This window comes from Papaver somniferum, chromosome 11 (assembly GCF_003573695.1).
Source record: "Papaver somniferum cultivar HN1 chromosome 11, ASM357369v1, whole genome shotgun sequence".
In the NCBI taxonomy this organism is placed as follows: domain Eukaryota; kingdom Viridiplantae; phylum Streptophyta; class Magnoliopsida; order Ranunculales; family Papaveraceae; genus Papaver; species Papaver somniferum.
The window spans coordinates 1,898,513-1,970,500 of NC_039368.1; the positions used below are offsets into that span (position 1 = coordinate 1,898,513).

The 71,988-nt window shown below is 36.5% G+C and overlaps 3 protein-coding genes across 8 annotated transcripts; 1 reads left to right on the top strand and 2 right to left on the bottom strand.

Annotated features, from left to right (window-relative positions):
• The first annotated feature begins 26,639 nt into the window (after positions 1-26,639).
• Positions 26,640-28,165, top strand: LOC113322926 (CEN-like protein 2). Its single transcript, XM_026571113.1, has 4 exons — positions 26,640-26,941; positions 27,028-27,089; positions 27,470-27,510; positions 27,641-28,165. Exons 1-4 carry the CDS (start codon positions 26,741-26,743, stop codon positions 27,856-27,858), a joined length of 522 nt encoding a protein of 173 aa, XP_026426898.1. The 5' UTR covers positions 26,640-26,740; the 3' UTR covers positions 27,859-28,165.
• A 1,720-nt stretch (positions 28,166-29,885) lies between these two features.
• LOC113323395 (probable sodium/metabolite cotransporter BASS4, chloroplastic) lies at positions 29,886-37,835 on the bottom strand. Of its 6 annotated transcripts, none has more exons than XR_003347571.1 (15): positions 37,464-37,835; positions 37,243-37,350; positions 37,087-37,154; positions 36,765-36,843; positions 36,610-36,668; positions 36,454-36,522; positions 36,198-36,311; positions 36,049-36,070; positions 35,797-35,864; positions 35,138-35,223; positions 34,815-34,944; positions 34,400-34,501; positions 34,219-34,317; positions 32,348-32,404; positions 29,886-30,273 (listed from the first exon to the last, which is right to left on the bottom strand). XR_003347571.1 is itself a non-coding variant. In XM_026571695.1 (14 exons), exons 1-13 carry the CDS (start codon positions 37,765-37,767, stop codon positions 34,243-34,245), a joined length of 1,284 nt encoding a protein of 427 aa, XP_026427480.1. In that variant the 5' UTR covers positions 37,768-37,834; the 3' UTR covers positions 29,886-30,273; positions 34,223-34,242. The 6 variants fall into 6 exon arrangements, 2 of the variants coding, with proteins under 2 accessions (XP_026427480.1, XP_026427479.1); XR_003347570.1 differs by having other exon boundaries at positions 34,223-34,317; positions 37,464-37,834; XR_003347568.1 differs by having other exon boundaries at positions 32,348-32,432; positions 34,223-34,317; positions 37,464-37,834.
• A 10,848-nt stretch (positions 37,836-48,683) lies between these two features.
• LOC113322340 (nucleolar transcription factor 1-like) lies at positions 48,684-50,354 on the bottom strand. Its single transcript, XM_026570414.1, has 4 exons — positions 50,218-50,354; positions 49,336-49,516; positions 48,849-49,239; positions 48,684-48,691 (listed from the first exon to the last, which is right to left on the bottom strand). Exons 1-4 carry the CDS (start codon positions 50,352-50,354, stop codon positions 48,684-48,686), a joined length of 717 nt encoding a protein of 238 aa, XP_026426199.1.
• Between the last annotated feature and the right edge of the window lie 21,634 nt (positions 50,355-71,988).

Sequence of the window (71,988 nt, forward strand, 5' to 3'; positions counted from 1 at the left end):
CATTTTGAAGTAAATCTAAACCACCTCTTATATAAATAAGAGGGCTTGACCTGATCGTAACCCACGAATATGGGTTGACCTTTAATATGTACCCAGACATGCAAACGATTGTTATGTTCGATGTTTTTTATTATATTTTTTTGGACATGAGAAGAAATTCATTTAAAGAACATAACGAACAATAGAGTTATCCATTTCTAGATTGTTTAAGAGGGTTATTTACCCAATTACCAGAGAAAAACATTTCTTAGCGTTTTTTTGCTAAAGAATGCTACATTGTTTGAATTTCTAGGTCTAAAAGAACATTTACGAATCCTAATATCATTTGATTACTTAGACAATCTTAAACGATATTTATAAGAATCATATTATAGGGGTTCCAAACATTTGGTTTTGAGGACTCACAAGATGACAAAATTGGATCATCAAATAGCAATCAACAAAATCTTTTATCTTACTGCTTTTGCTAACACCTAGAATACCATCAATTAACTAGTGCTAATGATTGATTAACTAAATAAAAGAGTTGTGTGTTTTGTTAATGTATGAGAGAAGTACGAGAGAGCGCCGGCGGAGGGGTGCAAATAATTCAACTTGAAAGGAAAAGCTTTGAGATTTCTGTAGAAGCTTTTAGTGGCAAGGATTTGATTAAGATATTAGAGAGGGGATGGGGGGTTTGAGAGTCTGGATTGTGGTTCCAGAAAGTATAGTTAATTGGATGATCTCTTTGTTCAAATCTTTTCATAAAGGGAAGAACAAGGTTAATCAATATGAAGAGTTAGATGGTGATTTTATTATTGGGGTGAAGAAGCAACATAATGATGTTGGTGATTACATCAGAATTACTACAAGAAGACAAGGTGTAGGTAGTGATCAAGGTGCGAGCATTTGTATTCCATCTGGTGATAATAAAAGTTGTTGGTCAATTCTGACGGAAGTTTTGGATTGTTTCTTAGAAAAGGAGGGGTTGAAGAGAGTTGTTCAGGTAGTTCCTTCCAAGAATGATTTTCCTAGTATGTATAAAACAGGAGAAAAAAAGGTGAGGGTTATGAGAATGGGACTGGTTGTGCTTTCACGGAAGATAAGCTGGAATAAGTTTTGGATTTTGTTAGAGTGGCTACTAAAACTCTAAACTTGTACGAATTTCATTTTTTTTCGTATTTACGTGAGAGGGAACCTTTTGGTGGTGCCAGCGGTGGTGATGACGGTGGTGGAGAAGGAGAAGGTGGTGCTTACGGAGGAGTGGGATCCGAAGTATGTGGAGAAAAATAAGCTTGACGAACAAGAATATCGGCAGATGTTAGGAAAGTTTGACGCGGCAGTCATGGAGATTTCAAAATTCAAAAATGTTGTTAGTGAAAATTTGGTGGCGCGAAATCAGGCGTTAGTTTTGGAAAGTTCGAAATCAGTTAGCTCGGAGTCAGAAGTGGAGTTAGCTCATTCAGCAAGTGATGGGTCTGTTTCAAGTAAATGGGCATATATGACAAAAGGTCAAGCAGGGCTGGGAGGTGATTCAGGTAAATTGGTCATACATGGTCAAAATCCTGTCGTTGGAGAATCTTTTTCAAATTCAAATGTTGAACCTAATTTCAATGTTTCTGAACAGATGTCAAGAGGAGAGGATTTACCAGATTTGCCAAATTTGGTGTGTGAAACTCCCCAGAATGTAGTAGGGGAGATTAATTTACTTTCAGATATTGAAAATAGAGTGGTAATGGTTCAATTATCTCATTCTGAGAGTCTAGAGAAGGTGATGGAAGCTGCTGAGTTAATGTTGGTACATTGTTGTTCTTATGGTGGAGTTTGTGACGGTGATAAAAAAGCTCTTAAAGAGGTGGTGATGAGACAATTTTTGAAATATAAGGAGAGATTCAAGAAGGTGAATACAGAGAAGAATGTAGTTGCAGCTAAGAAGATTGATGAGGTATGGAGGAATGAATTGGTTTTGGTTGAATTAGACAAAGCTGATTCATTGCAGGCCATGGGTGTGGGAAACAATGTTGATAAAGTTATTAATGGATGTTAAGATTGTTTCTTGGAATCTTAGAGGGTTGAATGCATTTGATAAAATGAATGCTTTAAAGGAGTTGATATGGAATCAAAATGTGATGTTTGTTTGGTGCAGGAGACAAAAATCATGAAGATGAATAGATGGTTAGTGAAGCAATTATGGTTTGATGATGAGTTTGATTGGAGTTTTGTTCCATCTGTGGGAAGTTGTGGTAATAGTGGTGGTCTGCTGTCAATTTGGAGTACTAAGAAGTTATCTAAAGTGGATGAAAGAAGGGGTGTTAATAATTTAACAATTGGATTCAAATCTAAGATTGGTGGAGAAAAATGGGCAATCTGCAATGTATATTCTCCTTGTGGTTATGCAGAAAGAACAAAATTTTGGGGGAGATCTAGCATTGGTTAAAGACTGGTGGAAGGATCCTTTATGTATTGCTGGTGATATGAATGCTGTTAGAGGAGAAGAGGAGAGGAATAGGGGGGAAGGTGATAGTAGGAACAATGAATTTCTGAATAGTTTCTTTCTCAAAAATGAAATGGTGGACTTGCCATTGGTGGGTGGTGCTTTCACTTGGTCTGACATGCATGAAGATCTCCTTCTTTGCAGGTTAGATAGATTTCTTTTAAGTGTGGATTTTGACATTCTTTTTCCTAATGCAATTCAAATTGCTGTTACTAGAGTAATTTCTGATCATAAGCCTTTGATGTTAGTAACAAAACTTGGTATTAAACCTAAACCATATTTCAAATTTGAGAATGGTTGGTTAGTGCATAAAGATTTTTGAAAAAGGTGGAGGAGTGGTGGGGTGTTATGGAGTTCCAAGGACATGCTAGTTTTGTGTTCTTCAAGAAATTGCAAAATTTGAAGTACTTTTTGAAGAACTGGAGTAGAGAGGAATTTGGTGGTGTTAAGAAGGAGAAGTTGGAACTTACAGAGAAAATTGAGTTGCTGGATGCTATGGAGGAAACTCATAAACTCACTAAGGAGCAAATTGAAGATAAAACAAGGTGTTTGTTGAGGTTAAGGAGCATTAAAGCTATGGAGGCTAGGAAATGGCAGGCTAGAGCTAAGCAGAATGAGTTCAAATGGGGGGACTCTAATACATCATACTTCCATAGGATTGCTAGTGCTAAGAAAAAGAGGAATACTATTGCTAAGTTGGATATTGATGAAGTTGAATGTTTTAATCAGGAAAGAATCAAAATGGTCATGAGAAACTATTATGAATCTCTTTTCGTGGAGAAAAATGAAGTTTCTTTTTCTATGGATAATATGCATTTTACTGAGATCCCAATGGAGGAGAATTTGAAGATGGAAAAGGTTTTTCTGTGGAGGAGGTTTTTGATATGGTAAAACATTTTGGTGCTAATAAGGCACCTGGTCCTGATGGTTTCTCCATGGAGTTTTATAAAGTTTGTTGGACTATCATTAAGGATGATTTTATGAGATTGATGGAGGAATTCTTTAAATTTGGTTCATGGGATTGGAGGTTAAATTGTTCTTTTATCACATTGATTCCTAAGAAGGAGGATTCTTGTACTCTTAGATATTATATGCCATTAAGTCTTCTTGGAAGTGCTTATAAAATTCTTTCAAAGGTGTTGGCTAATAGATTGAAGAGGGTGATGCATAAATTAGTCTCTGAATTTCAATGTGTATTTATTAAAGGTAAACATATTCTTGATGGTGCTCTTATTGCTGGTGAATGTGTGGATAGTAGGCTGAAGTCCAAGATACCTGGTTTATTGTGTAAAATAGATATGGAGAAGGCATTTGACAATGTTAGATGGAGTACATTGCTGAGAATTCTGCAGAAGCATGGTTTTGGGAGGAGGTGGATTTCTTGGATAAAATGTTGTGTGTCTACTTCTCATATTTATATGTTGGTGAATGTGGCATCTACTGAGAAGTTTAAACCTACAAAAGGTTTAAGACAAGGAAATTCTCTATCTCCATTTTTGTTTTTGCTGGTGGTGGAGATTCTGTCAAAGCTGGTGGATGATGCTGTTTTGAGGAAGCAAATTTCAGGTTTTCAGGTGGAAGAAGAAGGAACTGTTATTTCTCATTTGCAGTTTGCAGATGATATTTTACTATTTGTGGATGCTAATGTGGAGGAGGTTAGAATATTGTTGCTTATTCTTACTTATTTTGAGTGTTTGACAGATATGAAATTTAACTTGGAGAAGAGTTCCATGATAAGTGTAGGTGCTGAAGAAGTTATTGGTGATTTAGCTTTGGATTTGGGTTGTAAGGTGGAGAAATTACCATTCAAATACTTACGTTTGCCTATTGGTGCAACTGCAAGGTGCACAAGTGTTTGGGATGAGGTTATTAAAAGAATGGAGGTGAAATTGGCAACATGGAAGAAAAGATTTCTTTCAAAAGCTGGAAGGTTAATTCTTATTGGAAGTTGTTTATCAAGTCTTCCTATGTATTTCTTGTCTCTTATTCCTATGCCTGTTAGCATGGAGAAGAATCTTAATAAACTGATGAGGAGTTTCTTATGGGATTCTACTGAAGAAAGAAGAAGGATGTGTTGGGTTTCTTGTCTTAAGATATGCAAACCAAAACATTTAGGTAGTTTGGGTGTTAAAAACTTAAGATGCACAAGCAATGCTTTAAAAGCTAAATGGGTTTGGAGATATGTAAATGAAAAGAGAGCTTATGGAGAAGAATAGTTCAACAGAAGATGAAGAATGGTGCTGAAGTTGATTTTCCATCTGATGATTGTACTGCAATTGGTAGAATTAATTGGAAATGTATTTTGAAATCTGGTTCTTTCTTGGATGAGCATGTTAAGGTTAAGCTGAATAATGGTAAGGCTGTAAGGTTCTGGATTGATAGTTTGTCTTCTTTTGGTCCCTGAAGAACAAATATCCTGCTATTTTTAAGGTAGTCAGCAACAAGAATGCTTCACTTTGGGAGATGATTGAGAATGGGAGATTGAAATGTCAGACTAGAAGAAGATTATACCAGCATGAACAATTTGAATGTGATATGTTGTGTAATCTTGGCCATGTTCACGGTTTGAATGAAGAAGAGGATGTGGTGGAGGTTATGAAGGATTTTTCAGTAAAGAAGTGTTATGAGTTGTTAGTACAGGATGATACTAGATGGGTTTTTAACAAGTTTTTATGGAAACAAGGTATACCAGCTAAGGTAAGCTTCATGCTATGGGATACATTTCATGATTCTTTACCTACTCTTTCAATGCTTAAGTATAGAGGGATAAATATTGAAAATACTTTGTGTCTTTTCTGTAAGAGGGAGGAGGAAAATGCATACCATTTGTTTATTGGATGCTCTTTTGCTCATGAAGTCTGGTGTCATTTCATTAAGGCTTTTAGAGTTTCCTGGGTAGCTCCTATCTCAGTGAAAAACTTATTTTTAGCATGGGATTTGAATAACTTACAAGGCAGCTGTAAAAGGATATGGTGGAAGGTGATATATGCTGTGTGTTGGCAATCGTAGATTGAGAGAAATAAAAGAAATCATGGAGGAAGAGCAATGACAATTGAGGAAATTTTAATGTTGGTAAAGCAGAATATAGTGCTTTGGTGCTCTGAGGAAGATGTGTTTGTTCATATCAGTGTAAACCAAGTTTTATTTCAGTGGAAGACTGTTCTACGTATGTGGTGTTTTGAACAGCTCCTTCCCTTGTACATTTTTTCCTCTTTTAATATAACCATTCCAATTCAAAAAAAATAATAAAAGAGTTGTTTTGATATCTGAATTTAAACATTAAAAAAGAAAAAGGGGATTTTGTGTTTCCCCCTCAAAAAAAGATAGCAATTTTGTATTACCCCCTTTTTAAATTGCTAATTTGTGAAACACCCTATCTGTTATAACGGTAGTGAATACTCAGTTCATTATACACGTGCAGTGCACATGCGCTTTACCCTTTAGATTAAGAAAGAAAAAGAGATACGTGGTTGAACATATCCCGTTGATTTTTCGTGGTGAAAATTATACACGTGCTTCGGATTGAAAACAGAAAAGATAAAACAGAGAGTATGAGATCTATTTATTTTTCGCCATTAAACCTTCAACACAAAAAATTCTAAAGTTAAACCAAAGCTTGCGAACCATCTGGCTTTATGGTTACGAAAAATCAAAATTACAGAAATCTTCATTATATATATAAATCTACAGCTCCCGTTTTTTTATTCAATAATTCCAATGGTGTGGTTTTCAATTGTACACTTAAAATCAAGTGTCGCTGATTTGAGATTGATCAATCAATCAATTTGAGTTAAATTTCCGAATTTGGATGAATCAATTCTCATGTACAAGGTTTTTTCGTTGTCGGTTTCTCACCTCACATAATCGTCTTCCACGGGTGCTATCTTTCCCTTTGATGTGAGTTCATTGGCTTACAAAGACTTTGTATTTGTTCCGTTCTAATTAATGAATCCATAGCAAATGCTTCTATTCTGCACCAATTTTAACTGTTGGGAAGATAATGATCTTGATAAGTTAAGGTGCTTTGCTTAGTACGAAGAGTTAATATGAAGCAGATTTGGTTGACTTCGACTTGTGCGATTTTGAATCATCAGCAGATGAATCATTAGAATTAGACATATACTAAGTGAAAGAAGAGTTGATGGTTTTGGAAGATGGGTTTTATTAAAATTTTGGGCTTAATTTTTGCATTTTAATCGACCTTAATGGCGGATATGCTCGAGGAAGAAGACGAGGACAGTGTTTTGAGAGAGAAGAAAAATTAGTGCACGTGTAATCAACTAATGACGTTCATCCATTCAAATTCTTTATGACACACGTGAGATGCACGTGCACAATTACTGAGTATTCACGGCCGGTATAACAGATGGGGGTTTCATCAATTATAAATTTAAAAGGGGGTAATGCAAAGTAGCTATCTTTTCTGAGAGGGAAACACAAAATCCCCCAAGAAAAAAAGATCAAAGATCAAAAAGTTTTCATTTTTGATTTTTTTTGAAAAATTGAACCTACTGTTAGGAAACCTAAACGTAAATAAATCCAGGGTAACTTATGATTAAAAAATTTTGAACTTTTTTTGGTTTGAAAATTTGATATACGGTTGAGATTTCTAACCGTAAATCATAAATACGGTTGGGAGTTCATGTATTCCAAACCGTAGGAACATCTAGGAAAATTTTGAGAAAACATTTGAAAATTGAAAATACGGTTGGTTTCCTAACCGTAAACCATAAATACGGCTGGAAATTCATTTTGAAGTAAATCTAAGCCACCTCTTATACAAATATTAGTGAGGTTAAATTAATAAAAAAACATAAGAAGAAGAAAAAATGGAAAAAAGACATATTTTGAGGTCCGTGAATATGAATTGAGTGACTCGAGTGATAATAGCTCATCCGAATCAGAACCTCCATCTCTTAGAGTATTCGTTAATGTTGTTTGAAATGGTTAAAACTTTCCTAAAAATGAAAAAAATTAAGTAGATTTTGGCTAGGTTGAACAAGTTTGGCTGCAATATCCGATCAACAGGTAGCCAAATTTATCTGGAAATGTAGTTCGGCTAATGTTTCCGAAGATCACATGTAGCCGAAATTTGTTTTAATGTAGTTTTTGCTTTGTTCAGCTATCGGGTTCCGAGACAGGTGGCCGAACTTTTATTTTATAGTATACATAGTAATGTTTAGTTTTCAACATAAATTTTCGACTATAAACCGAACTCAACACAAGAATTCTCAAAGTGAAGTTTTGTTAGGAGAAAATTTCTTGAATAAACCGAACTCAACATATGTGTTTGCAGAGTAGAGTTCGGTTAGGGGAATTTTTTTTCCAACTAACCTAACCAATTGAACTTAACATATTTCAAAGAAAGGTTCGGTTAGCAAAAAAAATAAATATTGTAAACCAAACGAACTCATCATTTGTTTTTATATAAGAGAGTTTCGATTATTATTTAGGGGATCATATTTTCCAACTAACCTAACCAACTGAACACAACATATTGGTTTTCAGCGAGGAGTTCGGTTAGGATTTTGTTTTGCTAACCAACCAAACTCAACATTTGTTGTTCTACACGAGAATTCGGTTACGAAAACAATTTATTATAGTCGAAGTGTTCTTCGTGTTCTTGGTTTTAGAGAACACAATCTCTCATATTTTTAATTGTTTTTTGCATTTTCCAATTTAACGATTGACTTTTCATAGATACATAATTTAACAAAACCCTTTATTTGTTTTTTAACTTTATTTGGCACATGATTGAACTATTTAATATTGATTTACAATCATCGATGTCCCGACTCCTCCGATGATTGATGTTCGGGGAGGTTCTCATTACATGATGAATCTACCTCACCAAAGTTGTCCCCTGAGCAGGTGCTGGTCCAACTCAAACTTCAAATTTATTTCATGAACATGCTTAAGTAACTTAACTGGGTACCCCATGTAACATTTACAAAGGGAGGGTGGTTGCCAAAGAATTACAGTACCATTTCCGTTAATGGAAATAGAACTTTCATCCTTTCCGTAAGAAGGAAGATGACTGAATTCCACTGCAGTGGGCTTTTGAATATGGCATGAGCATATAAATTTAAAGGGTTGAAATTTGAAAGGTCATTAACCATACAAGATATAGAGGGACATTATTCACTTTTCATCGTGATTCTTGGAGAAGTGACAACCGTGATTCCAAATTTAACATCTGTTTTTCTTTCTTTTATTTTTGTAGGTTAAAATGGAACAAAACAATTGGTGAAGTTGTCAAATCACCAAGTTTTGTTGTTAAACTTTTTAAAGGACAACGAAATTAATAATGCAATTTTGCACTACACAAATTTCAATTCATAATTCTATTTTGATAAATAATAATGAATTTATTCCCTTAAATAAACATTAATCTAATTATTCCTTGATTATCAGAATATTTTTTTTGCATTTTTTAAAGTGCATGATTAAAAGCTTTAAGCGAAAACATGCAAATGCATTCACATATCATATTTATCAGAGACAGCGTATCATGTTTATCACCAAATCCATATTCTTTTCATCTAAATGTTCCTTTTGTATAGTAAATACCGGAAACCGAGTAGCACACCCAAAATAATAAGCAAGATCTAAAACATCTTAAATAAAGTAAACACCGAAAATTCTTATCGATAAATCATTCAAAGTAACAAAGATACAAGTTCTTGAATACCAGGAAACCCTAATCTCTCCCCTAGGTTAAGCTCTCATATTCTTCAAAATCCGATCCCTCATACATTGTCCAAGGACCTTTATTTATAGGCCATCTAACCCCAGTGGAACACAGCTTAGTTTATCTCGTCGCGTTCTCGCAGTAATGCTTTATACTTCGCCCAGACCGTTTTCCATAAAGTTTTTGCCCTTCTTTCACTTACTTCACATGGGCTTGTCGGGACACCTGTCTCTTTCTTGCTCCATAATTTATCTATCTCGCGGATTGTCTTTTCAGCCGAGTAATATTACTTCGTCCCTTATGACTTCGTCCTTGATATCTTGTTGGATACTTCAACTTGGTGCGAGTTTCCCCACTTCCGCACTCACCCACTTTGTACTTCGCAGGGGCAATCGTCGGCGAGATAATTCTGACATTTGAATTGACAAGTTTCTGACTGGGATCTTTTAGTGAGATTTTCTATCCCTATTTCTTCTCTTTATGTCCGACACGTGGCGAACCTATTTCGTGTACCTACATTTTGCCTTTTCTTATTCTATTCGAATCATACAAGAATAGAATAAGAACCGCTTCAGATTCCCTAGCCGCCACGTTCTCCACTTTCCTGCCTCCACGTGTCCACGTTCTCTGGGTAACCGTTTATTACCGGTTAGCATACCTCGAACGTTCCGTCAACCCATTAAACCAGTCGTCCTTCATGTACTATTTATATCTCATTCGACCTAAGTCTGGGGTTTCCTTCCCTCTTCTTTCTTCATGCGTTTATCTGATTTTGTGCTTTTTATTTCTTCTCCCATTGTCGCTCCGCTTCTTATCCCCTATTCTTCTCTCATTATCATGGCTTCCAATAATGTCTCTGTAACTATATCTCTCAAATACTTTGAGGATTTCCAAGCAGATTTTCAAAAGATGGGTTTAACCCTAACTCCTGCCGTTGACTCTTCTGTGAGTCCTCTTGTTATTGCTACTCAGGATATGTATCTTAACTATAGGTGGATTCAGTCGGATACTTGGACGGATGACAAGATGATCGTCACGATTGGTCAGTTGAGGGCTGGAATAACTTTCCCACTTTACGATCCTTCCCACCCCGTCTTCCTCGAGATTCTGGAAAAGCTGCAGTGCGGGGCTTTTCAGTTTTCGGGTAACGCAATTCGCATCTCCAACGAGTTCAAAATATGTTCCGGTAGTGGTATCTCACAGGTTCCATCAGTGGTTGAAGAATTCGATTCTCGCGATTTTAACGTGGATTCCTTCATGGCTAACTACTCGGCGAAGTTCACAAGTATGAGAGAGCACCAGGAGTGGGGCATTGAGCTTGATCGAAAGACTGTCGTGGCTCCGATCAAATCTCTCTTGTTATATGTGGATTCCCAGCTTCGCCTTTCTAATGATTATGATTGGGCAATGTTTCCTCTGGTGGTGTGTGGCCCACTTGTTTGGGGTTTCAAAGAAAAGGGGATTCCTCGCCAGGGTCCTCTTCCTAAACATTGTTATCTTGTTGATTTTGAATCTTGGAGACTTCGGTGGTCTGTGCCAGCCGAGGTATGACTTCCTTCCTTACGACCCACCTTGTTCCGGGATTTGATTAGTTCTCAAGTTTCTCCTTTCTTTCAGTTCGTAATGCCTGCAGCTGGCTTTCTCAGGACGGGCAAGGAAATGGTTGTAACTACCAAGTCCTCGACTCCCAAATAGGTATCCATCTCACCTATAATTTTATTCTCATGATATCCTTAAACTATAATCCTTTTCTCCTTGTAGGACGGTATCCCTCTTGTTAAGTATCCCACCTCGGGATCGTCAAAGGGGCAAAAAAGGCGTGACCACCCTACTCCACTTCCTCCTTCTTATCAGGTATTCTACTTCGTCATCATTACTACCTATCCCGTTTCAAACTCTTATCCATCCTCCTGCTAATCTTGTTATCTCGCAGACTCGCGCTCCTCCTTCAGGCGAGCATAAGAGGCAACAGAAGGTCCCGGATCTAGATGCTTTGACCTCAGTTACGAAATCTGTCGTATTTACAAGCCTCTCTACTCCTCCCAAGCCTCAATCTTCTCAGCCTCGCACGACCGCATCTCCCACAATAGTTGATCCTCCCGTTCTTCTCAAGGTTGAGTGCTCCAAGAAGCCCCCTGAGGATCCTTCTGTCAGCGAGAAGGAGAAGCAAGCGTCTTCGTCGGCGATGTCTAATCTTATTTACGATCCTGATATGAAGTTTCTTCATGAGGTTTATGACAAAGCTCGCGAAGATCCATCTCTGAAGTCCTGTTCCTTAGAATCCTTAGTGACCTTTAGCTCCGGCGATTTTCTTTCCCTAGATCCTTATGTGATGTTGAACGCCTCTATGAACTTGTCTCTCCAGCAATATTTCTCCTTAATGTGCCGGGTAAATCCTTTATTTCTTCTCAGTTTGACCTGCCTCTCGCTCCGAGGCTTACTTCTAACTTTTGGTCCTTAGACTCACATGAGGTCAATCGTCATATGGCCAGTCTCGTGGAGATTAGATTGGTCCGCCAGAAAGCCAAGAAGGATGAAGCTCAAACCAAAACTTTGGCAAAGGACCTCAAAGAGGAGAAGGAGCACTCCATCAAGCAAAGTCAGAAGATAGAGAAGCTTCTAAGTAAGTTCCCTAACCTCGCAGATTCGTTCTTTTCCTTTATCTTTACTTCTGTTATTTTCTTATCTCGTATTTTGTCAATCTCGGTGCATGCAACGCCAAATGAGCGCCTTCGAAGCATCTGCCTCGTTAGAAGATCTTCGTGCCAAGAACGTGAACCTCGTGACCCAGAAAGAATGCTATGTGTCTGAGAACATAATTTTAAACGAGAAGGTTGATAGACGCATTTATGTGTCTAATATAGCTCATTTGTATATATTGTTAGTGCTCGATATCGTACTTATTTGGTTATTTTATTTATTTGTAGGTGTTTTTGGAAGAATAAGGCTTTGTGGCGAAATTGGCTAAAAATGCGGCATTTGGACCTCCGTTGATAACGTGCCGGAAGCGCCCCAGAATTGTACCGGAAGTACCCCAGGAATACCCCGGAGGAACCCCGAAAAAAAGTGTGGAAAATGTCCCAGAGAAATCACTATACGGACCCTCGATTTTGGATAAGGGGTAACCTAATTACTAAGGGGTGACCCATTTCCAGGCAGCTGCTAAAGGGACACCAGAACTGGATAGGGGGAGATCACATTTCTTCACGTTTTCAAATTAATGTTTTGGCGGGAAACTTCATGCATGTTTACTGGCAGAGTTGGATTCGATTAATGGACGGTTTCTAAAGAGATTCAACCCCCAAAATCAGTTGGGCTGGATGTGAATGGACTAAACAGAGCTGGTACATGTGTTTTGATCGATCACACTGGGCTGGAATAGCCGGGAAAAGAAATCAGTCCAAATAGGACACGTATGGTTCTGTTTACGTTTCAAAGATTTTTTGAGGAGATTCTGGGAGAGTTTTACGCTAAAGAAAACTCTACTTGGTCCTTTTCAAGTCTTGGGAGATTTTTGGGGCAATAGAATAGCTCATAAACGCGTACAGGGAGATCAGAGAGAGATATTCTCTCAACAGCGCAGAGAAGAAAAAGAAAAGAAAAAGTCGGATTCAGTAGAGATTTTTGGGGATTAAAAGACTATATAAGAGTTGGTTCAAGTCATAGAAAAGTTTAGAAAAGTTTAGGAAAAAGTTTGGAGTCCAGGAGAGCCGAAACAAAGAAGTTACAGAGAATTGGTGCTGCTGCTGCCATTGAAGAACCTGAAGAACACGAAGAACAGACTCGCAGAGTACGTCGTTCTTCAGCAGTCTTAATTTCAACACCCAACTGTCGTTGTTTTACAACAGCAGAGGCTTGTATCGTTTATTTTCAGCCTTTTCCACTTTGTAACAGTGACGCTGTAACATTTATAAAGCGTTGCAAATTTCTTTTTACACCATTTTCATCAATAAAAACACATTATTAAGCCATGGATACATCTTATGATTATGTTTTTGGGATGAGGAGCTAAACCCATTAGCCAAGGCGACGGAGGAAGCCATTGTTCCACATTAATTGGTATAATTCTAATTTTACTATTTATTTGCAATATTATTATTTGATTATTTGCATGGGATTGAATTGAAATATTAGTTCTTATTGAATAGTTGTGAATTAATTTGATGAAGCATGCTGGGTTTTAAATACTTTTGATGTTTTATACTCTTTGATTACAATTATTACTTCAAGAATATATTTGAGGCAAATATTAGAATTATTTTTAAAGATAAAATTGCATGAATATTATTTAGAGTTTACTATTTATTTGGTCAATGGTGGAATCCTAGTCTTGGTATTTTTCTCCAAAACTTTGAATTATTTTATTTAGTTGCCTGTTTAACTTAAATCTATAAAAATTGTTTTCTTCACAAGTCTGATACGAATCCGTTTTACCACTTCAACTACAATCACTTTTGATAAACCATCAAAGGTCGAAACTCTTTTTTCGCAAGTTGGTCGTCTGTCCATTGATTGTTCTCGTAATGAGGAGCTGAATCACCATATGCATGATGACAATGAGCGCCTCAAGATGGAACTTCAACGAGTCAATAATTCCCACCTTACCTCGAGGGGTCTCCACTTTTCGTCGTCGACTGCCTATAAGAGACTGGAAGAAGATTACGAGCGCGTGATCAACAGTAAAAGTAGGGTTGTGGCTGATCTTCGCAAGTCTCGTAATAAAGTAGCCGGTTTAAACGAAGAGATTGACTGTCTAAAAAGGAAAGTGGAACTCCTTCAGGCTCAGCTAGATAGCTCATCTCGCCCGAAGTCCATCAAATCTTCCTCTCAAGACAAGTCCGTCGAACCTCGCAAAAACAAGGGTACTCTTGTCATTTAATCCGACAAAGATACCTCAAAGTATGGTCATGGTAAAGGCTGGCACAATGCATATCACGAGTTATATGTCCGGCTTCAAGAGTCGGATATAACGATCTCCAAATTGGATCATTTGTATACTGATTTTCAAGAAACCTTGAATACCACTATCTTGCAGATGGAAGGTAATTTTAGGTGCGATGCCAAATATCATTGATTACATCAAACTTCTAGTTCCTTATGAAGTTCTGTTTGGTTTTGCAGAGTCCGAAGAGCGTCACAAGAGCCAAGTCCTCCGCCTTTCTCGTGAAAAGGGACGAGTCACGCACAGAGATTCTTCTCCTTCAAAATGAGGTCAATGGTTTGAACGAGGATTTGGACGAAATGCTTGAGTCTTCTGCGAAGGTGGCAAAATTAGCTCGCAAGAACACTCAGAGCTATCTGGTCTCTCTTTTTGGAAACTTCTGTGACGAGCAAGGCCTTCCTCATTATACCTTTCCTTTGGAGGTGTTCTCCGATGACGAACAACCAAAGGATGATAATGTTATCTCTGGTGACGAAGATAGGCTCACTGAAGATCGCGAGGAGCATAGGGTTGATGACACGAAGGTCGTGGAGGAAGAGTCCAAGGGCGCTTCTTCTAGTACTGATGCTGGTCTTGGTGGAGCTCGCGAGACAACCGTTACTGATGACACCCTCCCTCAACAATATCTTTAATTTTCTTCAATTATTTTGGTTTCACGTCTGAATTTTTAGGAACAATTTTTCTTTCTGGGCACTCCCAAGCTTGGGGTGTAAACATTTTAACTTCCTTGGGTAGTATTTTGATTGACTTTTGTATTATTTTCTATTTTTCTAAGTATATATTTATTATAATTTTCTATTTCGCCAAGTATATACTTACCGAAGAAACATTCAAAGGAATAATGAAATTTAAAGTATATACTTGCCTCTTATTCTTTTGTGTGTTTCTGAGGGATGGTGTAGAGATAATTGACACCTCCCATATTTTCCTTGATCTTGCTAAATGCTTCCCGTCATTTGGGTTCATGAAGCATCTTATCTTGTCCTATCTTATGTTCCGCCTGCATTCCCCATGTGGTATGTGTTTTCAGCTTCCTTATGCTATTTGCTCTAGTTTTTGCCTTTGCCTCTTGCCCTTCTCGTCGGGGCGAAACTCTAAGACTCGCGAGGATAGTGTTAAACATAAAATGTAAAAATATTATCTCGTTGCCTTTAGTTCTGACCGAATTATCTCGCCGCCTTTAGTCCTTGTTCACATTCTGATTGTTATATGTTACTTTATACAAGGTCTTAGTGCACCTCCTAATTAAGGTCTTATTTTCCTCATCCTTTTTGAAGGATTTTAACTCGACGAAGTATCAGGCGCTTACTACCCTTGCGGATAATAATCTATTTACCTCGTCTTAACATTTATTTTATTTTTTTCCGCGACAATGCGACAGGCCTAGATGTTCCCATGAACATTAGCCCCATGGCATTGCCGTCTTTTTCGGTCACACAACTCCCTAATCTGGAGGGTGCCATCCCTTTATATTCCCCCTGATTTCCCCTTCAAGGAGGTTAACCCTAACATGCATGTTGGTCTCCTCCCATCCAGTTATTACGACAATCAGTTGTTTTCGTGACTTCTTATCATCTTCGCCGATATGGCCTGGGGTTACGAAGCCATACCCTAAGTGAGGTTTCTTTGGGATCGAGTGCATCGTAGCCAAGAATTTCCATACGGTCATGGCCGGTAACGCTCCAGACGTCCCAGGCACCCGCAGCTCAACCGAATACGTCGACGCCTTGGTCATATTTCTGCACCCCTTACTTAAGGCCATCATAAAAAGGGACCCTCGGAGGATAGGTATTATCATTGCCCCTAGCTTATCTCTCTGAGAGTTGTTCATGACATGCGTTAGGTCTTGCCTCTTGCACTTTTCATGCGAACTAGGGTGCATGCCGTGGATTCTCAGCCTTCCTAGGCGAAGGTTTTAAGTTCACCTAGAAACTGTTCATTTTGTGAATCTTATTTGCCTCCTAATGTGAGGTCTAACCTGGCTCTTGTTTAATTCATATTCGTGACCAGATTTATCAAAATTCATAAAAAAATTTATTGTGATCCTTTTGAGATTTGATACATTATCAATTGATAGATTGAATAAAGTACATTCATCTGGTTCCTATCACTATTCCTCGACTATCAGTGTTTTTCTTCCATGAGAATGTGCTCAGACTGATATCTTTTCAATTCCTTCATCTTTACTTCGTTTCTGATCTTAAATAACGTCGTGAATAATGGATGCCTAGCTGACAACGCATAGATGAATGATCGTACTAAATCTTCCTCCGAAATCCTTCCTTTTAGTTCTCTGCAGATCGCGTCCCATCTCGCCACTAGACTTCGCAGATTTTCATTTTCTTTTTGTCTTAACAAAAACAGTGTTGCTATTTCTGGCTTGCATGGTTCGCTTCTTGCATATTTGTTTATTAGTTTGGATTGCATCCCGGTTGCCTTTTCTATTACTTGGGTATTGTTTCTTCTCCTGCCGGCCACCACCATCGATTGTTGCATTAAATACTCTCTTTCTATGAATTCCCTCCTGTTATTCTTTATGGATTTCTTCAAGTCTTCTCGTTGGTTTTGTTCCCCTCGCCCCTTGTTATCTCGTCGGTAGTCGCGATATCCTTCAGTTATACTTTTCGGAACATATTCTCCTATGTGTGCACTACTCCCTTCTTGCTTCCTTTTTAAATGATTGTTCTTGATTATAAGATTCTCATTTTATCTTTCCAACCTTATGCGTTCCTTCACTAAGTCTTCCTTCTTTCTTCTTTCTTGGTAGAGTTCCCCCTTCAATCACTCAATTTCTTATTCTTCGTAAGCCCCTTTCCCTTTACCTATAGAATCATGCAACTCAATTCTTTCATCGGCCTCTTGTTTCAACGTTCTTTTATGCTTATAAGTGTTTATCTTTTCTCCTCCTCGCGGGGCTCGTTTTTCTTTAAAGGTAGGGGTTTCTTTCTCACTTCTTGATGCCTCGCTTTCTTCAGCCGTTTTTCCTTTCCTTGCTTTTCCACTTTGCTTTACCTCAGCTTGACCTCCGTTTTCTGGAGTCATCTCGCGCTCCTTCTCACCATCACTCGTCATTTTTTCCTCCTCTCCTAAGTTCCTCCGTGTTGCGTCCAACTCTTCATATGTCCCGATTGTTAATACCATCAGTTGCTTCGCTCTTCTTTCTTCGCACGCCTTCTTCCTTTGCTCGGTTTTCTTTCTTTGTTCATCCTCATAGTTATGGACATCCTTCTTGATGCAATCTTGTGCGTCCAGGAGATCTCCTATTATTTCGCCAATCGCACTTGGCATGGGAAATCGTATTGCTTGATGATATGTAGATGCAATCCCTTTTATCCCATGTATCCATGGTCTCCCTATGAGAGCATTGTATGGTGAGTCTATGTCTATCACGCAGACTGTGACTTTCATTTCCAGCTCGCCAGCAAAAAATTTTACAACTAGTTCTCCTTTCGGCTTAGATGCAACTCTGTTAAACCCTTATATGTTGTACGTCGATGGAACGAGATCCGAGCCTTTGTAACCCATGGATCTAAAGGTGTGATAAAAGAGTATATCGACCGAGCTCCCCGTATCCACCAAGATCCTGTCAATTGCCCATATGTTCTTCTTTTCAGCTTGATCTACTTCCCACTTTGAGTATTTCCCAAAATTCAGGGTTACAACCAAGGGGTTTGTGTGAGAATTTCCTCCTTCGGGTGCATACTTTGCTGAGAATGTTATTTCTCTTTTCTGTCATTCCTCTAATGGTTCTCTTGTTGTAACGCTGAATATCTCATTGCCTTCGAAGTCCCTCTTATGCACTCTATTAAGTATGTTGTCATGGAAATTTTGGATGCTCTTCGCTGCATGTATTATCATATTACGATTCGGCTTTTGTGCTTCCCGGTCTATTTCAATTCGGTATATCTTCTGATTTTCATGAAGTGGTGGCGGTGGTGGCGGCACATAGCCTTCCAGAAAATGTGCGAGTTTTCCCTGTTCTATCAGACGAAGTATAATTCGTCGTATGTTTCGATAGTCCCTTGTGTGGTGCCCGTGAAAACGATGATATATACATAACTCATGACTCCTGGTGCCTGGGGGTGGCTCTCTTCCCAAATTGGGTGGTGGTGGGATATCCTCTGTTAATACTATTGCCTCCCATACCTTTTCCACAGTCGTGTTAAGCTTTGGGAGCTTCAGATCTTCAAAATCTGGCACATTTGGTCGCCGTTCTCCAAATCTAGGTCCTTGATTATTCCTTTGTTGATACCCTGTATTGTAATTTCTTGGATCGTAATTCCTTCGTCTTGACTCCTCATATCTTTGTTGATCAATCCATTCTTGATCTCCACTTAATACAGGTACAAGCTTCGCTGGGACTGGAGTTGAAGGCTCTCCTTTCTCATGTTTCGAATTATTCTCCACTACATGCACTGTCCTTGGTAATAGCCTCGAATTTCCTTCTTTTTCCGGAATCGGTGCCACTTTGCTAACTTTCCTCTGCTTCTCTTCCAAGGCTATGTACTCCTCTTGGTATTCTCTCAATTCATTCATCGTCAACGAGTTTCAAATAATGAATATTTGAGCGTACAGCAAGTCAGTTGGGACTAAAGCGTTCATGAAAGCTAAGATGAAATTTTTCTCGTCAACTCTCCCTGCAAACTCGTTGCATACCGTTCTCCATCTCGTCACTAATCCTCGCAGGCTTTCTGTGGGTCTCCTTCTCAAATTGAATAGAGTCTCAATTCCTGGTCTCAACATGTTGTTAGTTATATAAGTGGTCAGAAATATCCTCTGTAAGTCTTTAAACGACGAAATCGATCTTTCTGGTATCCCATTGATGTGTTTTGTAGATAGTGGTAAAAAGTGATTCGATTCTCAAACTTGTGAAGGATAACTTTAGACTTAAATTCAAAACTAAATAGAAAACTCGCTAATAATTATAACAAACACCGACAAAGTTGGTGTCAATATTAAAAGAACACTGAGGCTAAGATTCCACTATTTTCCAAGTTCAAAGTGATTTGGTCCAAATATTTATATTCATGCAATTTTCTCGTTTAATCTGATTCTAAAACATTGCAACTAATAGATTTTCAAAAGTAATAATTGTAAATACCAAGTATGAAGCATCAAGAGTCTATAAACTAAGCATACTCCATCAAAATAGATCACAATCACTCAAATAAAAATCATATTCAATAATAGTTCAAGGAAAATAATCATAATAATAATTGCAATAAATTAAATAAAATAGATTGTACCGCTTTTTGTTGGAAAAATAGCTTCCTCTATCGCCTCAGCAATGGGGTTTAGCTCCTCATATTAATCATGATCTCAAAGTAATTGTTTATGGCTCAAAAGATGATTAAAAAGATGAAAAGTGATAATACAGACGATTCACAACAGTTTGCTGGTGTTGCAGAATCACTGTTACAGGGAGAAATAGTAGCTAAAGACCTAATGCAACATCTCTGATGAACGACACATAGGTACTGCTGTGAAACAACGATAGTTTTCTGCGACAGTTGCTTGTGCATCAATGTTCTTCGTGTTCTTCCTCTTCAGCAGCAGTAGCAGAATAAGGTATTTTCCTGCAACTCGATCTCTGGAGATCTGTAGTGTTCTAAACTTCTCCTAAGGTTTCGTACCCCTTATATGACTTATCCCTTCTCCTTTTATATGCCACAGCTCGATTAAATCTCCCCCAAAATCTTGGTTTATCTCCACAGCAAGTTTCGGAGTTTTCTTTCTGCCAAACTCTCTTCACGCGTATTTGACCTCTCCCAATACTTCCAAACTCTTTATTAGATAACTACGAATGTTGGGGAAACTTTTCTAGCCTTTAATCTCCCTGAATTGTCGAAAAATATTCCTACAGCAACCCGTGACCACAACATCTCTGTTTCCTTCTCCCGGTCGATCTAACCCAATTCATTCGATCCAATCACATATACCGACCCTGTTATGCTCTAGGAAGTCCAGCCCAACAAAAATCCGAGATTGAATCTCCTTAAATCTTCCCAAAATGCGAACCCTAATCTGCATGCATGCTTGTTTTTTTTACCGCCAAATTTGAAATTTGAATTTGTGAAGAAAGGGGTGGCGCCCCTATCAAGAGTAGGGGTGCCTTTAGCAGCTGCCTTAAGGGGTGTCCTGGAGGTGCCCCTTATCCAAATTGGGGGTCCGAATAACAAGTGTCCTCCGGGTGCTTACCGACAACTTTTCGAGCCAATTTTTTCCAAAAATGTTTATTTGCCAAAAATACCTACAAATAAATAAAACACCATAATAAGTACAAAAATGAGCCCTAACAATATATAGAACCGAGACAAATCGAACACAAAAATGTGTCTATCAAATACCCCCAAACCTATTATTTGCTAGTCCTCAAGCAAAAATAAAATAGAAATAAAATCCTAACTCACTGTCGCAGGCATCGTCGATTGCATTTAGCGTATGCAAATAAGCCTTTAAACCCCTAGGTATCTCTAGTGGCAGAATGTTGTCTCCGGAGGGCTTACCAGAGGTATACCCACAAAACCTTTATACTCCAGACCCTAGCTATCTATACAGAACCTTGAAAGGCACTAAAGAATCTCCTTGGTTGGCATACTTATTGACTACAGGAGGAAGTACCCTGATGCAAAATTCCAATTGTTGTACACGAGTTCACACTCAAGCATACTAAAATTCATATAAAGTGACAGAGCTCTACTCAGATAGTCGCATCCAAACTCGGAATCAAACAAATCACATGGATGGATTAAGAAGATGGATATAGAAAAACATAGATGGTTTTGATGTTGACTAAGGTGAACGGTGTTTCTCATATCTGTCTGAAGGCCACTTCCATAATGAACCTATCCTAATGGACTGAGATACCGGTCTGACTAATATCAACACACTAGCATATACAAGGGTACCAGTGGTCGATAATCCTAACTCTAGGTCAACACAACTGGCATATACAAGGGTTCCAGTGGTCGACTTTATTCCAGTTGGTCTGATGGTCTTGGCTCAATTTCTTTTTTTCAACTTTTTTTTTTCTCTTTTTTTTTTTTTTTTTTTTTTTTTTATATGGCTATCTCAATCACTCTATTTCACCCTAGCAATGGTAACAACTTGAATCGTGAGCCCCACCTAATCACTTAGAGACACATATTTTAAAAATAAAAAATAAAAATAGAAGTGAAAAGGACTCAATGGGATATGGCGAAACTACCATGTTATTTCTAACACCTGAGCTCTGTGCTTTTATGAATAGACTCTTTAGATGTTTCCATCTAATCAGATTGGTTCCTCAACTCCTACAACCAAAATGCTTGCATCCACTTATATTGGGTAGTGCCATCCTTAATAAGGATAAATTTCTAGGCTCTGGAGTTTATTTATTGCAACGAAAAGGTAACAAAAATTCAAAAAGTTCTACCCCACACCCAAACTTAAATCTAACATTTTCCTCAATGTTTCTAATTAAAGAACAGTACCAAAAATATAAGTAACATGAGGAAATAGTAAAGAGAGAAGTCAGAAAGATAGTACCTGGGTGAAGTGTAACCAAAAACCTACAAAAATAATATACAACATACAAAATCGCCTCGATGGTCAATCAAGGTAAATAGGGTCCTCCAGAGGGACCTCCTCCAGCGTATCATGTTTATCACCAAATCCATATTCTTTTCATTTAAATGTTCCTTTTGGAGTGTAACTACTGGAAACCCAGTGCACACCCAAAGTAGTAACCAAGGTCTAAGACATCTTAAGTAAAGTAAACACCGAAAATTCTTATTGATGAATCATTCAAAGTAACAAAGATACAAGTTCTTGAATACTAGGAAATCCTAATCTCTCCCCTAGGTTAAGCTCTCTTACTCTCCAAAATCCGATCCCTCATACATTGTCCAAGGACCTTTAGTTATAGGCCATCTAACCCTAATGGAACACATCTCATTTTATCTCGTCGCGTTCTCGCAGTAATGCTTTATACTTCGCCCAGACCGTTTTCCATAAAGTTTTTCCCCTTCTTTCGCTTGCTTCACATGGGCTTGTCGGGACACCTGTCTCTTTCTTGCTCCATAATTTATCTATCTCGCGGATTGTCTTTTCAGCCAAGTAATCTTACTTCGTCCCTTATGACTTCGTCCTTGATATCTTTTTGGATACTTCAACTTGATGCGAGTTTCCCCACTTCCGCACTCACCCTCTTTGTACTTCGCAGGGGCAATCGTCGGCGAGATAATTCTGACATTTGATTTGACAAGTTTCTGACTGGGATCTTTTAGTGAGATTTTCTATCCCTATTTCTTTTTTTTATGTCCGACACGTGGCTAACCTATTTCGTGTACCTACATGGAGCGTATTCCTAGCCGCTGTGTCGCCCGACACTGTAATTTGCACAAGCTTAGTCATGTCCTTTTCTTTTTTATTTGTTGATCAGCTAGTCATGTCCTTCTTGTCTCTTTTTTATTCCCAGAAATTGCTCAACATGTGTTGATCGTCCAACTACCATGGATTGCCATACCATGGGATACCGCCGTTTAATAGTACTGATTATAGCTAACAAACTCGGCTTCATTTGTAGCTAAATTATTATTTTATTTACCAAGTAGTACAAAGCTTACAACACAACGCACTCAGGGAGATAACCTCGTACAAAAAAGAGAAAAGTAAAAACGATGATCCTTTCCAACATAATACATTATTTCGCACTTGCACGCAAATACACAAGATACCACGACTATGCATTGCATGGTATTGGTTTAACTAATGTGTGGGCTTCCATCTTGTGCTGAGCATCTTACTAGCTACAAACGGGTTTTAGTCTTACATACCCTGCTATAATGCATTCAAGTGCATAACAACATAATAAAGATGCGTTTGTAAGTCATCAGATTTTACATCAATTTATTTATATTTCTAATAATAACAAATCAGACGACTCAAAGGTGTGAGTTAATCATGCACTCACCAATCTTTCCAAAATAACCAACTCGTGTCTAGTATTAAGTATTTTGATCAAAAATTATTTTTTCAACTAAAAATCAGCAGCTCCAAGTACTCAGGGTACTGGGCAAGAAAATTCTGTGTAAAATCATATATAAATAACCTTTTGAAGCTAGTTGGCAAGTGCATGGCTTGCACCCACTTGGCACTTGCCCTTAGTAGTTAGTTCCCGCAGCTACTGCTTGTATTTATTCTGGCTCGGCCACTAATTCATAGCGAGAGATTATTTTCTGATTTACAAATAAAAAACAAACAAAAAAGAAAGTACCCCTAAAGATTATCTGTGGTGCAACGTGGTTTACGGTTATAGTGGAGAAGGGATTAAAAACATATTCGACCTGTTGTTATTTCTTTTGCAACTTAAAATGAAACAACAACAATTGGTGAAGTTGTCAAATCTTGAATTTGGTTGGTAAATGTATGAATTAGGAATTATAAGATCCTGATTCAATGGATAGAGAATACAAGAGAGAGATAGAGAGTTAGAAATACCTTTGGTCTGTTTAGTGTAATCTTTCCTAATTTTAATTATTTTAAAATATTATTAAACTTTTTTTAAGTTTAAGAGAAGAAAAGTTGAAATTATTGAATGTGACTAGTATTTGTTTAGCTACTAATTCTCTCTTTCTCAAGGAAACATGCATATGCGATCATAACGAGCAGACATGAAATTCTTTTCGGCCACTGTCTGCCGCATTCTGAACAGTACCACTAATGCAAAAGAAAAAGAGTTTGTTAAGTGTACGTGTAGTTCCGAATTTCTTTTTAACATGTCAAGAAAAGAAACATTCGCAGACAGACAACGTGTAGAGCCTTTGAAAGAGTTGGATAATGGTTTTAGTCACACAAGCCAGAATGTCTAGAGCCTTGATATATTCTTGGAAGAGTAGGACTCTGTGCACTGGCATGGGCTTCACTTAGTTTAACCAACTAACAAGTACTGTATAATACCTACAAGATCATGAGGTGCATGCATACAATGTTCAAACATATCGGCTCATTATTTGTACTTGGCACTTGCTTTGCCGTTGACAGGAGTCCTTGATTTAGGGTTCATGAACTAACTCTCTTTGCTTTAATTTATGGGACTCAAACTAATATGTTGGGTGATGAATATAAAAGCGGTAGAAATGAAACTTTAGGCAAAAAGAAGAAGAAAAAAAAATGCTTGAATGCTCAAGCATTTTTGTGTCAATTATTTTATTGTACGGATACGCTTATTACAATGCAAAATTTATATAGAGCTCGTCTCATTAAGAATTAGCAAGATAAACTTTCAGTGCGTGCTATGCTTGTATGCTGTATCCTATCTTATGGCTAGACAACCGATCGAGGACGGAGCCACTCTGGGGCCAAAACTGATTTGGTCATTCCTCAAAATTAATTTGGTGGTGTGGGGGTGGGGGATGACTAGTTTTCTACCAGCCGCATATGGGGTATAGTATTGGTTGCCTCGGAATTGTTTTGCTTTATATGAATTGATACCCGTAAAAAAAAATGCAAAGTTACATGCATATGGGCTCCCTTTGGAAAAAGATGAAAATATAAATACCAAAAAGAAAAAAGGGCTATGTAAAATCGAAAATGATTAACATCCCGGCTCAATCTCGCGAATTATACCTCAGGACACATGGGATGAGATCCATAATAAATTCAACTCCTACAAATCCGCCAGGTCATAAGGGGACCACCTCTTTTCTCTGTTGCTGTACATCCCGCGGGATTCAGCCCGCCGGATGTGCATCACTTCCGATGTAAAGTGGTCCTATTTTCCATACGGTCAAATTGGAGGGGCCAATTCTGATGGATCCAACTGACCTGAGGTCTGTGTTCCGCCTATTTTTGAACAGTTAAGTGTGAATATGGTTTATCACACCCTGTTCGGATTTGTTGTTTCTTCCTTTTATGAAGGAAGAAAGATTATACTAAAGAGAAACAAACAGATACGCTATATTTTGATCAAAAAAAAAACAGTATCATGCCAGTATCAAGTAACAGATAAATATGCTTTAATGAAGAAGAAAAGAACGATGAAGCAAAGCGTATGACTACAGCTTACTTTGAAAACGTGAATACAGCATAGAAAACTTAAAGCATAGAGAAAAAGCTAGTTTTAGTTTCTTCTTATAGAATGAAACATATTTGCTTTAACAAATTAAGATAACTCTAGTTGAAGTGCATGATTGATTAGTAGTATAATCTTCCTTTTAATCTTCAATGAAGATTGAAGTGACCGCTTAGCACTATCTCATGCACTTTGTGGAGTTCTCTTTAGTGCTCTTTATGCTCTATGATCAATCTCATATAAATAGTAAACTACTTTTAGTTTAAGGGAAGGTTCCTTACAAAACCATACGTTAAGAAAATACATTTCTTACCTCATTTGAAAAAGATTATATGTCACTTCGTCACCTTCTTCGATCGGAATATTCGACTTTTTATTAAAAAAAACATGGAAAACCTAGAAATGTCAAAGCAGGTGTTAATGGAAACCATATTAAGAAATTTCATCCCTTTAAACATGGGAATGTAATAAAAATCAACTACTACAGGTATCTTTAAAATTCATCATGTAGTAATTTTAGAAGTTGTCATAGCAACAAGAAGCAAAATTGTTTCTATTTTTTCTGAAACACAAACTCAAGAATATATTTCAAGATTTATAAGCTTTTATTCATAAAATTATATGATTAGTAACCAATTCTTAGAGACAAAAAAGAAAGCAAATCTTTATAGAAATTACATTTTGCGATGGTGCATCTAGTCTGCATGAATTAATGGTTACAGACCAATTTACATGTTCATAATTATATCTCATGGATGAATGAGTTCACAAGTTGGCTCAATTTTCTTTCAAAGTGTCTGCTACCTTCAACATGCATGTATCTGCTGCATTGAACGTATTTTTTGGAATCAATATATTATTTTTTTTTCTTTATCGATCAAAAAAACAAAATAAGTAATATTTTTTTACCGGAAATGCTATTCCAAGCACTCTTCACCACACTAATCACCACTCAACTGTTAGGTGTTGCATATGCAGTGGTCCAATTTATTCATTCAGGACCCACCCTTAGAAAAAGGGATATACCATTTGAAAAATATAGGGTTCGGATGTTGTGAGCTATGAGTAGAGTGGTGTTTTGTGCTGTGAATAGCACCACCGTTTTTTTTACTTGTACTAGCTGAATCACTTGTACGTCCTCTTGGCACCTGTACAATAAAAAAAACTACTTCTGAAGTAGTGTTACACAAACACCCTCTTGATATCAAGAGAAAAATGATTGTAAAGGTGCTTAACAAAACAAAATAGAGAGATAGATAGAATGTTGATATGTGTTCGGTGGGAAGGACACTCTAAGTGGGATGACTCTATAATAATTTAAATAATAAAGTTTGGTATAACTAAACTACAAACACTTTAAGGGTTTATTTCTGTTCATGATGTGCCATTTTTTATACTAATTTATTTCACCTATCAATTCACCAAAGACACTATAAATACAAGAGGTTTCTACTTCCATATCCAATAAGAAACCTACACACATACATTTGTCTTCTTCTGCTATCCCTATCTCTCTTTTTGATCTCTCGTTATCATCATCACTACTGCTCCACTCTTCTTAACCATCTTTCTATTATCATCATGGCAAAGATGTTAGAACCTCTTTCAGTTGGAAGGGTGATTGGTGATGTTCTTGATTCTTTCACTCCAACAGTCAAAATGTCTGTAACTTATAACTGCAACAAACAAGTGTGTAATGGTCATGAACTTTTTCCTTCTACTGTCACTGCTAAACCTAAAGTTGAAGTTCATGGTGGTGATATGAGATCATTTTTTACACTGGTGAATATATACATATACACTCCTTACTATATCTGCTATGGCTCTATGTTTTTTTCATGATGATAAACCTACTTTTTGTATTGCAGATTATGACAGACCCAGATGTTCCTGGCCCTAGTGATCCATATCTTAGAGAACATCTCCACTGGTATACATATTATATATATTATCTCTATAGATATCGATCTCTATATATGATCAGCTTTAAACATTTTCATTTTCTTTATCTATCTCTTTTAGCTAAGGCAGGCACGTGGCTCACAAGTTCATGTTTTTTCATGTCCAACAACAAACATATCAGAGTTTCACATGTAGTTTGTTCTAGTACTAGTACTATCACAAGTGTTGCACATCCATAAATTTGTGTGTATGTTTGTGTATATTGTAGTAGTACTAAATTTGTATTGCATTCTTGATCATCTAGTTGCCAGATTTCATTGTTTTAAGAATGAAACTACTATTGCAACACAGTTCATAGTAACAGAATCAGAAAACTTACCTCTGAATATATTGTTTCCATCCTTACAGGATAGTGACAGATATTCCAGGCACAACTGATGCTACATTCGGTATGTTATGTCGTCTCTTTTCATCATTTTATGAACCGTAAATTAGGACGTAGATTAGTTTTGACAACCTTGGCACCATCGACACCTATTCTCATGATCGTCAACATTTTGTTTGTCCGTGAAATTTCAGGAAGAGAAGTAGTGAGTTATGAGATGCCAAAACCAAATATAGGAATACACAGGTTTGTGTTTGCATTATTCAAACAGAAAAGAAGACAATCAGTGAGTTCGCCGTCATCCAGGGATCATTTCAATACTAGAAAATTTGCAGAAGCTAATGAACTTGGACTACCTGTTGCTGCTGTTTTCTTCAATGCACAAAGGGAAACTGCTGCGAGACGACGTTAGATTAATTAGCATCCCTAATTAATCAACCCAAATGAAAGAAATGATCGAGGATAATAACGTGTACTACTCTACTATATGTATTTAAAGATGTTTGCTAAAAATAAATCAGAAGTGGGTGATTTCAATCATCGGAAACACATTATTCACTGAGACCCTAGCTAGCTAGCTCAAGGAATAGTTAACAAACTAGAGAATAATGTACAAAAATATCATCTTTCCTTCTCCCTTTTTTTTTGTATTTCTGGTCCTGCTTTGTGTCTTAGTTGTAATAACAAGCTTTATATTTGGATTTCATATGCTACATTTTCAATCTCTCTGCTCATTTTCCAACCCAAGTTACACATTATAGTTCATTCGGATAATCTATGATAACATCATCCTCGGATTAGTACATTTACCACAAAGATCTCGCAACAATTCAAGGCATTGTGACTGAGTAAGATTACCGGCATTGTCAATGTCACTGGATACACTGATGAAGTCATTGGGTGATGATATCAGTGATCTGAGTTTGAAACTTGTTATCACTAGAGATTCTTTACCGATCAAAAGAACAAAGAAACTTAGAAGTCATTGGGTCATTGCGTGATTCAGTTCTAGTTAGCAATCCAACCCAGTGCAAGAGTCTAAGATCTTATTTAGCTATTTCCCAAGACATTTCTCCCCTCCGGGGAACTTCACTATAGGGTTACGGCTTGCCTCAAAACAAAAAACAAAAACAAAATATTATAAAAATAAATAAAATGCAAATACATGTTTTGGACTTTTTTTTTTTTTTTTTTCGAATGAATCGATGCAAGGTGGAACTAAATTTGAGTAGATCGTGTCACCAAGGCCATTCCACTTACAAAATTAAGAATTATTACTGCAAAAAAACATGATTTATAAGGGCTGATACCCGTCCTACTAGGGGATACCATTCCATATAAGACAAAAATTTGGATCGACAGAATAATATCCCTTGGACAGGTACGAGCCCTTATAAATCATGCAAAAAAAGGTTAAATAATCAAAGTAAAAAGATTTGTAGTTTCAAATCAACTTCCTTCCAAAACTTTTCAGCCTTGAATTTCAATCCACTTTCCAATTTTACTTTTCACGTTGCTTTTAAGAATCCCTTTATAACCAAAACTTTATAACCCAACACGTAGCATGTTGAATGTAGGTACAGTGGTACTATTGGTACATATACCACACCGATGGGGAGAAGAATATACATAGAACTTTCACAATTTCACTCAATTGCTGCTAGTGTCCTATTTTTGGGTTTTAAGTTTCTGAAAAGAATAGGAATAGAAGTTGAAGATGCTGAGATTTTTTATTTGTGTACTTCCCTATTTGATTGATCGTATATTCTACCAGTATCACTTCCAATTCTCCAAGTATTTTGAAAAAAGAACCAAGTATTCCTTAATAGGAGCCAACTAGGTATAAATCCGTTATGGAGAACATTTTTCCCTAGTATCCTGTAAAATCAGCTGCTAATAGTAGTCGGAATAAAATCATCCTCGGATTTTTCCCTTGTATCCGTTATGGAGAACACTCCACAACCTTAAGCTGATGGTACACTAGACAAGATGCTGCAAAATGAGAACCCAGCCCAACTCTTGTTACTGTCTGTTAAATAGTTTTTACCAAAAAATTGTCAGAATCAGGAACCCAGCACCTGACATGGATTTGCCAAACCCTCCATTTTGGAGCGATCACATTTCCTCTCCCGACTTACAAAACACACACTGTACGCGTCTTCCCTTAAAATATAGGTGCAGTCGACCAGCAAGAAGACAAAGAAGGATCAGCTTGAGCTGCTTGACTATACACAATTACACCTAATTATACAATTTATAGGAGAACACTTTAAGGACCACCATGAAGAGTGACATCTTAATGAAACCACACAATACGACACTGCTACTGGCTGCATACTGTATATATCATACCATATCCTAAATTAACAATTTTGAATTTATCCCCACAGCTCATTTTTACTTTTGAGATATTGTTGTAAAGATACTGTCACCCATTACTCCTACTCAAACAGTTTATACTTACAGCACTAATGAAATGACAGTCAAGAAGTTAAAAGTATGGGGGGGCCAAAACCAAGTTGATACTGTAAAATGTGGTGAGTAAATTCATTCGTACTTACATCCTTTAAATAGTAAACAGATTAGGACTGGAGAGGCATTCTCTGTACACACCATGTCATGTCACTGTGGATGTTACTGTCTGCAAGGTAGAGGTTAAACAGTTTGTACCTCTTTGTAGTACTCAAGAGCTACTACTACTCTTCATGCATCAATACTAATACTACACTAGTCTACCCAAATTCAGGTGTACTCTCTTACAGTCATCACATGGAGACTCTTCTCTGCTCCCTTCTCTTCCTAGAAATCCCACAGTGCGCGGGAGTAACTGCAAATTTAGGGCAAAGATAAACACATCAGACAGATAGAAGCATTAGTTATGGATATAGGGTTTCTGTTCAATGAGGAGTTACTTTGACTAGCAAAAATTGACTGACTGACTGAAAAGTAAAATTTACTACATACTCATGCAAGGTCTTTCCGTACACAAGCAACTAGCACTTACAAGAACAAAAAGTTGTCTACAATGGGTTGAGCTTATGCATAAGTACAAATGAGATCGAAATATAATCCCGTGGGTTTGAAACGGTGATCCAACTGACGGTCTGCTTACCATTGATCAGGCTGTTTCGAGAAGACAGCTATCTTGGATTTTTCCGAACACCATGGTCACTAAGAATAAAGCCATTTACACAGCTTTATTCTTAGCATCACAACTGCTGGGATTAAGTAGAAATATTAAGGTGTACAAATATCCCCACTCACATAGGTGTCAAAATAGCAATGACTCCAAAAAGACATTAGAGAAGTAACACTAAATAGTTCTAGAGACTGCGCAAAAGAAGAGCACATGCCTCATGGGGATTAAAATTTCAATTTATATTCAAAAAATTTGCAGGAATTTCTACATGATACTGTAGTGAAACAGTAAGAAGGGAGTCCAAGATTCTAAAGACTATATCTGTTAATATTCTATGGAGTTGGGATAACCACCAGATCAGTCCTTTCTCTAAAAGCCGCAACATCCGGCCGTGATACCAGAAGAAATACTTTCTTCTACTCAGGGCTCAAAGTCTAGATAGAGAAGAAATTGGATCAGAATGCATAGCCTAGTGGAGACAGAGGGAGAGGACCCGTACAATTTTGTCTTACCAGTTTCTCTAGGCATACAATGACCTAAACAAAAAGGACAAAATTCCATGATCGAAAACAAAATACTGTGAGTACTGAAATTTGGACACGACATCCCATGTCTCTTGAGGTGTCGATCTCTCAAACGATTTAGTGGACCAAACAAATCATTTAGTGGACCAAACAAATCACCATTGATAATTGAGGTTCGCCCAAATAAGTGAGAACCGTGCAATTTTGTTGAAGCAATTGTTATCACGGACCAGTTAAGAGAAACTACGAGGCCAAAAAAACCTAGTAGTAAAGAGCCCACAAATAGTATGTTATCAGCTACCTGAGGGACCCATCCACTAATAAACCCTGTTTCATGCATGAATAATTCCTAACAAACCAAAAAGAATCCAAAACAACTATACCCTAATTTGGGCAATTATTATGAAGTTAATGAAGTACCCTGTTTCATAGGGTAAAATGAAGTACCCGAACAAGTGGAACCGACTAAAAAATAATAATATATGAAGTTAATAATTGTCCAAATTAAGGTGCAGTTACTTTTCAGGTAGTTTTCTAAACGTTTGTTAAGAATCATATGTTCATACTTCATTACTTCTCCTAGTACATATTATAAGCACCCATCTCCTATTTCCCATACCCTTCAAACGACAACAAAGATCAAACACACAAGCCCTGTTCTGCCTTACTAACTTGCACAGTTGGGATTTCATCCCCTCGTTTGATCAGCTCAGGATAAGACAAAGACTGAAACGAGGTTTAAACAACATGCCTGGAACAATGGAAATTTATTTTTCTCATTTCACCTGAACCTAGTTCGCTCTAACTTCGCATCTTACTAGTCTCAGACAAGTCATTCAGGTTATTCTTCTCACATGAGTTAAACCAATTTAAGAGCTACTTTAGTGTTGGGTGATCTTTTTATACCTTAGCACGACACCAACAAATTAGGCACTAGAGTATTTACACATAGGCAGTTAGGCACCACAAAAGCTGGTGCAGTTGGGGTTTCAAACTCATTACAGATATAAGTACTTCTAACCAATGGACAGAAGGAGATTAATGCAGAACTAGAGATATATGCAGCAAGTATATGACCCATACTAAATGGGGTGAACCACCCTCTATCCACATTCACTGCATTTATTCCTTCGAAATTTGTTCTTTTTTATAATCTTTTGATACACAATAAGAAAAAGTCATAGATTTTTAAAATATGATTTTTAAAAGTAACGCAAATAAGAAGGAGAATGACTCACCTAGCAGGTAAGCTCGGGAGTATAAACACCACCATGCCCAACTCTCTGATCATCAATCTGGATACGTTTCAGTTTACAGCTCAGCCTTAATTCAAGAATGATTGACAGTTAGATAAGCTAAAATAAGTTGTCAGAGGTGATGGATAGATAGTTTTTGGTCCAGCATAGATACGAACAATAACATAAGGTAACTACAGGGAATCTTTCACAACTTTCAAAGGTTTGTAACGATGTACAAATTACAAAAGAAAACAAGTTGAGGACCTCCTGATTTTTCCAAGCCAAGCCAAGTCAGACTCAAGAAGATCACGTCAATGAATTACACCAACCATGAATACACAGCTTTAGGTCAATTTTGATATCATCATAAAATAAAATATAACCGAAGAACTCTTTCGGCCCAGGCTCAGTTTGAACTATGCATACATGGCAATATGAAAAACGAAAAAGGTCCCAGTGTCACAGGCTGATAATGTTTGGCATGTTTTACTACAGTTAAGATCACAGAACTCAAAAAAGAAAACCAGCAATTGACCAAGTTGGAATTTCTTGATCTTGTCCACACCCCACCCCATCTATAATCAATGAGAATAATAAAGGCTGCTACACAAAATTGCCAATTATAGATATGAAAGCTTTACCAAGCTTCCTTCAAATTGTTAGACTGTTGGTCCCTTTGAAAGCAGTAGATCACCTAAACCAAGTCGATGATGATCTAAATAAAAATTAAACTGATTCAAGCTAGTACTGTAATTTAGCACTTTGAAGTAAAAGCTTAAAACCATCTATAAGTATTTCCATTTTTTATAGACCTCCATGTCTGTGACTAGGAAAAGGATAATACTGGCATGACTTACGCAAAACACTGATCTAATCCCGGATTTAACAGCATGCTATGCCCTGACATATTTCGAAGTATATGTTATTATGGACCAGTTAAGAGGACTGCATGACCAGGAAAGTACTAGTAGACTGAACCAATAATATAATTAACTGTTTGAGGGGTCTTACACTCACTACAAAGAAAAATCAATTTCATACTTCTCTATCCAAACAATGAAAAACTATGTTGTTCATGGCTGTTTTGTTCATCTTCTTAACTATCGTAAGGCAAATGAGAAGATAAGATCCTAAACATACAGAATAGTACAGGATGAGGGTCACGTGAGTAAAACGAGGCATAAAAGATATCTCATCATCCTCCAAATTAGAGTGGGCAAACAACGGTTGAGATTAAACATGTGAGGCCTAATTTTCCCTACCCTACATGTTTACGATTTTATCCACTCGTTTGCCTAGCTCTTGTTAAGATGCTGCGTCAAACGAAGAATGGATAACATGCATGGAACATTGCGCATCTAGTGTTTGCAGTTCACCAGGATCTAGCTTGTATTGTAACTTCTGTTACTTCTACTAGATAAGCCAAGGTTAATTATCTCACATGTTATACCTGATCCAAGATCCAGTTTAGCGTGGATGGTTTGTTAATATTGTGTTCTGAGTTTTTGAGAACATAACCAACGAGAATTAGCCACTGGATTATCTCCATGTGGACACCAAAAGAAGTGGGCTACAGCTGTCAGCTGGGTTTCCAACTGTGGGTTTGATAACATTTCTCCTTTTTAAACATTAATGCTTCAATACAAGAACTAAACTGGAGGCAATGTAATGGAAAAGATCATATAAGTTAAACTGTCACATGCTAATAGTTTAGGTTATCATGATAGATTAGGTATAAGATCAAGAAATTGCAAAAGTGGCGAGAAACACTTGACCAAGTTAATATTTCATAAGCATGCTCACTCCATATCCACATTGGGATCTCTACAAACTAGAATCAGGGAATAATGAAGGCTGCCAGTCGGTCTTACCTACCATAGAAATGAAAGCTTTCATCAAGCTTCCTTCAAACTGCTGGATACCCGATCCTTCCGGAGCCAGTAGTTAACCAGAAAAGAGTCAATGATGATCTAAGCAGAACATAAATTGATGTAAGTTGCTTTACAATATTAAGTTGCAACTAGCATGGAGACAAAGAAAATGATCACTAACCTGATTAATATGAGCAGCCACACAAGGAAGAACTAACAGCGCTGATTCACCCAAAGCACCATGGAGCTGTTCTACAACTGCTACCATGACAGGCAAGGTTTTCTACAGAAAGAAAGAGATGCTACTTCAATACTGACTCATGCGACGACATATCTCTTACACAATGAGAACCAAAATAACTACAGGTATGACACAGGACAAGCGAAATCTCCGATCTACTATAACAAAAAATAAAATAAAAAATTGCCAATCTACTACCCAATACATCATAGTTTCATTAAGTACACCCAATTTGACGACCTGATTATTTAGTATACACAGCAAATTGACATAGATGGCAATTTAAACTGTGATGCCCTTTCAAGATTCAGTCAGAATTAATATTTTGCTTATAATACAATTTTATAGACCTTACCTGGCTAGCAACGATTATGAGCGCACGAGCATTCCCTTTCTCTGAGAAAACAGAATCTTTACCACCAGTAGCAACTGATAGGCTCTGAACTGCGACTGTATTAAATGCTAGTAGAATGAGATGTGAAACCCTGCAATAGATGAATTGAGTCACGCTGTCAGTTATTAAGAAAATGATTAGACATTGAATGCATAAACAAGAATGTTGTGCCCAAATACAAGTTGATAGAACTCAATCAAAAATAGCTCATACTACTATATGAAAAATAAATAACACCATCAATATTAAAGCTAGTAATGAAGAATGATTGACATTTGATTTACATTCCAATTCCAATAGCTACAAGAAACATTGTTGGCTTGACCATCAGCAACAGTGATCTTGATCTACTCACTTGCATCCATGGAACCTGGATAATCACGATCAAGAAGACTTGTAACGGAGAGCCATAAACGAGAAAACAACATATAATCTCCTCACATCATGATTTAGGGTCTAAGAAACCCATCAGACCATATTTTAGGGCTGAATAAGTAAATTTGATTCATGTCATACAAAAAACTACTTCTGCTGATCTTTGAGTATATCGGAGTAGAGCAAGCTTTTACATAAAATCGATTGAACTTCCAACATATCAAATTTCCAGCAAATAAAGAGCTGTTATTAGTGGCTAGTGGATACTGAGGTGAACTTAGCCATATAATTATCAGCATAAGGTTGCAGATAGATCCATGGAATTCAAAATGTCAAATATTGATCAAAATGAATCAGGAGTATATGCCAGGGAGAAAAAAAAATCAGCTCATCCACTGACATTAGTGCCGAACCTTTTAAATTTGAGCTGATCAGCACAAGAAACCAAATCCCTAACACTTGAATTTTAAAAATATTTGCTAGTTACATATATGATTTTTCATTATGTCAAATTCAGCTAATTAAAATCTCAATAAAGAATACAAAAAATATGTCCAGATTAACTTACGAGACTAAGTAAGATTGCACTAAGCATGGATAACTTCTTGCGGTTTCGATCAACGAATTCTGACACTCCTACACAAAGCAAAGGAATAAGCAAGACAAGTATAAAAAGAGAAAACCCTTCTGTAAGTCACTACACATTGTGTACGTGGTACGCCTTTAATAAAGGATACTAAATATCTCTCATCAAATTTAAAAAAAAAAAAACAAAAAAACAAAAAAAAAGGTGCGACGGAAGTCGGAAAGACATACTCACCCTTGAAACAATCTCGAGAAACCTGTAAAAGTAAATAACTTATCAGGCTTCCAACAGCAACATCTGAAAGTTAATATCATATGTGTATATGTCAAATACAAGAACAAAATGGACATGCTTTGCTTTTACTAACCAAAAAGAGCTATTACCTTTCCCAACACTAGAGGGACAACAAGTGTGACAACAAGGCTTTTAAACAGTTGCTTAGTTGGTACAGATACGCCAACTCCATCAGCTATAAACTTTGAGATAGACAACGGAACCTATAAAATGAATGCCAGCAAACAATTTTAGTGACACTACATCTGCAGCAAAAAGAAAAGACTATTTTAATCTTGAAATTCTCATAGAACAAACTGAATTAACCATAAATACATAATATCACTACTAGTTTGAGATACTTACAGTCAAGATGCCAATCAGATTAGATATCACTGTTATTGCAAGAGCCAGAGTGGTATTCCCACCAGCAAGCTGTGAATATTCATGACCCCTTGGTTAACTTCAATACTAAATGCACCAAGTAAATATCTTACATCACAGAACATTGAGCCGGCTTACCTGTGTCAATGCCACACCACTTGACAACGTTGTTGGCATGCAAGAGAAAACAGCTAGCCCTGCAAGACTTTGACAAATATTCCAGTATTAGTATACTAACAAGAATATCTTTCTTTAACCGTCAGCTCCAATCTAATAATGCTCAGCAAGCTTGCCTGTGACAAATTCTTGTGGTACCAGCTGAAGTTGTAAGATAACCTTTGAAAAGAAGGGCGTCAAAAGTAGAATAGAAACCTGCAACAACAAAATAAAAAACGTTTATAAAGCTATAAAGAAATAGTAGAACACAGCAACAATTTATCATGTTAAAAAGAAAAAAAAAGTCCCGTTATCGCCATAAAATTTGCTGCTAGTTATCACTTATATGCCAACAAGAATTCTAAAATAGGTTTAAAAACAAGCTACGGAGTAAAGCGCAAACTCAAATTGAAAGAACATACAACATACATAAGGTGATTCAAGAAATTAAGGTCATACTAGCCCAAACAATCCTGCAGGCCAAGCTTCTGTGGCAGCTCCAATTTCTTCACTCCGCAACAACAACCCTAATACATCACAAAATAAGAAGTATTCTATGATACATGAAACTAAAACGAAAAAAAAAAATCCAACAACAAATTAAATATCACTTACCTGATATGAGAAAAATCCCAAATGTGCTGCACTTGGATACTGAATAATGATGTGCAAGACAACCAAGAGTAGGATTTACAAGCCCTGAAACTACTCCACTCACAAGAGCTAGAAAATTACACAAAAAACAGACCAGAAAATTATTCACTATCCAATTGACTCCAATCATTTCATTTGCTTAATCTATTCTGAATCTAAGCTAATGATTTGACCAACATTACCTAATGGAAGGAAATTAGTTCCAGCAAAATCCAACAAAGATTTATCCCACGAAACCGTCTTTGATGATATCCTCTTATCATGTTGATCTCCATTATCATTTACCTGATTGGAGCTTAGATTGGATTTGACAACAGTATGCGAAGAAATCGATCGATACAACCTAAGTGAATGTGAATTAGGGCAAGAAATTAAGAAATTAGGGGAGGATTTGATAAGATTAGATGATGATGATGATGGAGGTTTGAATAAGATTCGATGAGAAATTAAGGGTTTGAGATTTAATGTGTGGAGAGTTCCAGCCATTAGTAGAGAGATCTCCGGAAAGAGAAGTTTTTGCTCTGATTTTTGTGTTTATCCTCCGGTCTGGATGTTAATAGCCAAGGCCAACCAGTCCTGTTTAACCGATTTGAGTTCGCCAAGTTGACCAGGGCTAGTATTCATCAACCTGTTGACTTCTTAATCCAGGAACGGATCACTTCCTATTCCAGGTTAGGCCAGGCCAGGTCAAACGGGTCTTAGTTTCAGCTACCCAAAGAGCCCGTGAGGCTGTGCAGGCCAAGTAAAAACACTTACATGTTTGAATCATGTCCAAAGCCCATTCTAGCCAGGTAGTACAAATAAGCTACAAGCTTTTTGAACACCCCTAAATTGAGGGCCCTGGAAAATAATTGGTGCCCCTAGCTACAGGACAAAAAAAGGTCATGAAATAGTAATTGGGGATTATCTTTTATCCTCATTATTTTAAATGGCTAAACTACCCCTAATCATTAGTGGTAATTAATAATTAAGTTAAGTTAATTAATTGGTAATTAAATTAGTTAGATTAAAATCTGATTTAAGGAATAAATTTTGATAATTGGAAAATTGTGTTTTTGTGTTGAAGAGAGGAAGAAAGTGAGTTTTGGGGGAAATTTTAGGTTATTTGAAATGAGTGATTCTAGTGGAGGAAATGATGTAGGTGAAGATTCAAACAACATACATGATTGTGTTGATGGTGAGACTGTCTCAACTAATCCTATGGATTGGATGTTTGATGAAGAGATGTTAATAGAGGAAGCTTTGATAAATGATGCAAATGAAGATCATATTGCTTAAAATGAATGAACGAATTCTCCATATGAAGAACCCGGAGCTCAAAACAATCAGGTAAACTTCCTATACTCTTCAAATCGCATGAATGGTGCTCCAAGTGATCGATTCATGGTCACTATGCAACAGCTCAGAGTGAGAGTCGTTAGGTCGAGTGTATAATAAACGAACGACCCTTATGAGTCGTTAGTGACTTAGCACACAAATATATGACTCCAATATGCAGGTTATGAAAAATCGTCAACCAAGTTTGAAACAATTGACGACTCCAATCTGCAGTTATGAAAAATCGTTAATCTAGTTTGCAAAAGATGACGAATCCATCTTTTAGGTCATCTAGAGTCGTTAACTCAATATATTTAGGACCCAACGACTAAAAAACCTTTTATTCTCTGTAAATTTCACTCTAAGGGTCGTTAGTTTAGCATTACTATACACGAACGACCCTTTCATATTAACTGAGAGTCGTTGTTCCATACGTCTGAAAAAATTGACGACTCAAACTTTTTTTTTATAATAATTTCTGATTTCATAGCAACATTTCATTGAATCCTAAAAGTCATACATCTTTCATAGGGTTAAATACAATACATGATAACGATGCACTTCTACACTCAATCATAAAGCATGTAATTATACATAGTTCCATTGAAGATAAAGTAGCAATCATGTAACTCAAACTTTTTCCCACGAAGCACCTCGTGGTATCCATACGCCTTCTTCATCTGAAACGCAAACGCAAACATACTTAGTTAGTATCGATCAAAGCTTTGGATAAGTTTGACCTCTTGTTTAAATACTTATTCTTATAGCACTCAGCATATCCGGAAAGGCTTCCCTTACGGCCGTAAATTTTCTTTTCAAAACATCACACTCGAATTTTATCTCCTTGAAGCGTTCCTTGACTTGTTTCAAAGACCTTGAGTTGCGATTTCCGTCCAACGCCACAAAAACAATGAATACGCGGTTCCACCAAGCATCTGATGTTTCATCAGTGTCTTTGTATAGACTTTCAAAGTGGTTTGTGACTGTTTTCCAAGATCTTGTGATGGCACAATTCTCTTCGGAAGTGTAGGGAGTCATGGTGTTTGTCTTCTTTTCCTCTTGGATGATGAATAAATGAGAAGGAGAAGAGAAGGTTGATAATTATGTTGTTGGTAAGGAAGAGGTGAGATATGAGTCTGTATTTATAGAATTGAACGAGCCAACTGCCTCAACCACATTTGGTAGAGTTCAATTCCCCAATAAATGCTAGTTGTATCTTGAGTCATTAATATGTTACATTTACAACTAAACGACTCTTAGAGTCTCTATATTACTTCGTCAGGTTGGACATATAGAACTGAACGACTTTAGAAGAAAACTTAGCAAAATGATGTATATATGTTAGTCTGGAGTCGTTAGTTTATGTTTGGAGTCATCAAATGATCTTAAAGTATGGGTAATTCACGTTTTAGAAGATTTACGACACTTGTATAATGTTCATATTTCTGTCATAAAAGTCGTTAATATGCAAAAGATTGGTTGACGATTCTATATGGTGTCGGCAACCTGCAAAATATTGGTTAACGACACTTGGGATCGAAAAGTGATTTGTGAAGGGTCGTTATTTTTTATTTATGACCATGACGACCCTTGTTTGGAATATTTATGGTTGAACTAGTATTATTGAATTGAAAAAAAACATACATGTACTATGAAATAAAATATAAGGAAAAGACATAAAATAGTTCAATACATTGCGCTAGAAAATGTATACGAGATTAATTATATTAGGCAAATTTCCATTCAACTTCCTACAAGAGAGTGTAGCAGTCCTCGTGCAAAAACTCATGGCCGTACCTTAATTCGTATTGGGTCCGACCCAGAGAACACTGGAAACAATTATTTTAATAAGTTAGTGTTGTTGAATGATCATAACCAAATAAATAATTTTTTGAGGAACGACTTATTGATTCACAAACGTACTCTACTCATGCGGTATTTGTTTGGCATGGCGTCCTTACGAGCTTTAAATTCGTTTCTCAACAATACGCATTCATTGTATAAATAAGCGTACCTTTCCCTTATCTGCGGGAGCGTCCTCCTATAACGATTTCCGTTTAGTGCTTTAAAAACCTTAAACACACGTTTCCACCAAGCATTGGTATTTTGATCATGCCCAAGGTAAGGCCCTCTTATTGGGTCTTCGTTATTGGTCACCCATTGCGCTTCCTCAACGGAGTGCTTTGTGAGAGTGGTATGTGCTCTAACAATAGCAACATCTTCTAGATTATTGAACGGAGTTGGAGCCATGTTTGAATGTGATGGTTACTAATTTAGGATGATTGAAAGTGATGGGTGAATATGTTTGGAAGAGATAAGTCTCTATTTATAGCAAAAATGTACTCAACGGCTACTATTTTTTGAATAAAACCGTTTTTTTCTTCAAAAAATAGCAATAACTACTCCTAGGAATCAAACATATCTTTGATTTTGAAATTCTACATTAACTGCATGTAGAGTCGGCATTGGTTATATATATAACCTAACGACCCCTTAGTATGTTTAGAGTCGTTAATATAATTTGTGAAGAGTCATCATTTGGGCATATAAAATATGGACGACCCTTTGTTGATGTTTTGTGTTTTGTTTTTTAGTTGAGAGTACGACAAAGCTCCCAGCCAAAACCGGTATCTACATTGGGTCCGGATACCTCCCAACACTATATGACTGATTTGGTACGTTTACCTTATCCGAATCGATATATTTATATATTCAAATAATTTTATTAGTGATCTCATGGTTGTCTAATTTAACTGTTTGCTCAATTTAGACATGGGAAACCAAGGATGACATCAAGGAATGGCTTATCCCTAAGGCAAAAGAGAAGATGTGTGTGGTTGTTCAAATTAGACACATCGATTGTAACAAGATGGAAATGGTAATGCGAGAGAGCGGGTAAGAAGGGAGAAAGTCACAAAGGCAAGAATTACAAGTATGAGAAGAAGACGACTAGGGTCTACAGAACAAATTCTAATAAGTGTGAATGCCCGTTCAGGATTGTTTTCAAAAGACGTCATGAAGCCGATCTATTCTGATTGTATAGTATTCCGAACGGTCGTCACAACCATGATCCATCCACAAGTTTATATGGACACACTTCATATGCCCGGTTGAAACCACATCAGATGGATACAGTTAGGCAGATGAAGGGATTTAGACCACTTAAGATCCTAAAATGCAATAAGGGAGGAAGATAAGTATAACTTGTCCACCATTTCCATAATCAACGCCGCCAAAGCAACGATTAAGAGAACCGAATGGAATGGTAGGTTGATTATGCAACAATCAGATTGGTTAGCGGAAACACTTAACTATGCCATGCAAACTAAGGTAGATCCGGATAAGAAAGTGACTCATATTTTTCTTGCACATCCAAGGATGGTGGATTTGGCTTAGTGTTTTTACCAGGTTCTCTTCATAGATTGCACCTATAAGACAAAGAAGTATAACATGCCGATGTTGAACGTGGTAAGCCATACTTCGGACAAAAATTCATTCACCGTTGCATGGTGCTTTATGGAAAAGAAGAAATAGAGGACTAGGTTTGGGCGTTGGAACAAGTGAGGTTGATTTACCGTGGAGAAGAGACGCCGCAGGTTATATTTACGGATAGAGATTTTGCAATTATGAGTGTCGTTCGTCAAGTCTTTCCACTTGCTAAACAATTTCTTTGTACTCCAAACCAATCTTTTTTCTAATTGCAAGAATCAAATCCAAAAGACCCATACTAAGAAGGGTAATCAACGTTCTAAGGAGGAAGATGAGCGTTTAAGTAAAATTTCCAAAAAAGAGCGAGCGGAAGAGAAAAATAAATAAAAGGAAAAATATGATGAAGAGGGGGATCTATGGAAAGTTTTTTGCGAGGATTGGGACTATTTGGCTCATTCGAAAACAGAGGTTAAGTATTATGCTAACTTGCAGAAGTTTATTGATGTTTGGAGCACGGATCATAAGAAGGTTGTTGAGTATTGCCTGAATACATGGTTGAATCCTTGGAAGGATAAGTTTGTTTATGCATGGACCAATAAATACAAGCACTTCAAAAATGAGTCTACAAGTCTTGCAGAGCAGTCTCACGGGCGTTTAAAAAAAATTTGGATCAAAATAGGGGTGGGGTAGTTACGGTACAAGAAGCTATTCACGAGCACGCATAGGATGACCTAAGAAAAATAGTCACTCAAATGGAGTTGAGTAAAGACCGTTTTTTGATGAAACACATAAGGGACAAAGCTTTGTTACGGTTGGTAGCACACCAAGTATCATGGTGGGCAATTAACTATATGATGGATGAGCTTATAGATTTTAGAGCTAAAGCGGAGGCCGGAAAGGTGATGAAGACGATGTATAATTGTAAAACCGATATTTGGCTCGGCCTCCCTTGTAAACATAAACTTGGTGGGTACAAAGATTAAATTTCTATTGAAGATATCGATCCATTCTGGCAGCAACTTTCATTCATCCCAAATCCCACGGGTTTAGCCGATGAAGAATTTGGAGACTTGGAGATTGGCAAGTACATCAATGAAAAATACCGAGAAATGAATTGTGCAGGAAGACACATTTTGGTTGCTAACTTGTGGCCGGAGGCCTGTAAGAGCTTGGGGTTTGAAGAAGATCCAATCAAACAAAAACCACCTGGAAGACCAACAACTAAAATGTCATTTAGAGAAATTGTTAACAATGACAAGGGTTGCGATAGATACCTATCACGTCATGAGCATGTCCAGGAGGAATATGAGGAGTATGAAAAGTCTTTCATTCCTAAGAAACGAGGCCGGTCAAAAAACCAAGAAAATGAAGATATGGATATTGTTGAGTATGCGGTCGATACCCAGCAAAGCCAAACTAGTGGTATGGTGACGATAAGAGGAATAAAGGGTAATCCTAAGACACCTAAGGATTCGCAAGGAAGACCACATCGTGTTGCTTACACTTTTTACAAAGAGTATACCGACCAACTTCCTTACGTCATCTTAGATCACCTTATATCCACCGACGACGTTGATGGGGATGGAAGTTGTGGTTACCATGTTGCAATCGAACAATTAGGGAATTTCGAGCACGCAGATGAACTTAACCTCACCCAAATCGAATATGCAAGAACAAAAATGGAGGTTAAAATTGTCTAGGACAAGCAACTCTATTTAACAATTATCATGCAAGGAGATTCTAAAGATAAAGAATTGAAGTTCAAAGACTTGGTGTCTAATGTGAAATGGTAGAAGGCGTCGAAGAAGGCGGGTTTTAAGTTTTGGATGCAAATGCCTTTTGGTGGTCAACTTTTAGCGGACACATTCACTTGTGTTGTAATTGTATTCAACAAAGGCTTCCCCGGAGGCTCTTGTATGTACGTACCCTCAAGAACTAGGTGCGAAACGGCGATAAAGAAAAGAAGAATTGTAATGGCACATGTCTACAATAACTATCACATAGGTTTGAAGATTTTCGAAGAATTTCCTCTACCACGGGTGGCCTATGGTGATTGGGGAGACTACACCAAGGAGTTGACAAACCAATACAAGTATGGAATGAACATGTAGAATGCTTTGGAAGGAACACCAAGTACAATGCCTGAACACGTTGACATGTGAGACTAAATGTGGAAGGAGTTGTTTTTTTTGGAGCTTACTACTGTGAAGCAAACTTTTGGAAGTAAAATGCATGAATACTTTGATGTTTGTATTATCACTAATCCTTAACGAATACAATGTGTTTTATCTTGTGTAATCAACTTATCATTATAAAACTTTTTTTTGAAAAAGGGTCGTTTATATTTATGAATACTTACCTAACGACTCAAGTTGATAAACTAAAAGTCGTTGCATTATATTGCTTAAATGTAAACGACCCTAACGACTCCATACATATACCTTCAACGGCTCATTCTGGAGATACTATTTCCCAAAAAATAGTCGTTGGGCTTATTTTCTATATAAAGATTCAACCATTAACTGTTTGATAGAACTTAAAACAATCAAAGTATATCATTTTTCAATAGAAAGTTCGTCATCAACTACCAATTCAATTGAAAGCGTACTTAAAAGATGCAAGCAACCAACCAAATCAATATTGACAATGGAAGAAGAGATATGCAAAAGAAGCATGCGACCTACAAAAAAACCATACACTATTACGCCATATCCTACGAAGGAAGAAGACGAGACGCGTGAGGATGAAAAACGAGGCAAAGAACAAGCGCATCTCCGGTAAGTATTCAAGCAAGTCGAGGAAGAGACCGAATGGGTTAAAAACTATTACATCGTCAAACGTATTCCCGAAGAACATCAAGATGAGAGTATACTTTGGACTCAAGTCGGTTGGAGTCCTTTCACTAATTACAATAAGAAACTACGCTATTATTATCTACCGTCCCATATTCGTGATAGGACGATTCACGTTATAAGATTGTGCACCAATTATAACGAATTTCTCTCGAGGAACAAAGGGGATAGGCGTGCGTCCAAGATGCATATACCAAATGGAGAGGAGAGCAGTGTTATCACATCGAAGCAGCAATGGTAGTTGCTTCTCGCACAAGGAAAAGGAATAACATGTAATGAGTTTAAAAGATGGAATTTATTTAGATCAACTGTAGCGTAAGAATTCATTCCTATGCCACTATTTCCAAGTTTCAAGTAAGGGTCGTTAGCCTTTATATAGGTAGTATAATGACGACTCAAACTTTGTTTTTTCAACACATTCTATTAAGTCGTTATTTATTTTATTTATATCCTAACGACCCCAAGTGTGGATTTCAAAAAAACTACCGTTGGGATTTTCTTCTATATAATAACACCCTTATCTCTTGAAAAAATTAACAAAAACCATCCATTTTCTACCAAAGTACATAGCAATTGCAGAATGGGAACCTTATGAATATTTGTGTCTTGTTAAATCGTTTGCTAATACGTTCCGTGAACGTCCAAATGAAATCTATTCAATGTTTTGGAAGAGAGTTAAATAGTTCTTTTACGGGCGTACCGGGAATCCGAATAACCGCAAATGGCGAGACTTAGCATTTCGATTCAACTACATAAAAAGTGCAATGCGAGAGCATGTTAAAGTTAGAAATATGGTGTACCAACATCATCCACAAGCTCCTCTTAGAGAAAAAGTGAGTAATCCGATAATATTTATACTTATGGCATCGTTAAAAGTTCGCATACTAACATTTAAGAATTCACTATATTTCAGCTGGAACGTTTCAATGAGCTATGGAGAATTCGTAATGGGGAAACAAAGTTCATTCACCACAAAGAATATACGACGTTATACCGACGTGCAAGGAGGTTTATCGATAAACACTTGATGTGTCAGATTCTAGATTACCCATACTAACCCTCCGTTGTCACTCAAATTCTTCGAAGAACACTTGATGTATCAAATTCTAACTCGTGTGCAATGCAACTTTGATGTAAAGTTATTTTTTTAATGAAATAGATGTCCATTTTCGTGCCAATTTATAAGTTTGTAAAAGGGCTCGGCAAAATTAAATAACTAAAATTGACCGACCCTTGAAAGACAAATGACGACTCTTAAAACAAAATTGACGACCCTAATTTTTTTTCCTGGACGACCCTTGTTAATAAATTGACGACCCTTAACCATTTTTTTTCCTTGACGAGCCTTAAAAAGTTTTAGACAGAGGAGCTACATAGCTATAGAAAGAAGTCGCTTATTTAACCAATGGGTCGTCAGTAGAGAGTCGTTAACCGTTCATATAAGTATTAACGACCCTTGAATAAAATCAGACAGAGAAGTTGTTTGGTCTACGAGTGAATCGTTGGTCTGCAAAAAATATCTTGACGACTCTAACATTGACTTTATTTCCACAGGTATTGAGTCGTTGCTCTGCAAAACATTTGCTGACGACTCTAATTCTCATAATCAGAGTCGTTGATATGCAAAACATTTGCTGCCGACTCAAACAACAAGTTGTCATATTTTCCAGATTTTCACATCATTAGAACATTCATATAACCACAACAACTTCTAAACAACATGCTAAATTGTTAGGAAACCCAACCCACACAAGATACCGATAGTACGAACTACAGAATATAATTGTATCTAAGAAAGATGTAAGTTAAAGTCGACAATACTAAAAGACATAAGTTCTAGATGTTAAACCATACACTTTAAAGTTCTAGACATAAGTTCTTCTCACCCACTACTACCACCTCGACCTCGGCCTCGACCTCCGCCTCGACCTCTCTGACTTCCCTGACTTGATGATGTCCGACTTTTCTTTGAAGGACCTTGTCCAGGACTGCCCTTTGAGAACCACCTTCTTCTCCACTACCTTGATCATCACCATCTCCCTTTTGAGCACGTTCTTGTGTTAGTTGGATAGTTGTTGTCCTTGTCCTCTTACATTGCTTTTCCAGATCAGCGAACAATTTCTTTGCTTGTGTATATTCAATGTGTTGGCAGTACTCAGCGTACATGTGACTTTGCTCAAGCTCTATCACTTTTCCTTTGTCGGCTTTGCAACAATATGACTTCATAAAAATCTTCACCCATTCCCTCTATTTGCATCCAAATACTGATTAAGATTAACATAATTAAAACTGTATGTAAATGATTAACACAATTCGAAAAATAAATACTTACCACAAGCTTAAGAATAGAAGAGTCATCTCTAGTATCGGCTGTAGAAGCAGCGAAAGATGCTTTATTGCTCCTACTACCCGTGGTCTGATCAATACTTATCACTCGACCGTGGGAGAATCCTTTATACCATGTCATGTAATCATCGGTTACCTCATGACCTTCATTAACATGCTCCCACCAAGAGATTTCTACCCTACTAGTACCCAAATGCCTATTATTTCAATGCTCAGTCTTATGCTCAAGTTCGTGAGCAACAACCAACGCCTTTTTGTCCGCCTTGCATTTCTTTAATTTATATTTGAATGGTGGTACATAATCCTCATCGGGTGAATCTTGCATATACCCAAGATGACGCATTACTTTATGCGGATTTTACATTGAGTATCCATAAGGGTAAAACAGAGGGCCATGGTAATATGAAAGATCTTGCAATCCTCCTACTCTATCTTCCTTGTAGGGATCAAAGGTTACCTCTTTGGCTGTCATGTTGTCCAATTTTTGGCGTATGGCTAGCAACTTCAACTTCTGCGCTTCCTCTTTATCCTGACTTCAAGTGTACGTGTATCGGGTTCCTCTTGGTTTAATATTGTTCCATGTTGGCTGCAATTGGATGTCTCCATAGCCTTTGATCAATGAGGGGAAATGCTCATAAATCCACACCTGAAACAGCATCAAAACAATAAAAATATTGTTAAATTTAAAAATATAGAACAACAAATATTACGAACAACAAACAAATTTGATAACTCACATTACCCGAAGTAAATCAAAATTCCCGTTCATTTGAGAAGTTCTTTCTCGGGATGCCTTTACTAGCTGAGCGTTCAAATGTGCTACTATGGCAGTCCCCCACGAATACTTACTCACCTCCTCCAAGGGATCCAAAAGTTGAAGAAGGTTGACGCTGACTCGGTTTCCTTTGCTATCGGGAAATATAACCGAAGCAAGGACATACAACAAGTATGCGGCTGCCGTCGCACGAACTTCAAAATCAGAGAGTAGTTCATTGTCTCCGTCTTTCTCAAGTGACCCCGCATACATCTTTCTAATCTCAATAAGTTTAAACTCTTTCTTTGGGTACTTCTTTCCAATCACAAAGAGGCCATGCGTCTTCTTTTCATCCCATCCAAACAACTTCTCCGCCAATTCATAATTTTTTTTTCCGATCTAGGTTTTTCTTGAACTTGTCTTCCGTGGATTTTCCCTCAACCTGCAATCCTAGAATCTGTTATCTATCTTTGGGAATCAATGCCATCTCTCCAAAAGGGAATTGAAATGTATCGACTTCGCCGTAAAACCTCTCAGTAAAACATGATACTGCATCCTTGTCATATGCAATCACGGAGTTTTGAACGGCAACATACAAACCTTAGTTTTCAACAATGGCTCTCACTCTTGGACATTCACCTTCTAAGGGCCATTTTTTCATTTTTGCATAAGAAGATTGGTGTCTAAAAAGATGAGTGGCATTCTTATGATCCTACGAAAGACAAACAAATAAAATTAAAACATAAGAAATTAAATATCAACAAATCATATGAAAATCAAAGTTGAGATTGTTATAATTGTCTCATTGATGGTACGGGCCCACGAGCTATCATATCCGAATATAATTTTTCCGCCATCTTTAGGTTCACCTCTGGCTTTCCCACCGGGTAGACGAGTAAGCTGCAAACGCATGGGTGGAATATGTCGCGCGCTTGGTTTATTTGGGACTTTCTCCTTCGGCTTCGGCTGTAGCTGTGGCTGTGGTTGCGCAACATCCTCCTGAATCTCCTCATCATCATCATCATTATCACCGCTACTACCATCATTTCTTTTCTTACCATTTCCATCATTACCATCATCCTCATCATCCTCTTCATCACTGCTACCACCATCATTTCCATCCTCATCATCATAATTACCTTGATCATCATTACCTTGATCCCCCTTTTCCTCTATCTCTGCCACCTTATTACCACCATTCAATCCATCACCACCATTACCACCATTCCCTTTATCACCACCATTACCTTTATCACCATCCTCCTCATCATCATAAGCATCATATTCACATACTAAAGGAATTTCTTTATGTTCCGCGACTTATTCTTCTTCGTCGCTTGGGTTTGTAGATATAACAGCAGATGATGAAGACGACGATCTAGAGGAATCAACACATGGTTCTCTGGGTTGGCGAATAATTAGGGCTACCTCACTCGGTATTTTTCCTCGTAATAGACCCACATTTAGGTATTTTTGGTTGCGGGGAGGTCTGGATGGAGGAGTTACTAAGACATTCTTATCCTTTTTATTCTTGTTACTGAAAGGACAACAACAAAAATATTTAAGAGTCGTCAGAAAAAATTCCTAAAATAAACGAATCTTACAAAAACTAACGACTCCATGTATATCATTAACGATTATTAGTTAATGCTTAACTATTCAAGCAATTTTTCTTACGATTCTTCCTATTTTATAGACAGAATACCAAATATGTGTGATGCAGAGTCGTTTACTTCTAAAATTGGTCGTCCACAAAAGTCGTTAACTTATTCCAATTATGTGGACGACTTTTTCATTAATTGGGACAGAGTGGTGGTTTGGAAAATCACGGAGTCGTTGATTAATAAAAATCGTCGTCAGAATAAATCACACAGGGGTCATTTTCACCTAAACAATTGGTTAACGATTTCTTGATGATTTCAACATGCATCTCAAAAATCGTTAACAAAAAACAATTGGTTAACGATTCTAATCTAAAAAAAAAACCTATAGCAGGAATCGTTTTCTCCGCCACCCTAATGGTTGACGATTTCTCCAAAGTCCAACATGCATATCAAAAATCGTTAACCAAACATGAAAAATCGTTAAGCAAAGATGAAAAATCGTTATACATTCAAACTTATTGCTTAACGACTACCATTCTGAGAAATCAGTTTCTCCGATTCAAACCCTAATTTTCAGAAGAACATCAAATTAAACTGAAACCCAAGTTAGAGTTGGGGTTTTTAAAGGACATACCATTTAATTGGAGCCATTTGTTTGTCCGGAGGTTTTGATTTCTTACTTATACTCGAATACTCCTTCACCGCTTTAACGGTATCAACGAGATTGGGAATCTGACTGGCTAGTCTTGCAGTCTGCTTTGTACGTGCCATGTTTGTAGAAGAAGTTAATCGTCGATTAAAGTTTTCGCATCGACGATGAATCAGATGAAATTTTTTTCTCCACGGTCATTAATGGAGGATGAGGAACTGATAGAGGGAGGCGGAGAGGAGAAGAAGAAAGGTTTTGTGTTAGATTGAAATGGGGGCCTAGCTTAAGTCTTAATAGGATTTTAGGGTTATTTTTCTGAGAAGGGTAAAATGGTACTTTCACCATCATTTTGGAACCCCTAACTTTTCTGGTGTGGGTATAAATTTGGTGAGGCCCCCAATTATTTTCCGGTCCCCCCAATTAAGCTTTGTTTTTGAACTTTTAAAGTTCTCTAATATTTAGATGATTTTATTTATTGGTCTCAAAATGCTTTTGTTCCAGGTCGTCAGATTCTATGCATCATCATCACTGCTAAGGAATTATTGCATTCTATGAGAAACTCGAGAGCCGAGAATGGCCATTTTGCTTTGAAAGTGGATGTGGCAAAAGCATAAGATAGAGTTAATTGGAGTTTTCTCGGAGATATGTTGGGGATTATGGGAATATCTGGTATGGCTCATTCTCTTATCATGGTTTGTGTCACAACTGCTTCTTTCTCAATTAATCTCAATGGTTGTCCACAAGCTTTCTTTAAGAATGAAAGAGGTATTCGTCAGGGTTGTCTGTTATCGCCTACTTTGTTTATAATATGCTTGCAAGGATTATCACTATTCATTGATGAGGTTTTATATTATACTGCAAGTGCACGACTATCGATTGGATAGTATACAGATGCGGGTTCGTTCCACAGGGACTAAAGCTGTTACTTTCAATTTCTAACTAAATAAAACGATAAGCAGAATAATAGAAGATAATAAAAGTAGAAAATAATGAAATAAAAACCTAGGGTTCCAACATTCCACCACTATTATGCGTAAATCATTCAACATTTCTCTATAATACTTTTCTCATTATCACAAGACGATTTAGGACACAGGTACGTCTCGGATGATAAAACTTTATAATCAATAAAATTCTCAAAATACTAATAATTCTACCCATTTAGGTGCTGGTCTCTAATTAGAAAATGATTACAAAGAAAGCAAGCACAAGGACATATAAATAAAATATTATCGTTAACGCTCGAGAATAAAGGACCAAGAAGAAGTATTATCAAAAATGAGTTGAAATCTCTAACACATAATAGGGATTCATTAGTAACCCTAGTGGAGAGATTACTCCATTACAAAAGAAAATAATAAGAAAAGAAAAATGAAAACTCTATTATTTTTTCTCTGAACTACGGACTTCGGACCTCCCTTTTCCATTTGCTTTAACCATTATTTATAGTTTTCAAAGAAACCCACTTTCCTTTATCATATCCACTACCACATCATCATCCAATAAAAGTATGCCACGTGTCAAATAATATAAAAATCCTCCAATCAGAATGCGTCATGTGTCAAATACTGCAATCAATATCTTAATTATTATTTTCAACCATAAAGAATAACATTCTTTCCAAAATCTTCAAATATTCCATTACTCCACATCATAAGGAAATATTTTCTTCATTAAACAAAATATCTTCAGATATCGATCTTTTATCATAGTTAATATCTTTCACATGGTTTCCACACTTCTACACACTCAGTGGAATTCTTACCACACTCCCATATCCACATAGTTGGACTTAATAAAATGATTCTCCATGTAATTCTTTTCGGTCTTCGCTCATTTAATCATAAATCACTTCATTCCTTCCATTTTTCCCGCAGATTTCTGTATTTTAGTCCATCGAGCTTTATTTCCTTCAAAATACTTAAAACAAGTTTATTAGCGATAAAATGAGTCCTAACTAATGTAATTATGGGTGAAAAAGCGTCGCACTTACGTGCTTATCATTCATGCATTAGTATGAAATCCAAGGATGTACTCTATCAAGGTTATAAAATAAATATATGGGAACCTACAATATCTCACTTGATGTGTGCAGATGATTTGTTTTTCATTGGTGAAAATACAAGAACCAATGTGAAGAACTTAATGAAACTAATGAAAGAGTATGCGGATATGTCAGGTCAGTTAATTAAATATGATAAATCTGTTATTCATTTTAGCGGAGGTGTTCCATCTCTGAGAAAGCAAATCATAGTTCAATATTTGGGTGTTAGGGAAATGACGGCGGATGATAAATATCTTGGAATTTATCCTTTGAAATCTGATTACAGGATATCGAGCTTTGATTTTCTTGTTGACAAAGTTTCTTCTAAATTGCCGGGTTGGAGAATTCACTTTGTAAATTCCGCAGGGAAAACGGTTCTATCAAAGTCAACTATTTCTGCAATTCCCATTTACTTTATGGGTTTTTGCTTGTTACCAAAGGGAGTGACTAAAGAAATTGAACAAATTCAACGTAGTTTCTGGTGGGGGCATACGACTGAGGAATGTAAATTTCACTTCATAAATTGGACAAAAATAGAGTTACGGAAAGAATTCGGAGGGCTTGGAATCAAAAACGTGGAGCTGATGGATATAGCATTAATCTGCAAAATCGTCTAGAGACTCTTGGAAAATGAAGATGCTATGTGGGTTAAACTATTAACTGGAAAATATATTCAAGATGGTTCCTTATGGGAAATACAAAAATCTGAAAAATGTACGACAACATGGGGCAGTATGTTGGAAGTTCGTCATATTTTGGAGAATAAAATTTTCTGGCAGATGTCTGATGGTACTAAGATTAATATCTGGGATGACCCTTGGATGCATCAAAACTTAGAACACCTCATCACACGGCCTCCTGTAATGCCTGTCAATATCTCTAAAGTTGTTGACTTGATTTCTCCAACAACAAGAAATTGGAATCTTGCTCTTCTGAAAGAATTATTCCCCCGTGAAATTATTCAACTTATAACTTCAATTTATCTAAGTTCAGAGGTGGAAGGTGCTGATACTTTAAGTTGGGCTTGTGCTCCGTCTGGGAAATTCTCAACAAAATCTTGTTATCACATGTTGGCTAACAATACTCCTACTACATCGGATGTGAGTGCCTTTCCATGGAGAAAATTCTGGTCTTATACCAAACTACTTCGGCAGATTCAATTGTTCATTTGGAAGGTCATTCATAATGGGATTGCAGTTAAAAGCAACATCAACAGGTTTGTCTCCCCCACATTGAAATTATTTTCCCTTTCTGTCGTCAGTAAGATGAAACCATTTCTCATCTACTGTTTTCATGTCCATGGTCAAGAAGGGTTTTTGAGAAAACAAATCTGAGTGCTAACTATTTACTGCCGGATAATAGTATAATAGTTATCGTCAACTCTTGATAGAATGGATGGAAAATGACCATGACAATGAGTTCATTAAGAGAATGAGCATATTATGGAATCTTTGGAAAATAAGAAATGAGATGATTTTTTTTAATGTTAATTTCTCAGTGGATTTGGTAATAAAATATGCATTACAAGATTTTGATCTTTCTATGAATGGAGTTTCAATGGATAATGATATTAGTCCTATTACTGTTCGAAATGCAAGTTTGGTCTCCTCTTCATCATCCATATATAAAGATCAATGTCGATGCTTGGTAGGCATTTAAAGATGTGAAAATAAGATGAATGGATGCCTACAGTGATACCTGCAAGTGCACAGGGTCAAATTGTAGTAATGTGTGCAAGACAGGGTCATTCCACAGGGACTTGGGGTGTATTGAATCATTCCTAAGCTAGTTAATCTAAATGCAATGAGTGACAATGACACAATGAAGCAAAGAGAGCAAAACAGGGCCTATACAAGGTGAGTTAAAGGTGACAGTGGCATATACAATGGTATGGTAGTGGCAATGTGGTAGTGATAAATCAAGACAGTTGCAAACCAAGGCCTAAGCCAAGGGCAATGGCAGGGGAGCAAAACTACAGATACAAAACAGAGAAACAACACAAATAGGTTATGAATCCACCTTGTGACCTAGCCAGATAGTGTAATTCTATGTTAAATCCCTGTCCCTAATGGAGCTAGGTTAAGGTTCAAGCCTGCCTATGTTCCAGGGCGTACATAAATGGAATGGAAAGATAAAAAGCTTGCTCAACTGTTTACTCCTAGCATTGACTGTCTTTTGACAGCACAATCAATCACAAGCACAGTTTAGCACTAATTTCCTCCATTTCTCAATCAATTCTATTTACATGAATTATAACCTAACATTCCACCACTAACAGTGACTTAAGGCATCATCTCAGCCTAGCTATACACATACACATGTGAGCTCACATAACAGCAACAAAAAAAAACATTTACTAAACAGAGAACTACAAACTAACATGTGAACTAGAATGAAATGTGAATTAAAACATAAAACAAACTGAATTGAAACAAGATAAACTAAAACTGAATTTGGAATTAAAATTGAAAATTAAAATTAAATCTACAAATACAAAACAGGGAAGAAAAATCTACCCAAGAGGAACTGGCTAGTCCAGCCCTCATGGGGATACACTGGCTAGTCCAGAGATATCCCTTACAACACACCCACAACCCTCAATTTATAGTCTACAACACTCAATTAGGGTTCTACAAGTTTCCCCCAAATCAGTCAAAATTAGGGTTAGATATTTTACCTAATTTGATGTGATAACTCCCAATTCTTCTCGACCCATGATTCCATTTGTACTCCTCTACCTCTCCAAAGCCTTGCTGTCGTTATTTGAAGACATGCAATCACTTTCATCAAAATAACTCGACCTCAGTGGCGTGTGGAATTGATGAAGATGATTGAAAATCATCATACGAGTTAGGTGGTGAGAGTGGGCTGTGGTGGGTTAGATAATTTGGTGGCGGTTAGGTGGTAGAGATGGCTGATGCAGGGTGATGGTGGTGGTTCTGCACAGGGTATGGTGGAGAGGAAGAAGGTGAAGGTCGATTGTTTTGGGAAGAAGGGGATGTTTGGTTAGGTCATAGGGTTCGGTCGCTATGTGTGTAGCGGGACAGAAGAATCTGATGATCAGCGTGTGAAAGACGTTGGATACGAAGATGGTTGGTAGATCTAACGGTGGTATGAGAGATGAATCACTTCGACCGTTGGATTGTGAAATACAACAAAGTCAACGGTGCTAGATGATGTTAGGTACTGTAGTGTAAAGCGGGAGTATCTAATTTTGATGCACAGGCATAGGAGCGACCGTTGGATTCAAATACAATCTAATCTGAAGGCTTGGAATTTAAGCGCTGTGGTGTTTGTCAGAGACTTCAGATTTTGATGCTCTATGAATGAGCGACCGTAGGATGATGAGTTGGATCCAATCTGACGGCTGAGAATGGAGGCGGTTTTGGTTATAGAAAATGGGTTTGGGTAAGGGTTTTGGGCCTTGGGTATGCCAAGCCCATATCTTCTTTAAGAGCAATTCTTCCTTCTTGAGCCCATTTCTAGTCTTTTGGGCTTATGCGCACCATTCTTCGCGGCTTCCTTGCGTAATTACTTCCGGCTTTTCACTACTTTTCTGCTCTTTTCCGCTCCGCAAGTCATCTAAACTTTATTTGGTACCTAAAAATGCAAAATTAATTAAGAAAAATATTTATTTTTGAAAACAATGAAAATACAGAATATGGGATAAAATGTAGAATTAATGCACAACATATGAGTTAAATGCCAACAAAAAGGGATAAATATATACAAAATTTGGCACTCATCAATGCTGCCTTTATACCCAATAATGGAGCGGTTGGTGTTATTGCGCATGATCATAATGGAAATTTCCTAGGGTGTGGTACGACGACTTTTGTTGCCACATCCCCTTTATTGGCAGAATCTATTGCTTGTAAATTTGGTATGGAGATGGGTAAGAGACTTACGTTCAATAAGATAATCATTGAAGGAGATGTTGTTAACATTACTACAGCGATCTTAGGAAACATTTCAGATATCCTTTGGAGTATAAGGTATGTAATCTTAGAAATTAGGGATCATATTATTTTGATGATGTAATTTTCCAGTCAGTCCCTCAAAATGCAAATTATTTAGCACATGCATTGTGTCAACATGCTATGCATGACTCTGTAAATATGTGGTGGAATGCTGATTCTCCACCTTACTATATCGTTTCAAACCTCAACCGTTGAGGTATTTTAATAAATTGGTCTCTTTTGAGCCCTTCTACCTTCAAAAATAAACTAATTTAATTCATGTTGAAACAATAATTTAATCGTACGTAATTAATCTTCTAAACGTAGAATAGAAATGAAAATAAGAATAATATATAAACAAAACAGATAACGATTTATTCTTACATCAAATTAAAACTCTTAGGAAATTCAAATGGGTTCTGGGACAGATTATTTGGGAAGGTATCAGGTGGCGCTACTAAATTTTAGGAAAATCCCGAACCTGCCACTTAAGCTATAACCAAACCTGCTAGAAGGCAATAACGGGATGTAAAAGGTTTACAAGCAGGCTCGCTTGGGCATAGGTAGATCGAGTAAGTATTAGCCTTACAATCTATTAGCTTGCGAGATATGTATTTAAAATTTTAACACGTAAGGATGTATAAGAAAAAAAATTAATTTTTTTTTTAGATATTTTCTTTAAAAAGTGTGCAAGTACGAAATATCTTAATTTTTAAGGGACGTGGAGAGTATGACAACATGTGATTAAAGTCATTAACGAGTCTAAATGAGTGTATGTGAGTTCTTCGTCCAAGTTCTCCGGTCCTAGATAGTTCTTCTTAAGGGACGGGGAGATTATGACAACATGTGATTAAAGTCATTAATGAGTCTAACTGAGTGTATGTGAGTTCTTCTTCCCATAGAGTAGAATCAAAAGTGAGTTTTACAAGGCTCAATCAAATTGCAGGTTTTTTCCACCTACTTATGAAGGCCCGAGTTTATTTCTCTTGATTTTCGATAGTATTCATCGTCGAATTTAGGTATTAGTTTCATAATTGCTCTGCAGTTAATTACGCCTCTTACATATTATTGTAAATTATTGAAAATGTGGGTCATTAATTCTATATCATTAATTCGATATTAGAAATATAATTTTCTAAATATTTCAAAGATACTGATCTTTTAAGTTTTTGATATTTCGACGTGATCTATTATTTAATTTATTGATTATGTATGTTAAGCATTTTTCTAATTACAGTAGAACCTCCATATATTAATACTCTATATATTAATAACCTCTACATATTGATACAAATTATAGTCCCGATTTGTAAAATCTTACATTTATCAACCTCCATATATTAATAATTTTATGTGTGCCCAAGAGTATTAATATACGGAGGTTCTACTGTATAATGAACATTAAATATTTCTTTTCAAATATAACGAACCATGAATTGGTCAACAATATAGGTGCATTAATGTCAAAAATTCATAGAAAATCCAATTGCTTTATGCAATGTGTTGTACAAAATTGTGGCCAAAATACTTTCGAATATAATTAAGCCGTATCTGGAGTCTTTTATAAGTTGGTCCCAAAATGCATTTGTACCTGGAAGACCAATACTAGATAATATTATTGTGGAAAAGGAACTACTTCATTCAATGAATAACTCTTATGCTACAAATGGACAATTTGCACTGAAAGTAGATATGGCTAAAGCTTACGACAAGGTAAATTGGAGATTTTTAGGAGATATGCTGAACTTAATGGGTATACAGGGTGCGGCTCATTCCTTGATCATGACATGTGTATCGAATTCTTACTTTTCCATCAACATTAATGGTTCTCCACAGGGTTTATTTAAGAGTGAACGTGGAATTATACAGGGGTGTCCGTTATCTCCGTCTCTTTTCATAATTTGCTCTCAGGGACTGTCGATTCTTATGCATCAATATGATGTACAAGGTTTACATCAGGGCTACAAAATCAATACTTGGGCTCCTTCCATTAGTCATCTAATGTTTGCATATGACTTATTTTTATTTGGAGATGATTCTAGGATAAATATCCTTAATTTGAAGAAGATATTGGAGGAGTATGCAAATCTGTCAGGTTAGTCTATCAATTACAGTAACTCTGCAATTCACTTCAGTAAAGGTGTCTCTGATATTAGGAAACTTTCTACAATTCAAGATTTGGATGTTAGGGAAATGTCAGTGGATGATAAGTATTTGGGTATTTATCCTTTGAAGTCAGATTACAGAGTTGTTAGTTTCAATTTTTTGACTGAAATGTTTGCTAGTAAACAATCTGTCTGGAGACAGCATTTTGTTAATCTGGTAGGCAGAAATGTGTTATGTAAATCTACTTTATCTGCTATTCCTATTTATGCAATGAGCATCTTCTTGTAACCCAAAGGTGTTACAAACGAAATCGATAAGATAAGAATATGTTTCTCATGGGGTAACTCGACAGCTGAAAGGAAAATGCACTTCATTAACTGGGAAAAAATGGGATTACAAAAAGATTGTGGTGGTCTGGGTATTCGTAGTGCGGAGATGATGAATATAACATTGATATGAAGATTAGTATGGCGTTTTCTTGAAGAGGAAGATGCAATGTAGGTGCAACTACTTGATGCTAAATACTTGACGGATAACTCTTACTGGACCGTTGAAGCAAATAACAGAAATTCTTCGATTTGGAATAGTAGGATTGAAGTTAGACATCACCTTGAAAACAAGATTTTCTGGAAGGTGGCAAAAGGGAATAAGGTAAAGATATTTGAAGATCCTTGGATTCCAAATAATTGAGCATCTAATTCCGAAGAATGGGGAACACGCGATGGATCTGGAGTTTGTATATGATCTTATTAATCAAGAAGATAACACTTGGAATCTCACGATTCTTAATGATATTTTCACTCCGGATATTGTAGAGAAGATAACTTCTATTGTTCTAAACGTGGAAGAAGAGGATATCCTGACTTGGAAGTGCACACAAGCGGGTATATTTTCTACCAAATCTTGTTTTCATATGTTGGAAAATGATATCCATGTGTCTTCGGCAATCAGTCAATTTCCCTGGAAAAGATTTTGGTCTTTTACTGAAATCTTACCAAAGATACATATCTTTATTTGGAAAGTTCTTCATTAGGGTATAGCGGTGAAGGTCAATTTAAACAGATTCAATTCTCAGCGTGATAACTTTTACACTCTGTGTAGAGAAAAGGATGAATCGATTTTTCATCTTCTGTTTGAATGCTGTTACTTTAAGATGGTGTTCCGACAAGTTTCTCTGGATTTCGACAGTTCAGGTTTTAATGACTCTCCTCTGAATATTATCATCTACTGGATGGAGCAGAATATGGACAACAACTTTGTTTTTAGAGTTTGCATTCTTTGGAATACTTGGAAGTTAAGAAATGATATGGTCTTTGTAACACCCCGATTTTTCGTGCCCGGATCCCATGTCCGAAAACCCGAAGTGCTACTTCGATACCATAGACGAAGCCCGGCTACTAAGCCCAAGCTCATTAAATAATTTATCCGGGCTTAGTTAATTTATGTTCAGTTTTGAAATTCTTTCGCAGCGGATATATAAAAATTCTTTTCGGAACATCTAACCGTTAATTTGACGTGATTTTTAATTTAGATGAACCCTAAAGAAATATACTTTATCAGAAAAAATAACTTCACCGTTAAAAGTTCCAGATTAAATCCAAAATAATTACGTTTTTAAGAAAGATTAATAAAACAGAAACTGACGTCAGGTCACTCAAATAATTTTACTGAGTCCAATACGAATCCATAAATTATTATAATTATATATTCTGAATCCAAACTTATCGCCTATCCCGTAATAAAATTTCTAGGATTTTTAGTTTATCTTAAATACCTTTTGACCATAGTCAAACGAGTAGTTGACCAGTACTGCAGAAACGTACATCAGTGACGATTCGTTTTAGAAAAATCATATCAATTCACTCACAACTTCAAATTTTCTTTGGTCGATCATTATGAAAAGATAAACGCACCATCTTTTAGTTTTCAGTATACTCCAAAGGCTAAAACATGACATAGAATATTTTAAAAAAATAGACAACTTCAGTAAAATTGAATCTGACAGAAAACGTCTGATCCTTGTACAGTGAAAACAATTGATTTAAAAATACTTTTGGAACTCAGAAAATTATGAAATTTTTATATGTACATATTGAGAGATTTTTACATGTAACCTAATAAAAATTAGATAAAAAAGTATTATATAATAATTATGATAGACAGTCAAACTGACATGATCCAGAAATTTCCATTATTCAATCAAATAGAGTATTCTAAACAAAGCATTGTTTTCTTTGGTTATACATTAACCCAATAATCTTTAAAGCTTTAATACCCAATAAATAACTAATTAAATCATCTAAAAGAGTTGATGATATTTTATTACAATTCCAATCATAAATCCTATGCAAACTACTATTAATAGCACCAAAACCGATCTCTACGCTTTTCCGCCATTAACTCCTTGTGGTGCCATAAAATCTGGAATTTTTTGTCATTAAACGACGTGAGTTGTGACACCCAGTAGGAAAAGAAGCAACAAAACATTTTATCAAACATTATTCTTTTTAAAACAACTAGCATGGTTAATAGCATCACAAATACATGGAAACACCACATCCATAAGAACAATCAAATCAATCACATCAAATCCGCTCGCCCTAGGGAGCCCCACGTGGGTTTAGGGAACAAAACCGTTCCCAAGGATATCTCGTATCCCATCATAGTTGTTTTTAAGAATCACAATCTATGGACCGCAGCCCAACATACATAATCATACTCACAACATCGATTATCATTCATATATGAATCAAAACTCACAAAATAAAATTAATTAAAAGAAACTTAAATAAAAAGAAGGTTTTTGATTGTGTTGCGCCTACCTCAAACGCTAGCGATAGGAATACGAAATCTCCAATCCATCCAGTGATAAAGAATCCCTTAACTATTCTAAAATATTTATGCCAAAAAATATCTTAAAACCTACTGTATTTTTTTTTTCTTTTACAGGAACCTAAACACCAAACCGAAGAAATTATCTCTTCCTTGACCGACTAATGCAACTTTGATATTTAAATTAAAATTGATTAAAACCCTAAATAACTATCAGCTAATAATGCCTTGACACTTGGCACTAGAGGCGAATAAATTGGTCGAAGTTTCCTTAGTCAACCAAGCCACAGTTTACACGAAATGCAAACAAGATTTACACCAAAGGATTCTATGCACCCCTATCAATTGATGACACGTGGCAAGTACTAAACATGAATCCAAATTTCGTTTGTTCTTTCCACTAATCATGTGAGTCTAACAGTAAGAATTTACATTCCAGCTAAATAAGAAGTTTGTTAATTTAAAAACACTATAAACTTAATAACCAATACTAAAGCGACAAGTCTCAATTTTAGATTTAACAAGTAAGATATAAATTTGACATGTCACGTGAACCATAATTTAAAAATACCAAAATACCCTCTTAAGTAAATTACAAAAAATACCCTTTTAGTAAAAGACAAAATTACCCTTGAAATTGGGATGGATATTACAGTCTTTTCTGGGCATGGTTTCTCTCAAGAGATTATTCTTTAAAAGGCCAATCAGGATATCAATTTGTGCATGGAAATAAAATCTTCTTCTACTACCAATATTCAGTTGAATTCGGGACAACAACAGTGGTCACCTCCTAAAGATAGTTTTGTGAAGATTAATGTGGATGCTGCGTTCATCCCAAATAATGGTTCTTCTAGTGCAATTGCACGTGATTCAGATGGGAGATTTCTGGGATGTGAAACTATTACTTTTGATGCAACTTCTGCTTTGTTGGCTGAATCAATCGACTGTAGATTGTGTCTCCCTGGCAAAGTTCTTGAATCTACAAAAGGTGATGATTGAGAGAGATGCAAAAAATGTTTCGGATGCTGTTAAAGGTAATTCTTGGGATATCCCATGGAGTATCCGATCAGTAATTTTAGATGTGAAAAGAGAAGCTTCTTTATTTCCAAGTATAAGAGTTGAACATGTCCCAAAAAATGTAAACTTTTTGGCTCATAATTTGTGTCAATATGCCATGAAAGATAATGTTAGTTACAGGTGGAATGCATATTCTCCACCTAGTTGTATCTCTTCAAACCTCACCTTTAATGAGGTATCTGAGTAAATTTCTCGAGCTTTTTTAAGTCCGCTTTCTCTTCAAAAAAAAAAAAACGTGTTATCAGATCTTGATAATATATTCCAATCATCAATGCTTCACGCAATGGCTGAGATATATCAATTTTCCTAACTGAAGGTTTAGATCTTCCCTCCCCCTCCCCTCTGAGTTTCATCAAGATTATACGCATCCAACGGTTGTAGGTGGTAGTACGAGTTGATGAACTTTCATCTTCCTTCTTTTCATTTAATTACCCATTTCTCTATGTTTATTTGTCTTCTTTAAACCATTTATATTAGAGTTATTTGATTTTTGGTACTCAAGTTTTGACCAAAACCTGGCTTTAGTCTAACATTTGTCTAGCCTTTGCGTTTGGTCTAAAGACCAACGTTGAGCGGCGTTGACTCGGTTATCTGGTGACGTGTTTACTATTTGACTTTGTCTATTTTTTTATGCACCCCTTAAATTATTTTGTAATCACTACTAGGGGCCACGAAAATTGATAACTCCCCCTTTTCTTATTTTCTCCTTCTCTGCTCAAGTTCTCTAGCAGAGGAACTCTGCAAATCAAAAAACATTTGGAAGGTTAGTAAGAGAGATTTGGAGTATCTACAATAGTCAATGTGTTGGGAGAATTTGCAGAGATTGTATAGAGTTAAGACTTTGAAAAGGAAAAAAAATAAGATATGGTTTCTACTTTTGAGATGTATTCATTAGTTAGCAATGCAATCAATCTTTCATCCAAGATTCATGCAGGAATGATCCAACACGAATACAATCAACCGAAAACTGAAAAAAATACCACAATCAATTACAAAAATTATACTCCTTTTGAGTAACAAGATCTGCTCCAGTACCCTATTTTAAATTTTACATTAAAATTCAGCAATTGTCCTCCTTGAACCTCCCAACCTCGCTATATACAAATCAATTTCATCTAATTGACTAACAGATGAATTGTTCCCCAACTAAGCAAGTATATTATCCAATTTGTGATCTGTATAGTGAAAAATTCTCATAACAATTTTTCCCTGACGGAAATTAATGAGTCTCTTTTTTTCTTCCTCTTTACATTATCTATAAAAAAAAAAAAAAAGTGAAATCCAACTAACAAAATAGACAAAAGACAAACAAGATTTAGGAAGTTTTGATCATCTTTCTTAATTTCGTTGCTCACTGAATGAAATTAATGATTCCTTCTTTTAATGTTATCTTCGTTAGTGTCTCTAATGATGACGAATGGAAACAAAGAAATCTTGAAAATAAAAATAAAAACAGTATGGGAGACAATCCATCAGCAGAACAACAACAACTCCTGAAGAAGATTTAAGAATTTAAAGCAGAGCAATTATATCTCAAGGAAGAGATCTACAAATTAACCCTTTCGTCTTCTTACGATACCTAGTAAATCAGGTTTCATTAAAAGATCCAACTGTGCACGAAATGATACTGTTGTTGGAGGCGATTATGATGAGGAATATGGGATTCGTTGTGTTGGGATTCTTTGGATTTTCGTGAAGCTGATTTTAGTTCCAATCAACAATATCATCGGAAGATATTTTAGGTATATTTGTTTTCTCAGTTTGTATGATATGATCTCTACATTAAAAAAATACTTAATGTTTGAGAAATATATATACATCTGATCTTGGTAGAATATGAGAATAATTATGCCAATCAAAAAATCTTATGGAAATTGAACTCATGGTAACTCTCAATTAGAGGTAATTTGTGAGATTTTATTTTGAGTCAATTAATATTCATGGAATAGGCATGTATCTTATGACGTTCTATGAGATGGTAATATAAGTTTGAATCGTTGAAACAATTGCATGAAAAACATGAAATTTTAGATTTGTATATGAGGATTAGTTTTCTTTTTAACTTTTTTGATTGGCTTACTATGATCAATAAACTTGGAAACATGGAGTTAGGTTGAGCTCTAGGCCATCTATACCACTATATGTTAATCCAATTGATATTTCAATAATTTTTGTGTTCTGTCGTCGATTTAACCATATAATCCTACCAAATCATAAATTATATACTATCTAACCCATACCTAATGGTTTGGTCTTGCCAGCAATATTGATCACGATGTTTCTATTTTGTGGAAACCCGTAAAGCCACAAAAAGATTGACAGAAGCAAGCTTATTTCACTGATCCCAATACAATTGCAGTTACCCCTAGAATCGGTTTTAGGTATTACTCGAGTTCTATTTTTGCTTGATCTTTCTTCTTAAAAGTTTGATAATCACTATAAAGTGATTTGGCGTTGCAAATATGAGAATCACATTGCTATACAAACTCTTCTATTTTTGATCTTTTCATTTATCTAATGGTTTTCTACGGTTATATTCATATTCAAGAGTAGAATGTCGGATCATGGCTGCAGATGTTAAAGACGGCCGACTGCCTCAGAAATTTGGTAATTCTGTCTATGAACTTCCAGAACTACAATTAAAGATACTTGCTAAAAGATTTCCTGGGAATTTGATCTCTAACAGTCAAACATCAGCATTCCTACTAAATAATTTATGAATCACAACTATACCATTATCTATATTTCTGTTGATTTCTCCTCTCACCTGACGTAATTAAAACTGAGCTTTACGGTTTTCACTTTACAAATCCAGAAATGCGGGCAACTACATGAATTACTCTATAGGTTCACTGCTTTGTCTTTGTGTTTTGTTAGTTCTATTCTATTGATCAATTTTCTTTGGGTTTAGATCTAATTTTTCATCAAATACATTGCACACGTACGTATCTAAGTATCAGTCTGTTCTCATATGAAATACGTTGATGGTAAGAGTAGATGAATACATAATAACGTTGTTGGATAAAGCTATGTTCATGTCGTCGGAGGCCTAATGGTTTAAGTAGTGTCAAAAGGTTATATGAAAATTAGATTACCAGAGGGTTGATAAAGATTTTGGATACTACACATATTGCAATAAGCACACAACCAAATCATGTTAGGTGTTACACATTTATACAACCCAAGATATTCTCATATACTTAATGCAAAATTTAGTATGATTTGTATCGCATTTATTATTACGGTTATAATTTGAAGACAACAATGAGACCAAGTAGTGCCTTAATGCTATTCTGAGTAATTCCAAAGCAGTAGAGTATATGCTAAATGGGACCACTCCCCAAGTCTAGCAGCTCTGTTTGTATATGTATGTTCATTTACAGCATGTCTAAAACGCCCACTTTGTCTATTAATTTATTGGACAAATATATTCATGTGCGAGGCTACCACTATGATAAAACTCAGTAGAAATGGTTGGTACTGTCATCCTGTCAGTGTAGGCTTAGGAGGGAAGTTGGTGGTGAGCTTTGCTGCACAAATGGGAAACTAATGTAGACATCCCGTTGCCACGTTAACTCTTTCCAATACGGAAAATATATTTTTAAAACATGTTTTTAATGGACGAGTGAAAATTAGTATGGATGAAATGGACACAAAAAAAAATAAAGATGAAACTGGATTCATCCTGGCTTAAACTTAAAAAATAGTAGGATGAAACTGGATGCATCGTGATATAAATTAAAAATAAGAAAAAGTATTTGAAAATGGATAAGATGAAACTGTTTACATCCTGACTATTTTTACATTTTTGTCCATTTGAACAATATTAAAATCTGAATGACTCACCCAAAAATTGTTGATTTTGGTCTTTTTAATAAATTTTGTGTTTGCAATAACCGTGAATCTAATCGATCTAGTGGCTATTTCGAACATTTTTGAATTGCCCGCTGATTTGTTTGGTTGGTTGAATTTAATTGAAATTGATCATCAATTTAATGGATTATTTCAAACTTTCTACGACTTTTAAGAAATTGTGAAAAATAAAATAAAAAATTTGTACATTATTCCTTCCTTGGTCGTCGTCTGGTTAATTGTTAATCGGATGTAAAATTTACTAGACAGCTACCAATCGTTGATCCCATTTATTGCAGCTGGTTAATCAGTTGACTCGATTGAAATAGTAATTGTTTGACATCTCCTTATGTACATATCTAAGTGACCAGCTATGTAATTATAATTGAATAATGGTAAATGCATACATGATACACGAGATCTATATCCTCGTACTTGTATGCTTTCAAAAAGAAAAAAAAAATCCTCGTACACTTGTGATTTGATAGATCCTCCTATTTACAGATCTTGAAGTGTCTTGGTTTCAAGTTTGAACACTACTATTTTATCACAACTTGCAGACATTAATGTTACTAAATCTCACAAATTTTACGGCGGTTGTAGATGCGACAAAGGAGCTTCAAGGATCGTGTTTCCATCGTAGCATTATTTCCAGAGGATCAATACAGAATCGAAACCCTATAAGTTTTACGTTCTTTCTATAATATCTTATAAGTATGTGACATGTGCTTTAAGTGGAAGTGTGGAACATAGAATCTCAGCAGCGTCTTACTTTTTATGTACTTTACGTGAGACCTGAGTTATTGAGTAGCGTGTATATTATTGTCTGTCACAATATCTGAACCTGCAGGAATCATATCTCTTTAATCGACTGCTCTCATCGTACATCACGCTCTGAGGTTGCAACAATTAGTTACTCGTTAAATGAGCCTCTTCATGCATGCATCCACGAATCCAGTAACTTGAAAGGCGTTCAAAAGGTCTTCTTCAACTATGGGATTCAGTAAATCAAGAGGTCCAACTTCTCGATACAAACCGGATTCAGTAGTTTAAGTCATCCTACCTACTCTATAATATATAAAAACCAAAATCCTCCGTATAATTTAGAATGTAAAGCCACCAACCAGCTAGGCACAGCATTAAAAGTTAAATTTAACAGAGTTGATCTATATGAAAATAAGTTGCTCCAGGTCCGAACACCAAAAAAAACAAAAAAAAGAGTTGCTCCAGGTCCTCTATATTTGTATCCCAAACAGAAAAGTAAGTTTTTAGCATTATATATTAGAATCAATACCCTAGATCAGGTCGTAAAGTTTTTAATATCCCAAACATGAAAGATCTTATGTCCACAAATGATATGTTTGTCTGGATAGCTTTTTCCCTTGCTGTGTCAGCTTCCTTATTACTCGTACTTCTTCTCCACAGTTGCGGGAGAAATAAAACCAGTTTAAGCCGGTTACCACCGGGTCCTCCTGGTTGGCCATTGATCGGAAATCTCTTAGATATAGGCAATAAGCCACACAAAACATTCATACAACTTCAAAAGAAGTTTTCATGATACGCTTGGGTGCGATGAATGTGCTAGTTATTGCTTCTGCAGATGCTGCTATGGAGTTATTTAAAAGCCATGATCGAGCCTTTTCCAATCGCCAAATATGAGAAGCGCTGAAATCATCAAGTGATGCGTATTGCCCAACCCCATCTTCTGCATATGGACCAATCTGGCGAAGGAATAAGCGACTATATGCAGCCATCAACTCTCGTACGACATTAAAGAACACTTTTGGTAAACGAAGACAGTTTGTAGATCAGATAATACACTGGATATTGGTAGAAGAAAAGGAAGGTCGAAGTGTTGAAATAAGACACGTAACTTTGGTTGCCTTAACTAATTTATTTCAAAATCTCTTCCTATCTAAAGGTGTTATGGATCTTAATTCGACAAGTACTGGAAACGAACTCTATCAACTGTTTGGGGAGATTGGGGCGTTATCTACAGAGGCTAATGTAGCTGATTTCTTTCCGTGGTTACGTAAGTTAGATCCACAGAAACTGACCAGCAGAATGAAGAAAGCAGTTGATGCATGTCTAAACACTATTGATGAGTTCACAAAGGAACGGAAGATATTAGGAAACAGACTCTATTTTAAGTTTGTTACGAGTTATATTAGGAAGAGTTCTCGTATTCTGCAAGTCTTGTGTCGTGCTGACCAAGTCATATTGATGTATAAATATCTTGAATATCTAATGAGAAAGGAAGAACTTATCGTGAATTTAACATGGCATCGAGCCTGGTTAAAACCCTAAAATCAATTTTTTTTATTAAACAGAATGGTAGAAGAAACATCAAAAGACGGAGAAAAAGGAAAACAACCGGAGCATGATTCATCGAAGAAAAATCCGGTGTATCATCTAGGATCGAGTGATGGTCCTGGTATTCTTATTACCCCGATTGTGTTAAGAGGAACTAACTATGATGAATGGGCTAGATCCATTAGAAGATCATCAATAGCCAAACGAAAGTTTGGTTATGTTGACGGCACAATAAAAGAACCTACAGATCCTGAGCAATTAGAGGAATGGATTGCGGTGCAATCAACCATTGTTTCCTGGATTATTCCATACGATCGACACTGGGAGATTATGACGATACTTCTCTTCTCTGGACACACTTGTGGAAACGATTTTGTGTGGTAAGTGGTACAAGAATCTGTTAAATAAAATTATCTTTGAGTGAGTGTAAACAAGGTATATCTAAAAGTATAGCTGTTTATTTTGGAAAATTAAACAAGTTGTGGGGTGACCTGGTGACATATATGAAAATACCACAATGCAAGTGTGGTCATTGCACCTGTGATATTGCAAGTAAGGTGACTACTTTGAGAGAAGAAGATTATCTTCATTATTTTTTGATTGGTTTAGATAGTGTGTATGAGTCACTACGTGAACAATTATTAGCAAGAGATCCTTTACCATTAATAGATGCTGCGTACCAGACGATAGTTAACTCTGAACGGTTGAGAATGGGAGATGTGCTTCTATCTAAGGACGTACAGGAAAACGTTATGGCTTTTAAGGTACAACCTGAACAAAGAGAAGCCACAAATACTTATGATGCTTCAAAGTTTTGCAGCCATTGTAATCGAGAGGGACACTCTGATGATGGGTGTTATCAAATAATTGGTTATCCTGAATGGTGGGGAGACAGACCTCGTAGTGGTAGAGGATATGGCAGAGGTGGCAGAGCTGGTGGTAGAGGTCGAGGTGGTTTTGCATCTGGCAGAGGTGGCAGAGGATATGGAAGCACCAATCATGTTCGTGCAAATAACTTGAATATACGACAGTCAAATACGACATCTACAGATGGATCTGGCTTGACTGGTGTGACAGCATCTCAACTTCAACAAGTACTTGAGTTTTTGAGTTCAAACAAACCAAAAATTCAACTACAAGGTAAACAACATCGGGCTTCCTGGATTGTAGATACAGGAGCTACAAATCATGTCACATGTGATATAGATGACATGATAGAAGTAAAAGATATTAAGACATGCTCAATAGGTTTGCCAGATGGAAAGTATGCGAACTCTGATAAAATTGGAAATGTGATTCTTCCCAGTGGTTTGAAACTTGATAATGTGCTTTATGTACCTCAGATAAATTTCAACTTAATCTCGGTCACACAGATGATCGATGAGATATCTTGTGTTGTGCAATGTACTAACAGTTTATGTCTTATACATGACCGGTTGACGAGGAAGGTGATTGGAGTGGGTGAGAGACAAGGTGGACTATATCTGTTTCGTGGTGTACCTCCAGTAAAAGCATTTGCAGTTAGTGGGGATTCGTACGAGCTGTGGCATCAAAGATTAGTCAAATGAAGACAATGCCGACTTTATTTTTTTGACACACATGAGACGACTAATATTAGTCAGCAAGGTCTACAAAAAAAACCCGCGGGATGTTGAGAAAAATACCCTTCCGGCTGTTGAAAAAATTTAGTTGTCATGGCTATTTATGAAAAGTCGGCAAGATATGCATGTTACGACCTTGCCGACTAAAGACACAAAAATCATAATTTTTGATTTCTAACCTAATATAACAATCATATAACAATCGAATCACACAACAAAATGATGGATTTGAGTTTAGACATCACTTAGAGTCTTCTTTTCGCCGATAGAATCAACCATTTTTTTGGAAAATCAATGTTGAAGATTTCCGGTTGATGGAAGAAATGGAAGAAGATGAAGGGGAAGAGCAGAGAGATTAGAGAAGAGAGATTAGGCAAGATTAAGAGTTTTTTAGTTTTTAATTTTAGGGTTTAATTTTTAAGTTAATTAGTTCAAGGGTATTAAAGTAAAATCACCAATTTTGACCACCCCTTAGCAAGAGCACTAGGTCCATTTAAATTTGGGTATGCCCCAATTAATCTGGGTATACCCCCAATCTAGCCAGGTAATTAAATCCGACTAGAAACTCAGAGATTATCAAACGAAACTGAAGAACAGTCACCAAAGCAGCCGAGGAACAATCACCCAACATGGAAGAGAAACCACTCAACAAAGCTGAAGAGTAGTTGCCCAACGGGGAAAAGATAAAGCTCCAACCACAAAGTGATTAATTGATTTCTGATTTCTAACTAAACCGAAATTATCTTAAAATTTATTAGTTAATTTTAATTTTACAGGTGCGTGAATATCCTTGCTTAATCATGTAATTTTGAAACGAAAAGGGCGAGTAAAATTGAAGTTAATAGAAGGATTTCCATTCTTTTCTGAATAGAGGTTTTTATTGAACTTTATTACTGGGGTTTTGAGGTCAATGGTCTTTTGGGGGCTTTTTAGGGTCATGAAATAGTAAATGAAATTATCCCTTATCATATCATATTTATAATGTCTATTATACCCTTACCTAAATTTCACTATTCACTAAAAAAAATCAAAAAAAAAAATCCTAAATCTATAATCTTCTCCTTCTCCTTTCTCTTTTCATTGGCAAATCATGATGAAGATAATGATCATGATTTCATCATGATGAAGATCATAAAGAAAACTAAAAATCTATTATCTCCTCCCATCATTCTCTTCTCATTCATAAATTATGATGAAGATGATGAGCATAATTTCATCAGGATGAAGATGATGATCATAAAGAAAACCCAAAACTATTTTCTTCTCGCACTCTTTCTCATTCAAATATCATGATAAATATGATGATCATCATAGAAAATAAAACTAAGAAAACTCACCATTTATTTTTGTTTTAAATGGTTAAAAGAATCTAATTCGATGAATTTCGGGTAAAAAAAAAAGTTTCTGAAGATGTTTACGGGTGGGAGTTCTTAGATTCTGAACCGTAAAAACTAAGATTTTTCGACTTTTTTATCGGTTTTCACAACCTAGCCGAAAGTGTAGTTATGACTGGAATAATTTGTCGACCCAACCGTAGAACGCAAAAACGGTTGGGAAATGATGGTGTTCCAAGCCGTATTTTTTAGTTACGGTTGAGAAATAAAGAATTCCTATCCGAAATTACTTTTCTAATTTTTTGTTTTTGTTTTTAGAACAAGTTAAGGATGGGTTTTGCCAGCCGTAACTGATTCTGGAAAGCCCAAAAAATCAGAAAACTAATTTCGGTTGGATAACCAAGCCGAAACATGTACTTTCGTCTGGGAATCTAAGAACTCCCATCCGTAAACACCTTCATAAACTTTTTTTTACCCGAAATTCATAGAATCATAGTTTTTAACCATTTAAAAGCAAAAATAAATGGTGGGTTTTATTAATTTTTTTTCAATGATGATCTCCACAAGAAGCTATGGTGACACACAATTAGAGATCTTCAACTTCGGACATGGTATGCTAATTTTGCAACTTCTGCAAT

What these genes read in the sequence shown, in the direction of transcription:
- LOC113323395 (XM_026571695.1), bottom strand. Translation starts at nt 37,767, where the DNA reads ATGGCTGGAACTCTCCACACATTAAATCTCAAACCCTTAATTTCTCAT. An exon ending in AACTAATTTCCTTCCATTAG is followed by an intron (nt 37,351 to 37,463) that starts GTAATGTTGGTC and finishes GTAATTTTCTAG; the next exon opens with CTCTTGTGAGTGGAGTAGTT. An exon ending in TCCCTCTAGTGTTGGGAAAG is followed by an intron (nt 36,071 to 36,197) that starts GTAATAGCTCTT and finishes TTACTTTTACAG; the next exon opens with GTTTCTCGAGATTGTTTCAA.
- LOC113322340 (XM_026570414.1), bottom strand. Translation starts at nt 50,354, where the DNA reads ATGGCACGTACAAAGCAGACTGCAAGACTAGCCAGTCAGATTCCCAAT. An exon ending in CAAATGGCTCCAATTAAATG is followed by an intron (nt 49,517 to 50,217) that starts GTATGTCCTTTA and finishes TTGTCCTTTCAG; the next exon opens with TAACAAGAATAAAAAGGATA. An exon ending in CGTCGTCTTCATCATCTGCT is followed by an intron (nt 49,240 to 49,335) that starts GTTATATCTACA and finishes GATGATGAGGAG; the next exon opens with GATGGTGATAAAGGTAATGG.
- LOC113322926 (XM_026571113.1), top strand. Translation starts at nt 26,741, where the DNA reads ATGGCAAAGATGTTAGAACCTCTTTCAGTTGGAAGGGTGATTGGTGAT. An exon ending in CTTAGAGAACATCTCCACTG is followed by an intron (nt 27,090 to 27,469) that starts GTATACATATTA and finishes CCATCCTTACAG; the next exon opens with GATAGTGACAGATATTCCAG. An exon ending in CACAACTGATGCTACATTCG is followed by an intron (nt 27,511 to 27,640) that starts GTATGTTATGTC and finishes GTGAAATTTCAG; the next exon opens with GAAGAGAAGTAGTGAGTTAT.